Here is a 72,089-nt window from a genome sequence, read left to right as displayed (position 1 = left end):
CAAATGTCCATGTATAGGTTATGTGTTGATATAAGTTATCATTTCTCAAGTAAATTCTTAGGTGTAGGATTCCTGGATCATATGAAAAGTGTATGTTTAACTATATAAGTAAATGCCAAACTGCTTTCCAAAATGGCATACCATTTTTCATTTCCATGAGCAGTTTGTGACAGTTCCTATTGCTCCTCATCCTTGTTAGCACTTTGTATTTTTGGGGGTTTTTATTTTTTCAATTTTGCCTTTATAATAGATATATAGTACTATCTCATTGTTGTTTTAATTGGCATTTATCTAATGACTAATGATGTTGAGCATCTTTTTTAATACTGTGAAGTGTCCGTTCAAATCTTTTGCCCATGTTTTGAATTTTCAGAATATTTTCATTATTGATTTTAAGAGTCCTTTACATATTTTAGGTACTAGTCCTTTATAAGATAAATGGTTTGCCAATATTTTCTCCTAGTTTGTGGCTTGTCTTTTTGTTTTCTTAACAATATCTTTTACATAGCAGAAGTTTTAAATTTTGATGAAGTCCAGTTTATCAAGTTTGTTCTCTTACGGCTCAAGCTTTTGATGTCATATCTAAGAAATCTTTGCCAAAATCAAAGTCACAACGATTTTTTTCTCCTGTATTTTATTCTAGAAACTTTATAGGCTTAGGTTTTACATTTAGGTTTTTTATTTATTTTGAGTTAATTTTTGTGTATGGTGCAAGGTATGAGTTGAGTTTCACCTTTCTTACATATGGACATCCAGTTGTTCCAGCACCATTTGTTGAAAAGACTATTTTTTCTCCATTGAATTTCCTTGTTAACTTTGTCAAAAACCAATTGAGCATATGTGTGTAGATATATCTGTGGACAATGTTTTTGTTCCATTGAGCTATGTTTTCATCCTATCACCAATAACACAGTCTTGATTACTACAGCTTTACAGAAAGCCATGAAATCAGATGGTGTAAGTTCTCCAACTTTGTTCTTATAAAAATTATTTTGGCCATTCTATGATCCTAGAGGTACTATTTAGATCTTTCCCATGTCTGTGCCACTTAGTAGCTAGTCTGTGGCTTGCATAGTGGTCTACCACTTAGTTCAGTTCTCAAAATCTTTCATATGCTCTTTAGGATCTGAACCCATGTGTATGCAGCTTGAGGGTGAGTCCAGGAGTTCATAAGAAACTTTATGGGATTGCTTTCCTGAGTTCTGCCCTCTCCATAATCTTCCCAATCCTTTCCTCTTCCCTGTGGCTCCTCTTGTTGGTCCTTCAGTTAGAATTCTAGGCTCTAGTTACTCCATTCTGCCACATACTCCTCACTATTTCACTCACATCCAGAACAGTGAGACAGAAAGGAAAAAGCAACAGGGGTCAACTCACCTCTTTGGATCTCAGCTCCTCTAATTGGAGAGAAATTTTGTTCTCCCTCAGATTTTTAGGTACCTGCAGCTATCCCTGCTACTGCTGTTGCTGCCACCACTGCCACTGCCACTTTGAGGGAAATGCTTGTAGTTGGGTCATGAGAGTAATGAGAAAAGGACAACAGAAAAGAATGAAGGATTTACTCCATTCTTTCTGAGGGTTAGGGGTTCCCGTTTTTTCTCCCCAAAACAGAGCAATAGCATTTTTCCTGGAGCTTCCTCATTTTCCTCCTCAGTGTCCACATATGGGTTTGGGGTAGCCTTGAGTACAGGAGGAGGGAATACTAGAAAAAAACTGGAGATCTCAACTCCAGTTTGATGATACTTCAAAAATTCTGGTCTTCTTCCCAATCTGCCTGCTACTGTTTACTTTTCAGAGTCCTCTGATGGCTGCTCCATACATTCTATCCAGATTTTATATCTGCATTTAAAGGGAGAGACAGAATGGAGTCTATTTACTCCACCTTACCAAAAACTGGAACCCAACTATTTTTGTTTTAGATAATCATCTTTTATAGCATTTGAAAATAGGACAAAATTATGTCCCTTATATTTACCTTCATTTTAACCATTTCCAGAGATCTTCATTTCTTTGTACAGATCCAAGTTTCTGTTTGGTAGCCTGAAGAACTTCCTTTAACATTTATTGTAGTGCAGGTCTTCAGGTAATGAGTTCTCTCAACTTTTGTGTGTCTGGAAAGTCACTATTTCACCTAATTTTTGAAAGATATTTTTTGCTGGGCATAAAATTCTGGGTGACAGTTTTTTTTTTTCTTTCAGCACTTTAAAGGTGTCACGTCATCGACATCTGACTTGCATATTTTCTGATGAGAAGTCTGCTCTAATTCTTATCTTTGATCCATTCTACGATTATGGCTTTTCCTTCCTCTGGCTGCCATCAAGATTTTCTCTTTATCTATGATTTTACACGGTTTGAATATGATGTTTCTATGTGTTTTTTTAGTGGTGTTTATTCTGCTTGGCATATTCAAACTTCTTGGATCTGTGGTTTTGTGTCTTTTATTATTTTTGTAACATTCTCAGGAATTATCTTTATGATATTTCTTCTATCATTCCAGTTACATGTATGTTAGACCTGTCGAGATAGTCCCACAGCTCTTGGATGCTTTGTTTCATTTTTTTTCCTTTTTTCGTTTTTTTCTCTTTGTGTTTCAGTTAGTGTAATTTCTAATGATTTTTCTTCAAGTGCACTGGTGAGTTGAGTAAAAACATTATTCCTCTTTGTTACTGTGGCTTTTTATTTTATATCTAGCATGTCCATTTCATTTTTTCTTATAGTTTCCATCCCTCTGCTAAAATTACCCATCTGTTCATGCATGCTGTGTATCTTTGCCAATAAAGCCTTTAATACATTAATCATAGTTTTTTTAAATTCCATATCTGTTATTTCCCCCATTAGAGCCTTGGTTCTATTGATTGTTTTGTCTATTGTCAGGGGTTATGTTTTCTTCCTTTATTGCATGTGTTTTAAAGTCTCATAGTTTTTTATTGAATGCATACCTTGAGTGTAGAACAATAGAGATTGATGTAAACACTCATTGTCTTTAAAGAGGACAAGAAAAACTGCCATGCATGTTACCAGCCATTCTCCACTCTGATCCTTCCCTCCCCCCCGCCCCCGCCTGCCCTAGTCAACCACTATTCTATCTCTATAGCTCTGCCTTTTCTGGACATTTCATGTAAATGGAATCATACAATACGTGGTCTTTTTGTTTGGCTCTTTCTTTCAGTTAGCTTAATGTTTTCAAGGTTTATCCATGTTGTAGCATGTATCAGTATTTCATTCTTTGTGTTGCTAAATAACATTCCATTGTATGGATATACCATGCTTTATTTATCCATTCATCAGTTAATGGACTCCACTTTTTTGCTGTTAGGAATAACGATGCTATGAACATTCATGTGCAAGTTTTTATGTAGACATATGTTTTCTCTTGGGTAGGCACCTGGGAATGGAATTGCTGGACCATATGGTAACTCTGTATTTAACTATTTGAGGAACTGCCAAACTCTTTGAGGGTCCCAATTTCTCCACATTCTCGTCAACACTCATTATTGTCTGTCTTTTTCATTTTAGCCATGCTAATGGGTATGAAGCGGAGTGGTATCTCATTGTGATTTTGTTTTGCATTTTTCTAAAGACTAATGATGTTGGGCATCTTTTCCTGTGCTTATTGGCCATTTTTGTATCTTCTTTGGAGTAGTATCTATTCACATTCTTTGTCTATTTTTACTTGTTTTATTTGTCTTTTTATTATTAATTTGTAAGAGTTGTTTATGTATTCTAGATACAAGTCCCCAATCAAATATATGATGTCAAAATATTTTCTCCCATTCTACAGATTGTCTTTTCACTTTCTTGATGGTGTTATTCGAAGTGTGAAATTATTGACTTTTGATGAAATCTAATTTATCTATTTTTTCATTTGTTGCTTGTGCCTTTGGTGTCATATCTGAAAATACATTGCCTTACACAAAGTCATGAAGAATTATTCTTATGTTTTCTTTTAGAAGTTTTTTTTTAATTTTATCTCTTTCCTTTAGGTCTATAATCTACTTTGACTTAATTTTTGGTATAGTGTGGGGTATGGGTCCAACTTCATTCTTTTGCATGATATCCAGTTACACTACCACAATTTGTTGGAAAGACTATTTCATCATCTTCCTTTTTCTTAAATTTGAAGTGGGTACATAAGGTGTATGGGTTGTTGGAAGACAGGGAGAAAAATTCTTAAGTGATGGTCTTTAGAAACTAAGCTTTAAGCTGGTGAAACCTTCATGTATCTCATAAGTACAACAGGCTAATGAACTTGGTAAGCTACTGTATTACTATAAAGTATTGGGGGAAACTCTGCAGGTAAACTCACTGCCTTCCCCCCTATGTGGGACATGTCTCCCAGAAGTATAAATCTCCCTGGCAACATGGGACATGACTCCTGGGGATGAGTTGGATCCTGGCATCATGGGATTGAGAAAGCCTCCTTGACCAAAAGAGGGATGAGAAATGAAATGAAATAAAATAAAGTTTCAGTGGCTGAGAGATTTCAAATGGAATCAAGAGGTCATTCTGGAGGTGATTCTTATGTGTTCTATAGATATCCCTTTGTAGTTTTTAGTGAACTGCAACCCAGTAGCTTTGATTCTTGAAGACTATTGTATAATTATATAGCTTACGCTATGTGACCATGTGATTGTGGAAACTTTATGGCTCACATTCCCTTTATCCAGAGTTTGGACAGATGAATAGAAAAATGGGGACAAAAATTAAATGAATAATGGGGGGAGAGGGGGGATGGGATGTTTTAGGTGTTCTTTTTTACTTTGGTTTTTATCATTTTTGGAGTAATGACAATGTTCAAACATTGATTGTGGTGATGAATGAACAGCTATGTAATGATATTGTGAACAACTGATTATACACTTTGGATGATTGTATGGTATATGAATATATCTCAATAAAAAATTTGGGAAAAAAACAGGAAAATGTATTGGGGGAGTACATATCAGATTTTCAGCAAGTGTTTAACTTCACCAACTGCAAATGTAAGACGTGTTTTTTTTTTTTTTTTGGATAAATACTTGCAAAAGTATGTGTATCTGGGGGAAGTTAACTGAGTTTTTGAATGCCTCTTTTGTGGAACAGGAGAGTTTCAGGTATAAATGTCTTTTGCCAGATGTGAACTACTCTCTTTTAACTTCTCTTTCATACCCAATAAGACTTTTAGTAAATGGAATTTATGCAGATACTTAACAAATTTCCTGAGGTTTATTTTAATACCAAAGTTTCTGACTTGTCAATTTTAAACAATCCCAGAAAAGAAGTGTTTGCCGTAGTTTCTCCTTCAGACAGATAACAGCTACTATTGTCCCCACCAGAGCCTAAAACCAAAAAACTCTTCCAGCTCTAAGAACATATTTCAAATGCTAGGATAAACCAATAGAAACATAGACGATTAGCATTCATAAGGAACATTAAAGATCATCTAATATTTAGCCTACAAATTTAGTTTGTTTAACATGCAGTCAATCAAAACTAAAATTTAATTTAATTTTAATTTAAAAATTAAAATCAGTTTTCCCCATTGTTTAAATGAGGAGATTTCAAATATATGCTTTAATTTAAAACTTTTCTTAAAAATCCTGAAAGCCTTGGCAATCTGGGCCTACATTCCCATGGGATAATGATGGGCTGGAACTGAGAAGTGCTCTTCAGGTCATCACTCTGTTCTCTCTCTGACACCAAGATGCCAAGTTTCACCTCCGTTTATCATTACACTTAAACTTGTTTTCCATGTAGCAGACCATTTCATTCATTTACATTATCTACCTGGACCATCACATCTGATCCAATACTCATCCCTGTTTTACAGAAAAGAAAACTGAATCCAAGATAAGTTAAGTTACTCATCCAAAATCACGCAACTAGTTTGTGACACAGAGTTGATTCAAGAGCCCTAGACTCCTGATTCCCAGATGACTGTCCTTTAGACCATCTTATGCTGCTGTTTACTCCTGACCATTCATTTGCTAAATGATGTATAGAATAAAGAGAAATAATAATAAGTTGTCTCTACATCTATTGCTTTGTAATTTTATTTATAGTTTTGACTGATGGAGAACTTTAGAAGACACAGTGCTTTTGAAAGGTTATGCTACTCTTTATAAAAACAGCAGAAATTAGTAAAGAAACCAGTTGCATGTTAATTTAAAGCTGTCTGAAAAGAAAGATTTTAATTTTTAGTTCAAGTCCCAGCTCTGCTACTAATTTGCTGTGTTCCTGTCTCTGGAGTTCAACTTTCCCATTGTAAAATAAAGGGGATGGACCAGATGATTTCTAAAGTCCCCTCCAACTCCAACTTTCTGGGATCCATTTTTTTTTCAGAATGTTAGCCAGCCACTTTGACGTCCTATTGTCCATCTAAGCATTCAGGAATAGTACCTTCCAAAAGAGAAAATAATCTATTCCACCACCGCTCCCATTTTGATGGGGATACTGGTTTTCCAGTGGTGAGAATTGATTTGTATTGAGTCAACCATATCCCTCCTCCCCTCTACCCCTTCCTTGCAGCCTCTTGCAGACTTCCTTGACCTGCAAATGCACACATACACACTCATGCGCACACCCTTGTCATCATCTTCCCACTCCAGGCTGCAGCCCTTGAAGAACAAGCCAACCGGCAGACCTGATTTTAGGCACATTAACAAAGTTCTGAAACCAAACAAAACTACTATTTTAACTATAAATTGGGTTAAAGGGAAAAAGAATCCTATTTTATATAAATTTTGTTCTGATGAACTGTTTCATTGTGGTCTCTTTTTCTTCATTGTACTCTAAAATTTAAATTCCCTTGGCACTTGGTTACAAAGGCTACAACTTTCCATAAGCACATTAGTATTTGTTCTGTGGCTAGTTTGGGAAGCTTACATATTCTGGAATGAGGAGCCAGGAAATTTGAGCTTTCAGCAAAATCACCAAATGTAATTCATTAGCTAAGATGTAAACATCTATTCCCTTTGAGACAATTACCTATTTAATCTTAATTTCAATTACTTGTTTTCACTCAAATGATGCACCATATTATTTCATGAATTATGAAATATTAGAGCTAGAAGGGAAATTTAGAGATTATACAATCCACTCATTTTTTAGGGGTCAGAGTCTAAGGCATAGGGGAGTTAAGACAATTGCTTAAGGCAAGCGACATTGAGTTAGTGACAGAGGCAGGACTAGAATTCAGATCTCCTGGCTCTAAATTCCATGCCTTTTCCACCATACCATGTTGCTGCTTTAGTTCATTTGAATTATTCATGTCTTTAACCTGTTCTCTCCTACCTACTTGGGAGTTTAACATTTGATATTTGGCAAAAATATAAAATTTGCTATGTTTAAAATTATATTCACTTATTATTTTCCTATATTCACTCTCCTCCACAACTCACATTTTGAAAAGAAAAAAAAAAGGAGTTTTATGCTTATTTTCCTGTTACTTTCGCATTTTACACATACGTTTTCCTTTCTTGCTTTGAAATAACAGGATTCTTCCAAGGCAAATGAAATTGTCTTTGCCAGGATAGACAAAGGATTAAAATTAAAGGAACCTCAGCTTTTTGCCACCTTCTTGGGATCAGGGGTGGAGAAAGAGGATTAACACAAACTTAGGCCTCTCCCCCTTCTTTTTACCTCTCCTTCTCTTTCTCTGCAGAAGGAAATAAAGACTTCTAGACTCCTTGATATACCCTCCTTCCACCCACCCTCCAGCCAACACAATAAATACCAACATTGAACTGCTGCCATAAAAACTGCCTGATTTTTCTTTCTTTCAAACTTTAAAACCTGAAAGGAAAGGCCATTCTGAATATAAATGTACTTTTTCCCCACTTATAAATCTTCTCCTTCTGTTGTTCAGAAATCTTTTTCTCTTTCTTAGAATGAAATATCAGAGAGAAATGGGAGAAAATTTCAGTTAGAAAGTGCAGGATCTGTATGTTCAAAGATCTATTAAAATTAGGTGTTCTCTTCCATTTAATCCTTGAGGGATTTACTTCTACTTAAACTACTGGTAAAAACTATTTGTTCTCAACAGTCAGTCAGTTACCTCAGTGGACCAAGGCATACTCCTTTCTCCTCTCTAAATTCCCAGATGTTTGTTTTTTGAGAGACAGGTGTTTAATGCCAAAGTGCTTTTCTTCAAATGAATCCCCTTGGGTAGTATAGCCCCCATTCTACCCTTCTCTTACTCAGCCTATTGCTATGGGATCCATCTGGTTAGATCATACTCTACCAAGATATGAAAGGGGCAAGGATTCATACTATCTTGCCTCTACTGCAATGTGTCAGAGCTTCAGCCTAATGCCCTCTTATTCAGTATAGACAGAAACACTGGGAGGCACTAAAATATTGTAGATCCCTGTGCCATTGAAGTTCAAAAAGCAATTAAATCCATATTTGTTGATCAGATCTGTGTGGTACCACAAGCTTAATTATTTTGACTCTCTGGGAGATAGCAATGTAGATTAATATTGACAGACATGATCTCAGACTGGATGGGAGCATGGGGGTGAAAATAAGTATAGAATCCCCCCTTTTTTTAATACAAAAGTTTGGACAAGTTGAGATAATAAAGTAGTGATTTCTTTTTCAAACTGTATTCTTAGAAGCTCTAGAAGCTCCTGATTTGGGGGGTAGAAACCACAGGGCTCTTAGTCCTTCTCACCCCAACCTCATCTCAACTGAAGTTCCAGTCCTTATGCTTTAGGAACTTAGCTTCTGCTTAATAGTTCATTTGAACAAATGATTTCTTGGCTTTAAAAAAAAATGGTTAAAGTACCCTGAGAGAGAATTTCTTCCTGAATTGTGAGTATATGTTACATAAAAAAATCTTAAGTAATAAAATAAAAATAAATGTTGTTATGTATTTAAATGATTTTTCATTACAAAGAATAAAATTGGAACCACCCTGGTTGCTGTGTTTATTGAACAAATTTTCTTTACATAGTGACAAGTGCCTCATCAGCCTTTCCCCATCCTTGTTTTCAGCAGTCAGAATAGCAAAGGTCACTGTGTTGCCTGATGTGTCTAGACCCAGGCTCTGATGGAGACACAGTACCTTTGCTTTCTTCTCCTCTTTGCAATCCTAAGGCTTTCAGCACACATTTGTACCCCCATATCTTGGCGACTGCCAGTCTACTGTGATTTTTAAATGTTTTCTTCTATTATGAAAGAATAATCTTGAAGAGGAGCTGTTGTGTCGAGGGATAGAACTATTGCGTTCTAGCGGATATCTTTTAATGTGAGATCCTATCATCCAATAAGCCATTAAGGAATGTACTAGAGGGAGATATGTTAGAACTACTTCCATTCTTCTCCAGCACAACTCCTCATCACAGGGATAGAACTAGTTCTGTGAGAGACACAACAAAAGTACATTTGAGTGGCTAGATTTGCTACTACGCCCTCACTGAATGGTCCATGTTGATTGTTGGTAAACCGGCAATTGCTTCACCATTGCTCCAGGTTGCTATTTGCAACAGTCCCTGTTTGGTAATGAGCTGTCTTTATCCTAACTGCTCATTTCAGGTCTATTTACCATGGGAGACATTATCGGAAACACAACTGGTTCCTAGTATTATAACCCCAATTTCTAAAAGACCATATTGCAAACAGGAGGAATATATAGATATAAGTTTTTTAACTGTTCCTACCCAAGTTCATTAATTCCTTATAATTATATAACACCTTATAGTCTCTGAAATACTTTCACAAACATTCTTGATTAATCCTTACCATAGCCCTGTGAGTTAAAAATTGCTCTCAATTTTATAGATAAAAAAGATGAGGCTAAGAGAGGTGACACATCTTGCACTGGTTTCAGAGCTAGGAAATGGTTGGGCTAGTTTTTCTAAACTCCTATCCCACTACTTTTCCTGTTATATCCCAACTATCTGTTTTATTAGAGCCAAACTGCCTGGGTTTGAATCCCAGATCTTTTACTTCCTAGTGGTGTGACTTTAGACAAATTATTAAACCTCTCTGTGCCAAAGTTTCCTCATCTGAAAAATGATGATATTAACAATATCTATTTCATAGGGTTGTTGTAAGGATTAAATAAGTTGATATATGGAAGGTACTTGGAACAGTGCCTTGAGTACTTAGTATTATGTCAGTGTTTGCTGCTATTATTGCTTTTATTATTATAATTGCTGTCATAATTGGCAGCAGCATTATTACATATGCATGGTGGTTAAGATGACTGTCTTTGAAGTCAGATGCTCTGGATTCCAATCCATATTCCACCACTGAGTAGCTATGTGATCTTGGACAAGTTACTTTGCCTCTCTCTGCTTCAGTTTCCTCATACATAAAATGCTACTCACACGAGGCTGCTATGACTATTAAATCAGTTAATTGACAATAATTGATAATAGCCCAATGTTTGATGCATAGAACCCCCACTTCCCTTACTCCTAACATCTTGGCTGCAAGCTGTGACCCATGAGATATCGGTTTGGCAGTTGTGTATTATATATGGCATATGTAATTCATCAGTCCTCTATAGTCTAATCACACAAGCCAGTGGTTTATTTGTCAGGGTAGTTCTTCGGCAGGAATGTGTTTGTTACATAAAAGTTATTTTCAGTCAATCAGTGTGGTGTTCTGAAATGAACATTCACTGAAGATCTACTTCTATTGCTGAAGGGCCTTCCAAGTGAAATTCTTGAGCCTAGAGAAATCGCTTTAGCAAGAGTAAGACATAATTTCTTCCCAGTAACCCTCTTTTCTCTCTTCCTGCTTATGCTGTTATGCTATATTTTCTAAACTAACAGTGGCATAGGCCTATATGGTAAGACAGTGTGATATTGTTATATTTATGGACAAAAAAAAGCTTCTGATTTGAAATTTTTTCCAGCATTCTATTAGAAGTCAATCAGAAAATGAGATTTATTAGCGTTTACTTATGAAGTAACTTTGCTAGACCTCATTCATTAAGCACTTTTTAAAAGAGATCGTATGCATGTTCACAGGTGATGACCCTCAGCTTATGAGATGATTTTATTTCAAATAAACATTTGTAGGTTAGTTGTATGGCACTTGCATGTTTTCCCATGGAAGTGATGTTATTATAGTGTGGAAGTTTCCAGGTTAGCCCATAAAATAGGATTTTACCTGTGATAAGACTGAAATACTGTACGTGCAGTTTATAAATCATAAGTAAGAATGCTGTCTTGGATAGCTAGCTAGTTAGTGGCTGGGTAGATGAAAGAGATGGAAGGAAGGAAGGGAGGGAGAGAGGGAGGAAGGGTAAAGAATAATATGGCAAATGTGGTAAAATGTTGAAACTGATGGATGTGGGTATTGGAGGGAGTATGTTGGAATTGTCTGTAAGGATTTTGTATTATTTTTGCAACTGTTCCTTAAGTTTGAAATTATTTCAAAATAAGGAGTTTTGCTCTGTTGTTTTTTTTAAAGAATTTTATCCTAGTATTAGTAATTTAATCAAAAATATAATTGAATAAGAAATAATACCTTGAATGCTAAAGCATGAGAATAGTTCATTACAGGTTGAGGAAATATTTGGATGCTTTGGCAGAGTCTTTCTGAAGAATATTTCTGGGCACTTTCTTTTTCTTAAATGCAATTTTATTGAGATATATTCACACACTATATAATCCATCCAAAATATACAATCATTGGCTCACATATCATTATACAGTTGTGCATTCATCACCACAATCAATTTGAGAATATTGTCAGTACTCCAAAAATAAGAAATAAAAATAAAAAAGAAAACCCAAAACATCCCATACCCCTTCCCCCCTCATTATTATTTTTTATTCACACACCATACTATCCATCCTAAGTGTACAATCAGTGGCTCTTGGTATAATCACATAGTTATGCATACAGCACTACAGTTAACATGAGAACTTTCTCATTTCTTCTGAAGAAAAAATCCCATATCCCTCATATCCCTGTGCCTGTTTGAATGTATTATGTCCCCCAAAACGCCATTATCTTTGATGCAATCTTGTGTGGGCAGACCTATTAGTGTTGATTAGATTGTAATTCTTTGATTGAGTGTTTCCATGGAGATGCAACCCACCCAACTGTAGGTGATAACTCTGATTGGATAACTTCCATGGAGGTGTGGCCCTGCCCATTCAGCATGGCCCATGATTAGTTTCCTAGAACCCTATATAAGCTCAGACAGAAGAAGCGAGCTTGCTACAGCCAAGAGGGATGCTTTGAAGAATGCACATTTGCTTAGAGAGGAACTGCAGAATACAGAGACATTTTGGAGATGGCCTTTGAAAGCAGACTTTTGCTCCAGAGAAGCTAAGAGAAGACAAACACCCCAAGATCAACTGAGAGTGACATTTTGGAGAGAAGCTGAAGCCTAGAGAGGAAAGTCCTGGGAGAAAGCCATTTTGAAACCAGAACTCCTGGAGCCAATGCCAGCCACGTGCCTTCCCAGCTAACAGAGGTTTTCCGGACACCATTGGCCGTCCTCCAGTGAAGGTACCCTATTGTTGATGACTTACCTTGGACACTTTATGGCCTTAAGACTGTATCTTTGTAACCAAATAGCCCCCTTTATAAAAGCCGATCCATTTCTGGTATTTTGTATTAAAAAAAAAAAAAAAAAGGCAGCATTAGCAAACCAGAACAATCCCCCTATTATTGACATTTGCTTTGGTATCATGCCTTTGTTGTAATTAATGCAAGAATATTACAATGCTACGGTAGACCTTAGATTATATTAATTGTATTTTCCCTATACCCTCCTATTATTAACACCTTGTAATAGACCTTGTAATAGTGACAAATTTTGTTCTAGTTCATGTAAGAACTTCCTTATATTTATACAATTAAACACCATCATTGTCCACTCTAGATTTCGCTGAAGTATACAGTCCTAGTTTTTAATCCTCTAGCTTTCCTTTTGATGACATACATGACTCTAGCCTTCCTCTTTCAACCATACTCCTACTCAATTTTGCTAATTACACTTACAGTATTGTGCTACCATCACAAAATGTTGGAGTATCCATTTCCAAACCTTTATAATCAATCTTACTGAACTTTCTGTACTCTTTAAACATCAGTTGCCCAAACTCTACCTTCTTTCTATATCCTGATAACCTATGCTTTCGACTTTAACTCTCAGAGTTTGCTCATTATAGTTAGTTCATATTAGTGAGACCAGATAATCCCTGTCCTCTCGTTTCTGGCTTTTTTCACTCAACATAATGTACTCAAGGTTCATTCACATCATTGCATGCCTCACGACTTCATTCCTTTCTGCAGACACGATATTCCATTGTATGTATACACCACAGTTCGCTCTTCTGCTCTTCTGGCACTGGACCCTTGGGCTGCCTCCATTCATTGGCAATTGTGAATAATAACGCCATATACACAGGTATGCAAATGTCTATTCATGTCTCTGCTTTTGCTTCTTCAGAGTATATACCTAGTAATGTGATTGCTAGATAATATGGCAATTCTATGTTCAGCTTCCTGAGGAACTGCCACATTGCTCTCCAGAGGGGCTGCACAATGCTACTTCTCTGGGCACTTTCAATGGGCATTAAAGATTGATGACATAAGTTTTATGTCTGTTTTCACTTCAGAAAGATGACTTTCCTTTTCCTTGGTAACAGTTCTCTTATCAGCTATGATTGTGTTCATTTGGGGTTCACAAATATAACAAAGAGACCAAGAAAAGTTATTTTGAAGTAACTGGGCAAGAGAAAGAGGAAAGAAGAATGGTTTAAAGGGGAGACATGAATCCAAGTGAGAGAATATGATTGTTAAAGGTGGTGTGAGCCACTGTAGATGGTGAAAGAAGGGAGGTGGGGAGCTCAGCTTGTGCATAGGATCCCAGTGGAAAGAAAGACAGTGAGAAGCTTTCCATGATACTCCAGCACCTCTATAACTTCTATTCACACATTATTCCTATTCTGCAGTTCTTTGAATGTGTCCTATATCACCTGCTAGACTAGCTCTTGGAAGGCAGAAGCTCTTGGAAGGTTTCTTATTCATCCCTCCACTTCCAGAAATACCTAGCATATAGTAGGTGTAGAACACACTGTATGTTGAAATGAAATCAGATATGATCTCCCAGCCAAATCTGTTTGTTTCTTCTTTGGCCAGGGCATTAAAAAGCTGCAGACTTGTGCCTTCAACTAGCATGTGGTACATAATACTAGTATTTGCCAGCTTTGAATTCAGAATTGTGATAACACAAATAAAAAACTAAGATGCTACATATGAATTGTCTGTCTGGTTATAGACATATTCTCCTCTCCCCATTTCACGTTTGATACCTTTAACTCACCCTTTCTTTCTCCATCTACCTGCCTTGGAGCAGGGTTTAGCCAAACTGATTTTCAAATCCTCTAAACATGGAGTTTTGGGGCCTCCCTGATTGACAAAGCTCTGTGGAGATACAGATTTTACAATTTCCCTCCGTAACACATAGCAACATGCTGATTCCTAAGAAGTGGTGTAGCCTTTGACCATTGATTCTTTGTCTTCTCTTGCTTTTGTTTTGTTTGACCCCTTCCCTGATGCATTTGCATTCCTCCTGAAGACAAAACCACATGCTGAACTGGGGGGGAACAGTCTGTAATGAAACAACAAGCTGCTCCCAATTTTAAATACTGCATGTTGGGACAAAGGCAGAGTTCCTTTTCCTCTGAAGCTATAACATTAAAAAAAATCTGTTTGATATTCAGTTATTTGATCTGGCAGTTTAACAACTATTGATGTTTTAATTGCTTCTTTAAAGGATTTCATCTACATTTCTAGGTTTATTTTTATTTTACTCTGAAGGAATGTCAATATTAGCCATCACTTTGCCCAGCAAGTTACCACTGCAGGATCTTGGAGTAAAATCCAGTAATTACTTTAGTCAGTAACTTAAGACCCTGCTGGGATACCTGGCAGTTTCCCTTTTCCTGAGGAGATATCTCTTCCAATGGAGCTAGCAATCATTTATTGTTCAGAATCAATTTTGAGCGGCTGTTGTACCTTCAAGACTCAGTTCTCTGTGTTCCTTTGGAAGAGATTGAGGTCATTCTATTCTGGGGAAAGAGGAATCTTAAGTCACTCTTAAATCAGACAAATGTACAATTATATGATGTGCTAGTAAGAAAGACATAGTGAGTTTATAATCCCTTAGTGTCTTTTGTCATTTTAATTTGCTATTCATAAATCTACTTCCAGGACCAAATAGAATGCTTTGATTGCATGCTACTTACTTATATGCTACTATTCATTTGAATTCTCAGGAGGAAACTACTTAGATTCAAAGCACTTGAGAGATGAAAGGGTCCTCTGAGATAATCTAAATGCTTTAATTTGTATCCACTAATAAAAGGAGGCCTGGTTGAGCTCACATCTTTTCTCTTTTGTTATATATCCTTTGAGTTATTGCCGTCAAGAACGTTTATTAAGTGCTTACATGCTTAACCCAGTTTGCAGCAATTTGCTTCAGAAGGCATGGTTCTTGGAGTTTGGGAGCTTACATGCTAAAACAAATGACACTGACATACTATATATCAACTCTCACACTTTCCCTTCTGAAGTTTCTTTACACTCCCTCTCCACTCTCCTCACCCCCCACACACATTTTGAGGCGTTGAAAACCTAAACATTTATTTTTCTACTTTGAAACAGCCCTGCCAGAAGAAACTTCCTTTTGTAGGTCACACTTTATCTTTGTCAGGGAAAACCAACAAATTGACAACTGACAGAGGAGAACGCAGTGTTTAGGTTGGTTGGGAGTAGTGAACTTAAGCACTGGGTGTATTATTAAGCTGCCCATTATCTTTGCCTGTCTTTGTCTCTTCTGAACTGGAAGTATAAGACTTGTAGGAGCCCCAGTGCTGTCAACAACATTTTTGGGAAATGGAACCAATTACTAGTTCATTTATCTGCTTCCTCCTCTGAAATTAAAAAAAAAAAAAATGCTGAAAATCCAGAAACATCCAATAGAAGCTCCTGAATGTTTCTAATGGTCGTTTCCTGTGCCATTTCAGTAGGCTTAAGATAAAGTGACCTTTATCTACTTTAACTCTGGGCCATTTTCTTCTTGACATCCTTTCTCAATTGATAGCACTCATTGACAATTTAAGAGAATTGCTACCATGTGAGGAATTTCAGAGTATAAACTATGGTAGTTAGAAAATTATAGTATACAGTATTATGTTAGGACCTGTTCTTGCCGGCATCAATTTTACTGAGCCCGTCTCTCTCTGTTGATGAACTACCCACCCTAGCCCTTCCCAGTCTGTTTTTTTGCTTGACTTCACTAGAGTATAAACTTAATGAGGGAGAAAACTAACCTGTCTCATCACTGCTATAAATCTGTATGTTTCATATGCTTAACACAATGCTTGGCACACAAAACGCTTGGCACGTAAAGGTGTTCAAGTAAAATGTGTTCAATAAATATTTGTCGAATGGATTAAGCAGTCTATAGTCTTATCCTAGTTCCCTTATTTGCTTTTACCACCAACCTAGATAGAGCTCTCTGGCTCAATCAGCTCTGCCTTATTGATGAAATAAGGTCCTCTATAACCCTTGTTTTACCTTTGAGAACAGACTACACCCCAGCAGCCCCCACTACCTTCCTTTTTCTAGCACTAATGTTTCTCAAATCACCCACTCTCAAAAATCTTCAAGTGCCCTTTTCTCACCAGATTTCTCTTCTAACTAACCATCCTACTTCATCTGACTCATTATTTCCTTTATTGTTCACTGTTTTTTCAAGGTTGCCTGGGTTCAAAATATTTCCTGCAGTGTACCATACTTGTAGGCAGTCCTGGCTTTATCTCCTATGAGTACAAATTTACCTTTCTATTTTAATTTGAATAATAAGGGTAGCACCTTTCTACCTCTCCAGAAGGGCTACCCCAAGTCATAAACAGTGGGGAGGAGCTTTTGAGCACAAGGACACAAATAGGCAGGATAATTCAATTTTTTAAAAGGCAATTTTTAAAATATCACATTGACGTGAGGGTGTGAAAGTACCTTCCTGAAATTAAATTTGCAAGTGTCTGCCTCCTTCTTTTCTCCTCTGGATATCACACTGACACATCTGCCATTTGAAATGGATTTTGTGAAGCTTTTGAATTAGGACTGTTGACACGGAATGCTGTGGCTTTCGTAATTTCTTTGTATTATTCCCTCCTGAGAGCCAGGATAATGGGATATATTACTTTGGTGTTGTCTATATTCCCAATCATCAGTAAAATTGACAGCACCATAAAGTCGGGTTTATTGGGGGAAAACACCACAGATTGTTAGAGTGTGAGTTCTACAGTATTTATGCAGAAGAAAAATACTTTTAGCTAATGGTGATGTCTTATTCTTCTCTGTATTTCCACGCATAGCTGGGAACACAGTAGACATTAGATATATATAGTGAAGTTAAAATTTTTGCCTTGATGACAATTTCATTTCTCAGGATGTAGAGTAATTCAAGCAAAAAGTTACTAATGTGGTCTTAATTGTGAACAGGAAGGAAAAAGTGGTTGATGAGATAGTAACGATAGGAACCTTGGGAAAAAGTGAGTGTGTCATCTTACAGTTTGTAATAATACAGGAAGGAAATGCTGTTTATGGTTCCACATCTATTAAAGGCTTTAAAAAAGCAGATTTCAAAAATTAAGGGAATGAAAGATAGGTATGTCCCCTTGTCCTGACATAGTACATTTTAAAAATGATGAGAGACACTCAAAATGGAATACAACTAATTTCTAGGCAATATAAAAGAAGGTAAATATCTAAAACAGTTGTACTCAACCTTTCTTGTCTCCCAACACACAACAAGAGGGATATGACACGTACTCAGTAATAGTGGCTCACTCCAGAAGCTATAAAAACACATATCACAATTTTTGAAGAAGCATGTGTAGTTCAAAATCCCACCCAAAGGGTCAGTCTCCCTTTCTCTAGCCTCCACAAATGGCATCACTGATCTCTGTGACTGCACAGGCAGTTCTTTGACAAGTTCAGATATGGCAAGGTAAAAGGAAGAGCTTAGAACAAAGTACACATTCTAGAAAAGGGCTTCATTCTAATAATAGTCTCAGGAAGCCCAGAACCTTGTAAAAAAATGCTGTGGACAACTAAATGAGTGTATACATTTAGTTCTGTTCAGAGCAAGAACAAGGACAAGCCAGGTCTGTTTGGCAGGTTGTTAAAGTGACATCTGGCAGAACTACTCATCCAGATTTCTCCTGTCAATGGGAATGATGTTCAAACTGAAAAGGGTGGATGGAACTTGGTTAAGAAGTAATTTGAAGTTCAAAGTTGATGAAAACTTAGAAAAAAAATATATCTATTACCTTTGAGTAGGATAAGTTTCTAGGCCCAGAGGAACTGGATCTGAGGGTAGTGAAAGAAGTTGCAAAGGTTGCAAAACTACTGTCACCAGTTCTTGAGACATCATAAAGCACAAGTTCCAGAAAACTGGAGACTGTGGGAGAAGAAGTGATTCATTGAAACTATGGATCTGTAAACTTGATAATTATTCCCAGCATAAATCTAAAATAGATTTTCAATCAGATAGTTTATAGACATCCATTAAAGGAAATAATGGTTATCAGGACCTCCAAGTTTGTTTTCTAAGAATAAGTTACTAAGAACAGAATATTTACATGTCATTTCTTGATAGGATATTAAATTAGGCTTTAAGGGAAGACATCATAAAATAGGGATCTAGTAAGACAATTAACCCTGTTTCTGTGTTATCCTTGTGGAAAAGTGTACAGAAGAGAGATTTTATTGCAGATAGGGGATTTATAGTTACTTGAATTATCTATATTCATTTCAACCTAGAGAGAATTATCCAATAGCTTACCATAAAACTCTATCCTGTTCAACATTTTTATCAATGACTTGGACAAAGATATGGAAGATATACCTATTAAATTTTTGGATCATACAAAACTAAAAAAAACAGCTAATATGTAAGTGATAAAATTAGGATTCAAAAAGATTAAGAAAGGCTGGGATAGTAAATATGCTCTTTGCTATGTACATTTCATTGGCTCATCTAGTACTAACCAAGGCTGGGTACCATACTTTGTCACTGAAAAATGTTGCATCTCGCGGAAGGTTTAATTAGAGGCTGGAAACCATGTCAGCTGAAGAATGAGCCATTTTAGCCTGGAGATGAGGCTTTGGTAGGGCATGGTAGTAGTCTTTAAATATTTGAAAACTGACATATAGAGGAAAAATTAGAAGGAAGAGGGAAGAATTAGGACCAAGTGGAGGAAGTATAGGAAGGAAGATTTTAACTTACTTTAGGACACATTTTCTAACAATTTTACCCTTCTAACATTGGAATGGTCTGTCTAGTGAGGTAGTAAGCTTCCTCCCTGTCAATAGAGGTTTTCAAACAGAAACTAGATGACCATCTTTCAACTGATTGTTGAGATGATTCTTTCATTGGAAGAAAAATTAGATGAGTTCTGAAGTTCATTTCAAGTCTGAGTTTCTATAATACTGTCTGTTTGGGCAGGGTTTCTTTTTGTTTATTTGTTTGATTTTTTGTCACAACCACTTTCCTCATAATTTTCAAAGGGAAACTGAGTAACTCCTAAAGCCATGTCACAGATACCCTAGCTTATAGAGCTTTTTTCCCCAAATATTTATTTTCCCTCTTTTCATACTTTTCCTCTTTTCCTTCCTTCTCATATACCCATTTAAGTTATACTAAATTAGTACTGTTCCCATAGTGATAATCAGGGCCCTACTTCTTTACACTTTCTACAGAATATGATGCTGAAGATTGAATCATGTCCCCTACAAAAGATATTCAAGTTTTAATCCATGTTCCTGGGGGTGTGAACCCAAATGTAAATAGAAACTTTGAAAACATTATTTTTAGTTAAGGGGTGAAATCATTTGTAAATAGGATCTTCAAAGATCCTGTTTAGATGAAGCCAAATTGAATCAGAGTGGACTTGAATCCACATGACTGAAGTCCTTATAACCAAAGGGAATTAGTGATGGAAGGAGAAGACAGAAGTCAGAAGGCAGCAGAGAATGAGGCACATTGCCATGTGAAAGAGGCAAAGATGCAAGTCAGGGAACCCCAAGGATTGCAGCAAGCTAGCATCAGAATGCTACATGACATGGAGAGAAAGCAGAGCCTGTTCTAGCCTCTGAAACTGTGAGATAATAAATCCCTTTTGTTTAAGCCAATCCATTGTGTGGTATTTGCCATAGCAGCCCTGGCAAACTAAAGCAGATGATTTATGTTATCATAATTAACTATAAATATACTTGCTACTTTCTTTTGTGTATAAGTATTTTGAAAGGGAAAAATCCCTCATGACCACATTTTTAAAAGGATAAGTCAATATTTTTTTTATAAAAGTGGTGTCCACTATTCATCCAGTGAAATATTCTGTCCTAGAAGCATCAAACACTGTTTTGTATTTTAAAATGTTACTTGAAAAGATTAAGATATAGTCCAAACATCCCAGGATCCCCTATTAAATCATTATGGATTTACCTCTTGTGTACAAGTATATGTAACTTCTTTTGAACCCTTTTTTTACCCATTTCTGTTTCCAACCTAAAGCACTTCTTAGTATAGTGAATTCACAAACCTTGGATAAAGAAGTATACATTTTCTTTGGCACAAGTGTTTAGTATGGTTGCGTATCTCTTCTAAGTGAATAATTCAACAGTATTGAGTTCCTACTGTGTGCTAGGCTTTTTCATATCCATTATCTTTCTTTGTTTCTTTCTGAAAGTGGTTGTGAAGTAGATAGCATTACTTTGGTTTTCACCAGATTGAAATATGCCTCTGTGTGTGTGTGTGTGTGTGTGTGTGTGTGTGTGTGTGTGTGTGTTAATCTTGTTCATGGTTTACTGTGAACTTCTTGAATCTGTAAAATTATATCTTTGGTGAAATTTGGAAAAATATTGACCATCATTCTTCAAATGTTTTTCTACCCCATTTTCTCTCTCATCTTCTGGGATTCCAGTTACATGTGTGTTAGACCTTTATTAAAATCTCACAGGTTTCTGAGGCTCTTATTTTTTTTCCAATCTTTTTTCTCTCTATTCTTCAGATTGCCTCATTTCTTTTGCTCTATCATCAAGGTCACTGGCTATTCTGCCATTTCCAGTCTGCTGTTAAACCAATATAGTGAATTTTTATTTCAGATATTGTAATTTTCTATTTTGAAATTTTCATTTATTCTTTTTTATAGTTACTATTTCTTTGTTGAGATTTCCTATCTTTTCATTCATTACAAGTCTATTTTCTTTTATGTCTTTAAACATAGGTACAATAGCTACTTTAACATCCTTGCGTGTTGATTTCCATGTTTCTATCATATCAGAGTTGGTCTCTGTTGATTATCTTTTCCCTTGAGAATGGGTGACGTTTTCCTGTTGGTTTTTTTTTTTTTTTCATATGTTGAGTAACTTTGGATTATATCCTACATATTTTAGAAGATATGTTAAAGACTTCCTGGATTCTGTTATGCTCCTCCAAAGAGCATTTTTTTTAAAGCAAGCACTTAACTTAGCTGAATTCATACTGTAGGCCGTATCTCCCCTACAGTGGAGAAGGCAACTCAAATCTAATTTCAGTACTTTTAGCTTTAGCTGGACTACCTGTAGTCTGTCCTGCATGTGCATGATTCAGGGCTCAGCTAGAGATTCAGAGTTTATATGCAGAATTCGGGCTCTTCCTGTTGAATGGCTCTCTGTCCTTTCCAGGATTCTCCTCTCACTTTCCAATGGCTTTGGTTGCCCTTGAACTCTGTCTTCTGGTTCTTCAAGCTAGTGAAATTGCAGATTTCTGAGTGCTCTTCTTTTGAATGTCAACTCTCCTATATTTCCCACCTGTCTATTTTAGTTTAATCTCTGGTGCCTTCAATTAGGTGTTTTTTTTTTTTCAATTTTTATCTACAGTTCAGCTGTTATCTGTAGGAATGTTGGTCTGACAGAAGCTTACCTGGCCATGTCAAGAAGTGAAACTATCCTGCAATTTATCCACTCACACATTTTAAAAGAAGAGATGGGTTCAGAAAGGTAACATGACATTTCCAATGTCACATGGCTAGAAAGTGAAAGAGCTACAACTTTCCTCCCTCCAAATACAGAGCTTCTCCATATGTTACTTTTAAATATCAGTAATACTCCTCTTCAGGTATCATTCTGCCTGATGGAAGAGTCCTATCTCTTTTGTTATTCCTCATATAATACCTCTTACTCCCATCACCCTGACTGGTTTTCGCTGTAAGTGTTCACTAAACATTTTAGCTTCCTGCTATCTCCTCTAGGTTCTCACTATATTCCAGCAATGAATTTTATTGTATAAGAGGAGGAAAGTGTCCTGTGCCTTTCTTTCTAATGACCTTTCTAAATGACAGCCAGCATTGTTTTCATGTTTTACGAAGCTCTTGGATATTATTTCTGTGTAAAACATAGAAGTTCGGAGACTGTTGTCTTACATAATTCAGATCATTCTCCTCCTAACTTTGTTACCTTCCCCACTCTAATAAGAATTTTACCTTTTCTGCCCTCTCATAAGTCTCATTAAGTCCTTCTTTTTGTAATGTTACCCTGCTGTTGTAGCATCTTATAAAGAGATAACTTTGTATTGTCTATAATGTTAAGCCTGTACTATTTAAGATAAATAGCAAAAATGTTAATATATGTTTGTGGTATGGTGAATAGAAAGAACACCATACCAGGTGTACATTCAGGCAAAAAATGGTTTTCTGAGTGCCTGATGGAAGAGTCCTGTCTCTTTTGTTTCTCCATTTCTGCGCTAAGCACTTTGATGGGTGCTTGGGATTTTAACAGTGAGTTAAATAGACATAGTCCTTGTACTCCTCGGGTTTTTATGTTCTAGTAAAGAAGTCAGACAACTAAACAAGCAGTAATAAAGAGAAAACTAAGTATGCATATGTGGGGAAGTACAGGGTGCTATGGGAGCTCATAACAGCAGCACCTAACCCGTAAGGGGTGGGGGAGGGCAGAGAAGGCCTTCCAGATGAAGACTTAGATTCTGATACCTGTTCTACCACTAACTTATATGGCTTCCTTGTCATGTGCCCTCTCAACCTCAATTTTCTTATGAGCCAAATGAATTTGTTGAGCGAGATAGTCTTCAGTGTCCTTTCCAGTTAGTTAATTCCTCAGTCTTGGTAGTAAGACATAGTACCAAGGATACAGACTTTGAAGTCAGTTTCACCTGAGTTTGATACCCTTTCCAAGCCCCAAATCCCACATCTAAAACTGAGAATTACAAATACTTCAAGGTACTGGTGTGATAATTCTATGAGATCAGTTATACAAGTCTGGGATGACAGAGAGGCCACAGAAAAACATGCACCATTTTCCTTTTATACTTATTTCAGTCAGTGATAAATAATTTATTGCATTGTTTTCATAGTAAAACATATTTATTATGAAGTAGAATGCCAACTTTATATGAATTTTTAAATAAAGAAATTTTCTCTTTTGGCATTTACCCCTGGACATTAGCATTAGTTGCTTTTCTTCTTTGGAGTACTTTCATAGAAAACTTTGAGAAGCACTGTAAAAATACCTAGTATGCTGACTGTGCATAATAGGAACTCAATAAATGCTAGTGATCAGGTTCAGCACAGATTTGGGGAGTGCTCATTATTTACATTTTTCCATCTAGAGCTATCCCTTTCTTTACTGTATTTAAAATTTTTCCCCTGGTCCCACAACTTCTGTGTTAACTCATTTTTATTTTTAAGCAATCTTTGGTTTGTAGCCTTGCAAGAAAACATTTTAAAAACCCCAAATAAATTACATCCTTTGTTGTCTCATTGGCCCGTCCTTATTTACCTCTTCAAGGAACTCTTATAAATGAAGTCAAGACATAATTTCTACTTAAAGAAAATGTGTTGCCTTTCCCCAGTGGGTTATTTTGCCATTTATCTATTTGATATCATATAGATTGAGGCATTGGAACTCAAATCTAAGAGAATATTTCAGAACCACAGTAAGTTTATAAGGCCTACCTTCCAGTGTTTGTGCTAATAGGCAAAGGAATATCATAGATAAACATGATCCACAGATAATCCTCAAACCTCCCTTTAACTATTGTTTGAACAGATTTCATCATCAGAAACTATATACCAAAAGAGGAAAATTGACTAATTTCACTTCTCATCTTCTCCATCAGGTCATCCCAAATTAACTCTATCCTGTGCTAATCACCCCTTTAATCTGAATTCCCCTGCCAGGGTTTTCAAATTTTTAACAATAGCATTTTTTTTCTTTTTTTTTTTTCATTTTTATTGAGATTGTTCAGATACCATACAATTATCCAAAGATCCAAAGTGTGCAATCACTTGCCCCTGGGTACCCTCATACAGCTGTGCATCCATCACACTTAATTTTTGTTCAATTTTTAGAAACTTTTCATTACTCCAGACAAGAAATAAAGTGAAAGATGAAAAAAAAAAAAAGGAAAGAAAAGGAAACTCTAATCCTCCCCTATCCCTAACCAACCCCCCTCAATTGTTGATTCGTAGTATTGGTATAGTACATTTGTTACTGTTTATGAAAAAATGTTGAAATACTACTAACTGTAGTATATAGTTTGTAATAGGTATATAGTTCTTCCCTATAGGCCCCTCTATTATTAACTTCTAATTGTATTGTCATACATTTGTTCTGGTTCATGAAGTGATTTCTAGTATTTGTACAGTTGATCATGGACATTGACCACCATAGGATTCAGTTTTATACATTCCCATCTTTTGACCTCCAACTTTCCTTCTGGTAACATATATGACTCTGAGCTCCCCCTTTCCACCTCATTCACACACCATTTGGCACTGTTAGTTATTCTCACATCTTGCTACCAACACCCCTGTTCATTTCCAGACATTTAAGTTCATCCTAATTGAACGTTGTGCTCACACTAAGCAACCACTCCCCATTCGTAAGCCTCGTCCTATATCTTGGTACCTTATATTTCATGTCTATGAGTTTACGTATTATAATTAGTTCCTATCAGTGAGACCCTGCAATAATTGTCCTAATGTGTCTGGCTTATTTCACTCAGTATATTGCCCTTGAGGTTTTGTCATCAACCCATTTTTTTTTTTAATATGGTTTTGTTCACTCACCATACATTCCATCCCAAGTAAATAATCAATGGTTTTCTGCATGGTCATACATTTATGTGTTCACCACCTTCACCATTATCTATATTAGAGCATCTACATTTCTTCCACAAGGCAGGAGGGAGAGACAAAGAAGGTAGAGAGGCAAAAGAAAGAGGAAAAAAAAAGACAGCTAGGAAGCAGCAAAAGGAAAAATAACCTTAAATCAAAGTAGAATAAAGAATCAGACAATACCACCAATGTCAAGTTTCTAACATGCCTCCCCTATCCGCCCCCTCTTATCTGCATTCACCTTGGTATATCACCTTTGTTACATTAAAGGAAGCATAATACAATGATTCTATTAGTTACAGTCTCTAGTTTATGCTGATTGCATCCCTCCCCCAGTGCCTCCCCATTTTTAACACCTTGCAAGGTTGACATTTGCTTGTTCTCCCTCGTAAAAGAACATATTTGTACACTTTATCACAATTGTTGAATACTCTAGATTTCACCAAGTTACACAGTCCCAGACTTTATCTTTCCTACTTTCTTGTGGTGTCTCACATGCTCCCCACCTTCCTCTCTCAACCGTATTCATAGTTACCTTTGTTCAGTGTACTTACATTGTTGTGCTACCATCTCCCAAAATTGTGTTCCAAACCACGTACTCCTGTCTTCTATCACCCTGTAGTGCTCCCTTTAGTATTTCCTGTAGGACAGGTGTCTTGTTCACAAAGTCTCTAATTGTCTGTTTGTCAGAAAATATTTTGAGCTCTCCCTCATATTAGGAGGACAGCTTTGCTGGATACAGGATTCTTGGTTGGCGGTTTTTCTCTTTCCGTATCTTAAATATATCACACCACTTCCTTCTTGCCTCCATGGTTTCTGCTGAGAGATCCGCACATACTCTTATTAAGCTTCCTTTGTATGTAATGGATCGCTTTTCTCTTGCTGCTTTCAGGATTCTCTCTTTGTCTTTGACATTTGATAATCTGATTATTAAGTGTCTTGGCATAGGCCTATTCATATCTCTTCTGTTTGGAGTACGCTGCGCTTCTTGGCTCTGTAATTTTACGTCTTTCATAAGGGATGGGAAATTTTCATTAATTATTTCCTGTATTATTGCTTCTGCCCCCTTTCCCTTCTCTTCTCCTTCTGGGACACCAATGATACGTACATTATTGTACTTTGTTTCATCCTTGAGTTCCCGGAGACGTTGCTCATATTTTTTTCATTCTTTTCTCCATCTGCTCCTTTGTGTGTAGGCTTTCAGGTGTTTTGTTCTCCACTTCCTGAGTGTTTTCTTCTGCCTCTTGAGATCTGCTGTTGTATGTTTCCATTGTGTCTTTCATCTCTTGTGTTGTGCCTTTCATTTCCATAGATTCTACTAGTTGTTTTTTTGAACTTTCAATTTCTGCCGTATACATGCCCAGTGCTTCCTTTACAGCCTCTATCTCTTTTGCAATATCTTCTCTAAACTTTTTGAATTGATTTAGCATTAGTTGTTTAAATTCCTGTATCTCAGTTGAAGGGTACATTTGTTCCTTTGACTGGGCCATAACTTTGTGTTTTTTAGTGTAGGTTGTAATTTTCTGTTGTCTAGGCATGGTTTCCTTGGTTATCCAAATCAGGTTTTCCCAGACCAGAACAGACCAGAACAGGCAGGGAAACCAGTATCTGGTTTCCCTGCAGGTGTGTCTTAGAAAATTGCTCCACCCTTTGATGCCTCAGGTCATTGTGCTTTTCTGCCCAGCAGGTGATACCTGTTAGCCCATAATTCTTGACTGGTGTGAGGAGGTATGGCCGTGTTCCCCCAGGCTCTGGGGTCTGGTTCTGAATGGAAAGGGTCCCACCCCTTTCCTCTTAGAGAAGATAGACCCCCTAGGTGGAGGTCATTAGCATTTCAATGGTCTCTCTCTCTGCTTGTGCTATCCCCACCCTTCTCTGAGTCACAGTCCTGGGAACTGGAAATGACAGAGGCTTTCTCCACTGAGCCAAAAAACAAACAGATAGTCCCCTTCAGACCCAGTCCAAGTGACCCTCCAAGGTCACTCATCACCCAAAACCTCTGTCTGTTTTTTGGGGATTCATATCTGTAGTGAGCAGTTCACACTCGCTACTTAAAACCCCGGTTGGAGCTCAGCTGAGCTATATTCGCTTGCTGGGAGAGAGCTTCTCTCTGGCACCACGAGGCTGTGCAGCTCAGGCTATGGGGGAGGGGGTCTCACGACTTGGATCCACAGGTTTTACTTACAGATTTTATGCTGTGTTCTCAGGCATTCCTCCCAATTCAGGGTGGTGTATGATGAGTGGATGGTCTCGTTTGTCCCCCTGCAGTTATTCTGGATTATTTACTAGTTGTTTCTGGTTTTTTGTAGTTGTTCCAGGGGACTACTTAGCTTCCACTCTTCTCTATGCTGCCATCTTGCCCCTCCCTAACAATAGCATTTTAATGTAATATGTTTTTAGTCAGTCTCAGATTTTCATATGCTTTATGTTTTACTATCTCAAAAGATTACACACCCCTATGTAAACATGAAATGTGTTTTGAAGTTCTCTTTTTATATACATCTTCTTTTGTAATATCTGGTAATTACAAAGTTCTGCATAATGTAGATGTTAACCATTTGTTAACTAACTGTACACCTTCTTATGTGTATAACAACATTGAAAAGGACAAAAGACTATCATCAGGAAGGAAATGGAAGGGAATTAATGATGGCAAGAAGTTGTAGATATGAATTGTCCCCCAAAATAAATTATTTCCAAAAATCAAGAATGCAACTAATTTCTAAGCAATAGAGAAAGAAGGTTAAGTATCTAAAACAGTTGCACTCAACCTTTCTTATGCCCCAAAACACACCAAAATTCAAGAGTGTACTAATCATTGTTTCTGCTAAGGAAGCTGAATACCTACAGAAAGTAAAAGGTAACTTAAACTCTAGAAAGAAATCATCCTGAAATACTCTGCCTTGCTGTGAAATGACAGTTCTCTAAGAAACTATTACTTTTTTCATACAAAGAGAATTAACACTCCTTTAGCAGTCAAGTGAGTTAATTTCCTATCAATTTTTTCAAAGCTATTTCTTAGCTTCTTGTTATTTCCTACAAGCAAAGGCAATGAGCTCTGGTGGTATCTGTAGACATAGACTGGCTTGAAAAAAATCTCTGAAATAATCGAACATAAGATTCTTTTGAAAGTAACTGGTTGGATTCAATCAAAATAGATTTATTTTTGACAGATACTTGAGATATTTGTGTCTGGTTAACAGCAAGAACTAGAATAGATTTTGCAGTCCAACAGGAGTTGAAATTTAAGAAATGGCCATTGATAGTGAAAACCTATTGCTGTAGGATAAATCAACCACTTGAAGTACTACAAAATGGGGCAGAAAAGCCACTGTTGCTTTATTACATGGTTTGTCCCCATTACAAAAGATCACTGGGTGCATTTATAAGCACGTAGACACCAAATATAACTAGGATAACACCTGGGCTATTCAGTTTCTCCAAACTCATTAACTGAGAAGAGATAAACTAATTGGAGAGAGTTCAGAGAAGAGTAACAAAAATGATTAAGAGGCCAGAGGGATTGATTTATGAGCAAAGATTAAAAACATTTTGTCTATACAGTTTAACTAAGTGATGACTAAGGGAAGGGGGTGGAGAAACAACTGTCTAAAGGGTGTAAACACCGAAGAGAGAAGAGAATAATTTACTATGAAACATGAGGATATAACTAAGGCTAATAAGCTATAATTACCCAAAGGAATAACAGAATAAATATTCCAGGGAAACTCAGAACCATGAGACTGCCAACTTATTTCTCAAGTAGACAGTGGCAGACACTTATAACCCTAGCTCATCCAGATTAACAAATATGTGGTATGAAATAATCATTGGATGCCATGAGGTCCCTCCCCACCCCCTATCCAATGGGCCTGTCTTTTACATTGCTATGGTATATTTCAAGTCCAACCTAGTACACAGGTGTCCATAATTTTGTCTTTATTAGTCCTAGTGAGTTTTTTAAAGTTTAATTCCAATAGTGGCCATGCAAGAGCCCTTCCTTTTGGATTCTCCTTTGGATTATAAAGGAGTCATAGTGTTTGTGTTTGGAATCTCCAAAGCTAATGAACTTTCAAACTGTATTTCATGTCAATTTTAGCATCATATAAAGAAAAAAAAAGAAGGCCAAAAATAAATCTTTATAGGCTTCATGATTTGTGCAAACTTTGGAATGTGGTTCTTCGGAAAACAAATTAGTCTGTGGGTAACTGCAAGCTAAGTTACTTAGCTAATTCCTATTGTGCTATCATGACATTCCAGTGCATTCCTATTTAACCTTGCCAGATAAGATTTTCATGTCAGCGCAGTGGAAACAGCTTTGTGTGCATACTTTTCCCCTTTTCCTTTGTATTGATGGGATCTTCATAGGGTGATCCCATCCTGGAAAGACATTTTATTCTTCACCATGGCTTTGACAAGTTCTTCTGGTTTTATTTTAGATTATATACTTTCTTGCCCACTTTTTTTCTAGGCAAATAGTGTCAATACATATTTTAAATAACTTTTTATTTTAGAATAGTTTTGATTCACAAAAAAGTTGTGAAGATAGTATAGAGTTCCCATATACCCAACTCCCACTTTCCCCTATTATTAACATCTTAGATTCATATGGTACATTTTTCATGTCTAACGAACCAAAATTGATGCACTATTATTAACTAAAGTCCATACTTTATTAGATTTCTTTAGTTTTTACCTAATATCTTTTTTCTCTTCCAAGTTACCATCTAGGATACGACATTACATTTAGTCATCATGTCTCCTTAGGCACCTCTTGGCTGTGACAGTTTCTCATACTTGTTTTTTGTAACCTTGACAGTTCTGAGGAGTACTATTCATATATTTTTTAGAACATCCCCCAATTTGGATTTGTCTGATGTTTTTCTCATGATTAGATTGGAGTTATGGGTTTTGAGGAAGAAGATCACAGATGTAAAATTCCATTCTTAACACAAGATCAAAGGTACATTCTATCAAAATGATTTATCACTGTTGATGTTAACCTAGATTACCTGGCTTTGGTAGTGTTCACTCTTTGTGCTATAAGGTTCTATGGATTTTGACAAAAGCATAGTATCATATATCTACCATTAAAGTGTAAGACAGAATAGTTTAGCCACCCTAAAAAAATCACCTGTGCTTCACCTAGTCAACCCTCCCTTTCCCCTCTACCGATCCCCACTGGCAACCACTGATCATATGTTTAACATCTCTATAGTTTTGCTTTTTCCAGAATTTCATTTAAATGGAATCATACAGTATGTAACCTTTTTATCACTGAATGGTATGGATGTACCACATTTTTTTTAGTATATTCACCTATTGAAGAACACCTCAGTTGCTTCTAGTTTTTTGTGATTATGAATAAATCTGCTATAAATATTCACATGCTAGTTTTTGTGTGGAAACAAATTTCACGTAGTTGGGTAAATATTTAGAAGCATGAGTGGTGGGTTGTATGGGTAGACTATGTTTAGCTTTGTAAGAAATTGCAAAACGCCTTCCAAAGTGGTTATACCATTTTGCATTCCCACCAGCAGTGAACATTGTGCATCCTTGCTAGCAATTGGTATTTTAAGGGTTTTTTTTTCTTTTTTAGCCATTCTAATGTGTGTAGTAATATCTAGTTGTTGTTTTAAATTGGGTTTCCCTAATGAAAACCTTGCCCAATTTTGATTGGTTAAAATCTATGAATGTTTTAAAGATTAGTTTTTGTTTTGTTGACCAGTTATTTCTTTATTGAAATTGAGGGTACAAATGCTTATCAAGTGTTTGGCTTTATTTATTTTGGGAAAAAATGTGTTTAAAATTCAGGCTGTTACCCTTTTATAAATGTGCAGATTTTTGTGCTTCTACATTAAGTAGCTACAGTATAAGCAAAGGAAGCATCTGCTGAAGTGAGTGCTAAGTCATTGCTGGCAGAGAATCAATCCTATGTGATTCTTGTGCAGAAAATGGAGAGAGTTTTATTGGTAAGCAAGATGCCTATAAGATCATTGTTTTTCTGAATGTATCTAAGGCTTCACTTTATTCTCCACTCCATTATCTCCACACACACACACACACACACCACTTTCTATCCCCATCACCTGAACATGGAAACAGCAGTTGAAAAATACTAACAAGTATACAGAATATATATATTCCATTATTTTCTCACTTTAGGACCAGATAAACAGAGTGACTGTAATTCATTTTCCCATCAAAATGTGACTAGCAGATGAATAGTTTCTTCCAAAAGTATTAGTTACATCTGAATTTTATTACTCCGTAACACTAATTTAGGTCCTCCCTTTCTGAGTATACCCAGTGCTGCCATGTTGCCTCTGGGTCTTCCAAACTGCAAACCTATCTTTTCCCCTTCAATCCTGATTGCATCTTACCCATTATGTGTGCCATTCCTTCAGGATCACAGTAGGTAAAATGACTTAATTGGTTAGACCAATTTTATTTTAAATGTTAGTAGAGAAGAAAGCAACTAACATTGATTGAACATCTATAATCCACCAGACACTTTTATATGTGTTCTCATTTAATTCTCACAACAGCCCCATGAAGTGGTTGTTATCTCCATTTCATAAGTGAGAAAATTTAGAGTTAAGTGGCATGCTTTAATACTTTTGCATATTCTATTCCCTTTGCCCCCTCAGTTCCCTCTCTATCTAGCAACCCCCTACCAAACATTCAGGAGCCACTTCAGATGTCACCTCCCTAGATGATGGGCACAGCACTGCCAATGTAAATTTTGATAGGCTCCCCAAGTGATTCTGGTACTTGCCCCTGGCTTAAGAGCCACCATGGTAAACTGTAACTGTGTAAAGAGCAAAGACCATATCTTATTGATATGTGTGTTCTTACTGTATTCCATAGATTCTTTTGCATTCCACAGTAGTCTATCAATCAGTGTTTATTGAATGAATGAATTGGGGGGGTTGGAAATGCAGGTATATTTGTGTACCACTATGGGGTGGATAGATTTAGGACTACTTGAGTGAATTTATTCAGATAAATGCCAAATCCATGGAGAGCAATAGAAGTGAAAGATGGTAATAACTATGAGGGGAATCCATATAGACAGTGAGGCAAGGATTTGCAGAATGGAGATGATGCCTAACATATATTTTTTCCTTTTTGGAAACAAAAAAAAAATCTGTCTACGGTTCTTATAATGCAAACTAAGTAAAGTTTGATAAAGTCTGTTTCACTGGTCGGATACACAGAAGGTAACTGTAAACCAGGGATACTTCTTGGGAAATGGGTTGCCACCAGAGAGACTGCAGAGAATGTTTACAATGTATCAAAAGGGGGCATGGTTTAAATTTTTAAATAGTTGAAAACCACTGAAGTAGGAACTCATAGAAAAATTTTGGTAGTCTAATATCATTTACAAAAAACAAACTCCAAATGGCAGTTCAAATCCTTTGGTTGCCTTGAGCCTTATTGTATTGAATGTTGCTAGAAATAAATATGCTGTCAACCCAGACTTAGAAGTTTCTTCATTCTACAAAAACTTCCAGTATGTGGTAAAACTAATTTGTTGTAACCAAATTTGACCTTCATAGGCAAGAAATAATACAAAGCATGTCTAATCAACTGCCAAGTAGGATAAAATGGCAGCACTTTCCATACAACTAGGTACCAGCTGATGAAAGATAAGGTCTCTGATTGCTATTTCAACATTTACCATTAAAACAAGTCATAATGAAAATCCTGACTGACAGGTGCTCAAGAATCTCAGAACTAACATAATTTCTCACTTATTTATCACTTAGAACTGGGCTCTGCATAGTCCCAGTTCAATACCAATTCAACACCCCAGCAATATACTACTGTACAGCTGATTTAATTTAGCAAAGAAATTTGAAAACTTGTTTAAGGCTATTAAAAGCATTGTTGCTGGTTTTTGGCAGTGCTAGGTGGGACTTGGCTCATCATTGAGCTGGGGTAATCAGAGAGTGAGCAAATGATAATTTAGGTCCTTAGGCAAACATACAAGCTTTGAAGTTAGAGTATTTCTAATTGCATGCCTAATGCCTGATTGACATGATTCTGAGGTTAGATGACTACCCAGAAGAAGCTAGTCCTATCCTTCCAAAAATGGAAGGGAAAGCAGAGAGAAAGAGTCTTAAAAGACTTATCAATCAATTGCAATGTATGGTCTTAATTTGGATCCCCATGCAAACAAACTAGGAAAAAGAAAAAAAAAAGTTAATCCTAGTTTCTGATTGTTTAGTAGTAACCCTCAACTCTTTCACACAGAGCTGTGCTCCACAGACTGGCAGTGTTCTTCCAGAGTTCAGGGGGCATCTTCCTAGAGCATAGATTTCACTCAGGGTTAAAGTGAAGTTTCACTCACTTCATTATATTTAAGCAAACCCATGGAATGGAATGCCAAATTCCTCTATAAAGGAAGATCACAAAGAAATTATAAATTAGAACTTAAAACTCTCTGTCCCCTTCTTCAGGGTGAAGATTTGGGAAGTGTGGGAAAACTTTAAAAATACTATCCTAAGTTATGGCTATTTTCCTGGAATGCCCTTCCCCTTCAGTTCTGGTCATTGGACACCTGCTTACTTTTCCAACTCCAACTCAAGTAATCCTCCCTGTTCCAGTTTGCCAATGCCAAAATGCAAAACACCAGAAATGGATCGGCTTTTATAAAGGGGGTTTATTTGGTTACAAAGTTACAGTCTTAAGGCCATAAAGTGTCCAAGATAAGGCATCAACAATTGGGTACCTTCACTAGAGGATGGCCAATGGCATCCAGAAAACTTCTATTAGTGGGGAAGGCATGTGGCTGGTATCTGCTCCAGAGTTATGGTTTCAAAATGGCTTTCTCCCAGGACGTTCCTCTCTAGGCTGCAGCTCCTCAAAAATATCACTCTTAGTTGCTCTTGGGGTGTTTTTTCTCTCTTAGCTTCTCTGGAGCAAAAGTCTGCATTCAAAGGCCATCTCCAAAATGTCTCTGTAAGCTGCAGCTCCTCACTCAGCTCCTGTGCATTCTTCAAAGTGTCCCTCTTGGCTGTAGCAAGCTCACTCCTTCTGTCTGAGCTTATATAGTGCTCCAGTAAACTAATCAAGGCCCATGCTGAATGGGCAGGGCCACACCTCCATGGAAACACTCAATCAAATAATTACAATCTAATCAACACCAACACATCTGCCCACACAAGACTGAATCAAAGATAATGGCGTTTTGGGGGACATAATACATTCAAACTGGCACACTCCCCAACTTCCCTACCCCAAACAGAATAAGTCACTCTTTCTGTTGTTCCACTGAAGTTCCCCCATGACCTTACTATGGAATTCATCCCATTGATGTAATTAACTGTTTATCTCCCCCACTAAATAGGTTATGAGCCTCAGAAGAACAAGGTTTACAAGGTTCTCTATGACCCCAGTGCCTAGCATAGTGTTTTACTAGAGCAAGTACCTAAAAAAGTGGATGGAGGGAAGAAGAGATAATGGATGGATGGATGGATGGATGGATGATAGGGTAGACAGACAGGAAAATGTCCATTCATCAATGTCCATCCACTTGAACAAGATTCTAAGCTCCTCTCTTAATGTTCTAGTTGAGGCCTCTAAATGTAGAAGTAGGTATTCACTGGTTTGTCTTCAACTTGAATATCAGGCATGCCTTAATTTTTAAAATATTGGGGAAAAATCAATGTAAGTCACCATACAAACAGGTTCAAGAAGAAAAATCATATGATCATATCAATTAATGCAAACAAAGCATTCTACAAAATCCAACACAGTTCCTAATTTAAAAAAAAAAAAACTCAGAAAAGCTAGGAGTACAGGGGAATTTCCTCAACCTGGTAAAGGACATTTACAAAAACCTATAGCTAACATCATACTTTATGGTAAAAGTCTAAACACTGTCCTCCTTCTAAGATCAGAAACAATGTAAGGATGTCTGCTGTCATCATTTCTACTCAATATTGTGCTGTAAGATCTAGCATATGTCAGTGTTCTGGTTTGCTAGAGCTGCTGTTATGCAAAATAGCAGAAATGGACTGGCTTTTTTTTTTTTTTTTTTTTTTTTTTTTTTTTTTTTTAGTGGATCAACAATTTATTCATTAATATAGATGGCATACGGACCTATACACGGAATGATCTGATAATTATTCGCCATGTAATTCTGCCCATTAGAAATACTTAAGCCAAGAATTTGATATAAGTTCCATTCAGTTTCAGTATATGTTTCCGTGTGATTTGATCAACAAAAAAATATGTACTCAACATCAAGTTTTCTTCCTTTTTCTTTCTTCCTTTCTTTTTTGTTTTAAGAGCAGTTCAATGATTTGGGGGTTGGTTATTACAATACAGAGAACCTAAGGGTGAAAGTACAAAATGGCACTTAACACCAATGCCAGTACTCATCACATATGGTTACAACTAAGGATAAATTAATTTTCGTGTTACTCACTTTTTTTGAGAACATAAATCAAAGCCATTAACTCAAACTTGAGGTATATACACAATACATACACAACATAATGCAAAATACTTTTCATAGGTAACACTACACATTAAAATATTGGGAACTGAATATCTGTGCTGATTTGTACTGTGACTTATTAGAACAAGAAGAGAACAACATTCAACTAGGGAGGTTTATACTGACAATAAAGGTCTTAAATGTCTTCCTTCTTTTATACTTACCACAGGCTACACAGTGTCCTGAGAGGGGTCATTTTCATTATGAGAAAAATGTCAGTCACAGCTTTAAGATTTAACTTTGGAAGGAACTAATGAGAAAGCCAATTGGAAGGTGAGACTTCATCTTTGTTTTCAAATAAGTGGTCTTAATTTTTCTTCTTATAGAAAAAGTTTAAATCAGTTTATTATAAATATATCTAAACCATTAATTTTTGCAGCTTTCAGGAAAAGTCCAGCACTTCGTTTACACAGTCTATGCGAAGAGGTCAGCAGAGATCATCTAATCTTAAGTCGTGACATCATCCATTCAAGTCCTTGGCACAGTCCCTCGCCTGTAAGAGCACAGCATGCCTGGATATGCCACTGGTGATCTTTAATAGAAGTTAGTTTCAAAAACTGGGAGATTTCTGCTACAGTCATACATTCTTTAACATCTTGTTTATTAGCAAAAATCAGCAATCCAGCTTTTCTTAGGTCCTCATGCACTAACATTTTATACAGCTCTTCTTTAGTTACAGAAATCCTTTCTCTGTCTGTACTGTCCACAACAACTATTACAAAAATTGGTAAAGGATGGTAGTTTTCCCTGCATTATCCAGCCCAACAATGATAACTTTGTGCTCCTGGTGATTGAACAGTCTCCATATCCTGGTGAAGAGAATTCCCATTCTTGGGCAGCGGACCCCCCTCCAGCTACCCGTGCCGCCTGGCCTCCCCCGGCTCAGGCTGAGGGGGAGGAGAGAGACGAGCCAGAGCCTCCGCCTCGGCTGCTGCTGCTCCCGCACTTGCCGCCCGCCCACTTCCAAGGAACCGGAGGGAAGCCGAAGTCCAGGTCGCCCTGCCGCGCGCGAGGCCCGGCAGCTACCGCCGCGGGACTCGCCTGGCTCGCGGACATCGCCGCCGCGTTGTCTGCGACTCGCCTCGCGGGCCACCGTCCTCCCCCAGTTCCTCTCGGGCGGCAGCGGTGGCAGCTACCACGCGGGCCGGACTGGCTTTTATAAGGGGATTTATTAAGTTACAAATTTACAGTTCTAAGGCCATAAAAATATCCAAACTAAGCCATCAATAAGAGGATACCTTCACTGAAGAAAGGCTGATGGCATCTGGAACACCTCTGTTGGCTGCGAAGTCACATGACTGGCTTCTGCTGGTCCTTTGCTCCTGGGTTGTGTTTCAAAATGGCTTTCTCCAAAATGTCTCTAGGCTCCTCTCTGTCAGCTCCTGTGCATCTTTGCTTCTTTCTCCCAGGCATTTCTCTTTAAGCATCTGGGGATCCTCTCTTAGCTTCTCCACGGCAAACTCTGGGCTTCATCTCTTAGCTTAGCATCTCCAAACATCTTTCTGTCCACATCTCCAAGCATCTCTAAACATCTCTGTTGGCTCCTGCTCCTCTTAAAGAACTCTAGTGATCTAATTAAGACCCACCCTGAATGGGCAGGGCTACACCTCCATGGAAATAATCTAATCAAAAGGTCTCACCTACAGTTGGGTGAGTCACATCTCCGTGGAAACAACCTAATCCAGATATCTACAGGATTGGATTAAAAGAACATCTTTTGTGTGGGACATAATGTATCCAAACCGGAACAGTTTTCCCCAACTTGATCTATAGATTCAGTACAATCCTAATTAAAACCCCAGCAAGATTTTTGTAGTAATTGACAAAGTGATTCTGAAATTTATTTGGAAAGGCAGAGATCTAGATATCCAAAACATCTTTGACAAAGAACAAATTTGGAGGACTTAAGCTACCTGATTTTAAGTTTTGTTAGGAAGACAGTGTTCTTAATATAAAGATAAATGACAGAACAAGGAACATAATAGTGAGTCCAGAAATATACCCCCATATATACAGTCAATTGGTTTTTGACAAAGGTATAAAGGCAATTCAATGGAGAAAGGATAGTCTTTTTAATAGAAAGTGTACTGGAACATTTGGATATTGTCATGCTAAAAAGAAAAACCCCAATACCTCAATCAATACCTCACTCTCTATAGATAAATTAACTCAAAATGGATCATAGAACTGAATGTAAACTCTACAACTATCAGGCAAAGATGTTCTAAATATGACACCAAAAACATGATCCATAAAAGAAAAAATTAATAAATTGGACTTTTCCAAAATTAAGAACTCTGCTCTTCAGAAGACACTGTTAAGGCAAAAACAAAAAGCTATTCGAAGAAAATATTTGCAAATCACACATCTTTTAAAGAACTTCTATACAGAATATACAGTGAACTATTTTTTTAAAAAAATAAATTTTTTTGTAGTAACTGACATAGAGCACTATATAATGAACTCTTAAAACCCAATTATAAAAAAAAATAAATTTAAAAACTGGATGAAAGATTTGAACAACACATTACCAAAGAAAGATACATGAAAAGATCCTCAACATCATTAATCATTAAGGAAATGCAAATTAGAGCCACAATGAAAGACCACTACATACCTGTTAGAATGGCAAAAATTTAAAAGAGTGACCATACCATGTTTGGATGAAAAGGTACAGCAGTTGGAACTCTCATACACTACTGGCAGGAATGTAAAATGGTACAACCACATTAGAAAACAATTTGGCAGTTTCTTATAATATATACTTATACCGTATAACACAGAAGTTCCACCCCTAGGTATTTCCTAAGAGTAATGAAAGCATATATCCACACAAAGACTTAATATACCAATGTTCATAAGACAAGATTTATTTATAGTAACTAAAAGCTGGAAACCACCCATTGTGTCCAGCAACAAGTGAATGGATAAACAATCTTTGGTACATCCTTACAATGGAACACTACTAATCAATCAAAAGGAATGAACTACTAATACAGGTTACAACATGGATGAATCTCAAAATAATTATGCTGAGTGAAATAAGCCAAGAGCACATATTGTATGATTACATTCCAATAAATTTCTAGAAAATAAAAACTAACAAAAAGGGACAGAAAGCAGATCAATGATTGCCTAGGAATGCAGAGGGCATCGGAGATGGGACTGAGTGGGCAGGGATTACAAAGCAGCCTGAGAAAACTTTTGGGGGTGATGGATATCTTCCTTATTTTGATGATGATTATGATTTCACAGGTGTACATGTATACATATGTCAAAGCTTATCGTTTTACACTTAAATTTGTGCAGTTTATTGTATGTCTATAAAGCCAAAAAAAGCATTCTCGGTGGCTGAGAATAAAACTAATTGTAACTTAATCCATAGTATATGTTAAATTTCCATGACTATTAGAGAAAGGACATAGGCTTTGGGGACAGGAGTTGCAGGGGAAGAGGTAAGTCCAATATAAGAGATAGGAGGCTATGCTTAGATGGCCCCTTGCTAGCATTCTTTTTCAGGTGAGGGTTCTCAGAAACTAGTTTGAGTTTAATAGTGGTTAAAAAAAGCTTAGTTTTTCAAAGTTCCTGGTTGATTTTGAAATAACCATATGATTATTTTAATTTTGATATCTTATTGGTGTAATAAAAGCACATGATTTTAAAAATATGAACTCTATATATACATGAAAGCTTATAAAGTAAGCAACAGTTCACTGCCCCACCCCTCCTACCCCCAGGTGAAATACTCTGAGATTTTTACCTTTAACTCTATTGTTTCTGTTTAATTCTTCTGATGATTTCTTCAATATATCCTGATATTTCTTGATTTATCCATTTTATACTTTATTAACTTTCTGCTATGACAAACAAGGCTTTATTTCACTTATACCACCTCTCTTCCCAATGCAGTTATCATTCTTTTTAGCAACTCTGTTTATATGTTTGAGGAATATACTTAGACCTTTATTTCTTGTGCCATGAACTATATTCTTTAACTCTGCCTACCAACTCTTATCATTTGTACTTTTACTTTTCACGCTGCCAAGAGACATAACATTTATATTTTACTCTGTATCTATTATTAAGTACTTTATGCTTTTGTATTTTGGTTGTTTCTGAAAGTGGAAAATCAGTATACCATGTTTATATTATTGTAACTATTTAAAATCATTCTCTTTGCTGCAAAGTGTTGTGATAGCATTATATTTCTTGATTTTTGTAACTTTTTTTTCTTGTATTTTCTAACTGCCTTTATTTTTTCCTTCCTTTGTCTGTGACACCCATACATGTCTCTAATTTTCTAAGAATGGATAAAATCTTGAGCTCCTTTTCCACCTTTTGTCTGGATGTCTCTCTCCTTGAGCCCTCCACCCTCTTGCTTCAATTTGGGCTGAATACTCCTTAGTGCCAGCTGTGCAGCTGACATCCTTGGACTTACTTTAAAAAAAAACCAGTCCTTCCAAAGCATACAATCAATGGTTCTTAGCATAATCAGAGTTGTGTATTCATCACCACAATCAATTTGAGAACATTTTCATTGTTCCAAAAGAAAAAAGAAATCAAATCCCAAAACCCATATACCCCCTTATTATTGACACTTAGCATTGGTATACTACCTTTATCATAATTGATGAAAGAATATTACAATGTTACTGCTAACTATAGTCCATAGTTTGCATTAGTTGTATTTTGTCCCATATACCACCCTGTTATTAACACCTTGTAATAATGGCTTACATTTGTACTAGTTCATGTAAGAACATTCTTATATTTGTACAAGTAACCACAGTCATTGTCCACAACAGGGTTCACTGTTATACAGTCCCATATTTTATCCTCTAGCTTTCTAGTGACATACATGATCCTAAACTTCCCCTTTCAACCATAATCACACCCATAATTCAGTGCTGTTAATTACACTTACAGTAATGTGTTACCATCACCTCTATTCATTCCTAAACATCTACAATCAATCTTTTTAAAACTTCTGTACAAATCAGCACGTCTACCTTCTTTCTATCACCTGGTGACTATATGCTAGATTTGAGCTCCAAGAATTTGCTCGTTATAATTAGTTCATATTAATGAGATCATACCATTTTTTGTCCTTTTATGTCTGGCTTATTTCACTCAACATAATGTCCTCAAGGTTCATGCATGTTGTCACATGCATCAGGACTTCATTCCTTCTTACTACTGAATAATATTCCATTGTATGTATATGCCACATTTTGTTTATCCATTCATCGTTGATGGACACTTGGGTTGTTTCCATCTTTTGGCAATTGTGAATAATGCCCCTGTGAACATCAGTGTTCAAACGTCTGTTTGCAACCCTGCTTTCAGTTCTTCTGAGTATTTACCTAGTAGTGGGATTTCCAGATCATATGGCAGTCCTATACTTAGCTACTTGGACTTACTTTTATTAGTCTCTGGGTTTAGGTCCACTGTTTCCAGAATCCAGTGTGTATCTCTGTCTTTTTCTTAACTCCCTCATTTTGCTAGTGTACATCCTTAAGTAACTTCCTAGGAAAGGGGTATGGATGTGAACTTTGAGTCTTTCCAATCTGAAAAAAATGTCTTTATTTTGCTATCAAACTCAATAGTTGGCTGGGAACAAAACTATAGGTTCAAAATAATTTCCCCCCAAAATTTAGAGGCCATTTTTACATTGTTCTCTAAGAGCCAGTGTTACTGATGAGATAGCCAATCCATTCTAATTCTTGTTCCTTTAACTGTTGCTGTTTTTTCTTCTCTGGAAGTTTTTAGGATCTTCTCTTTATTTCTGATCTAAAATTTCATAATGTGTCTAGGGGTTGAGTAAAATGACTACCCACCCCAAATATGAGGACTGCCAGTCAAAAAGCCTCACCCGTTTATGCTGGGAGACATTTAAATTCCAGAATATAGGGGTCTTTACTCTGGGGCATGAATGCCTACTCCGGCTACCTGAATTCTTCTCAGACCACTTTTTCAATCTCCTTAAAGAAAAACCCTCTGATTTTCTTTTTTTACTTTGGCATAAATGCCTGAATACTAGGGACTCTATACATAGGGGTGGGAGATGATTATTCAATATACAGGCTTTCAATGAATTTTTCACATTTCATTCACACCTTCTGCCTTACTTGGCATTTCCAAGTTCCATACTTCTCTGGAATCTTACAGGGAAGACCAGGATCCTCTCAGGATGTAAGCCCCTCTGTCACTTTCTCTGTTTTCCTACATCAGTCAGCATCCTATCCATGTTCTGTCTTTCAGAAACATAGTAAAATATCACTTCTGCTGCTTCCCTCTATTATTCTTTTTATTTTATCTTCATTTTGACAGGATCTTGGGAGGGAGAGATGCTAAAACACTTTGGTTCATCAGCCATCTTGATCCAGAAGTCTACATACTTGTCAAATTTTAAAGTGTGTGAGATTTTTGATAATTTTTTGGAAAATATTTGTATTTAGGAGCAATTAGCTATGAACTGGATAAATCTACATTGTTGTTTATCCATTAGTAGAAATCAGAGGATTCATTAGGTTTAAAGCCCTGTGAAAGAGATTAGCAGATGGATGGCAAGGACATCTAACTCTCCATTCCTTCATGGAAAGGTGCTTTAGTGCTTAAGTCTAGCAATTGAACAAAGGATATGTACAAATTGACTCTAATGAATAAGGTATTTTTAATATTTCATTTAATTTGTTTATATTTTACCCTAATTTCTTTTCGGGGAGATACCTCCTTGGAGATGCTATGGAAAAGATTTACTGTATAATACTCAGCATGAGACTTTCTTCATTCATTGTCATGGTCATAAACAAGAGTCAGAAATTTTCCTTTGAGAAAATAATATTTCCATAGAAACACACTAATGCTAGATTCTAATCTGCAGCTATATTGAAAAAATTTTCTCAGTTTTACAGCTACTGAAGCAGTTTTGGTTTGCCATTTTTGATGTAACATAACGAGTTGTTTTGTATTTACCTCTAGGGAGACCCAGGTCAACCTTGGACACATGAGGCACTAAAATGCCAAATTAACTGAGGTCAGCCTTGCAATTTTGGATTTGTCTAATGTCATAGTGAAATGCTCTTCCTGGCCTAGAAGTTCTCTTACCAGTCCTTTTCTGCCCTTGGTGATTCTAGTTTTACAGTGTTTAAACTTCTGAATTTACATCCCAGGCTCTTTATTGTTTTCCCTCAGTAACTGTTTTGTCCTCAGTTTTGGGTTTCAGGCATTTATTGTTGTCTGAATCTCTGCTGATTATATTTCTGCTGATTATATCACCACTGATTAACTTGCCTGTCCTTTGTCTAACTTGATACCTTTATCTTAGATTCTCCTTTGAATTCAACTTCCTGTACTTATATCCTATCCTGGCTGAACTTTCCCCTTGAATTTATCTACTGAGATAATATCCTAATCTCCTCTGAGATTCACTTTCTATATGCACATTCCTGTGTGCCAGTACCAGTCCTGGATTAATGGTCCACTGGCCACGTACCTATGTCAGATCACCCAACCTCGTGGGTCTGTTTGGATCATTGTTTCTGCCATTTTTTCATCACTGAGTCCTAGATTAACAGTTGAGCCCTTGTCTACAACATATTTCAACATCAGTTTAAAATATGACTCATTTTTCCCTAAAATCTTCCCACTGCTTAATTTTTCTTCAGTGGTTGGACATTATTGCCCTCTCAGAGTCAAGAGCTGTCTGTTTCTTAATTTGCTTCTTACCTATATCCTGTTCCCTACCCTCTATCCCCCGCCCCACCTCAAGACTTTATTCTGAATGTTGCAACTCTCATTTGACTAGCTGCCTCAATTTTATTCTTCCTCCATACTTGATCTTGAAGGTTTTGGTCAAATATGGCTTAGAGGTAGTTTATATAGTTTAGGTCTCCATTAAGAACCAGAATGTTAATGATTGTGAAATTTTGAACAAGGGGTAAAAATCCTAGTTTGAATGAAATGGATTGCACAGGCAATCTCATTTTGGTCATGATGCTGCTCTAACCTGCATTAGTGAACCTTTGTAAAAGTAAACTGCAACATTGTTACAAAATTTTCAAGGGCTATTTAAGAAATCAAAATTAAGAGGATGTATTCAATGTGATGTTTTATGAATTCAGAGCTCCAGGATTGGCTAGATTTGCTTTTATCCCAGCTCAGCTATAGGTTCTCTAGGTCTGTGCTAGTTCATAAGCTAATTCTACTCACAACTGATAGCCTTAGTGATTTCCAGGTATTACAACTGGAAGTGTCTGTTTTTCTCCTTATGTGCCAAAGTGTCTTTCACTTTAGAAGAATGGGGAATTACAAATTAAATAAGTAGATACTTCCATAGGAAGGTACTGTCATCTACTGTATATATTCAAATATGTCATTACTGATTTCACTCACTCTCATGGAGAGCAAGTCCTTACTACATGACATACATACAGATGCTTTTTGATTTGTAACTGCAGCTGCTATTTGTAGAGCCTGTCACTGTCTGCATTTCTGTGTTAGGCTTGTGGTCAATTGAAAGCCTTAACTCAAAAAGAGTTTCCAAATTCCAGATTGCTGCATTCCAAGCCGGTCCCTGTTACTGTTTTCCCCAGCAGCCCACAACTATGTCATGATATTTGAAGCTAAGCTTCGGTACATCCTTTAGAGTATTTCTTATGCCACCTCGGTTTGTGGTTGTGCCATAAAACACGATACCAAAGATGATTGGGTATCCTTCTGTCTTTGCATTTCTTCTCTGCACATACCAGCAATGAACACTGCTCTAGTGCTGTTAGACCAGCTGACTTCCAAAACCTCAGTAGTGATGGTCTTCTTGCCATTTCACATTAAGCATGACTCTGACTCTGACAATAAAACAGTTCAATGAGGTAGATGTGTCATCTCTGATAGGTGCAGGTTTCAAAGTCATACGAAATTGAACACAACTTGTATTGTCTATTGATGAAGTTCAACTTGTATTCAGGAAGCTTTTTTTTTTCTTCAGCTCTGTTCTGGATGTTTGGAATAGAGCTGAATCTAGAACACAGCAAATCAGAGCAGGAGTCCATTTTACCCCTTTGGGTTTGGAAGTTGTGTGTTTATAATAACTCCCCTTTACCCTTCATGTACATTTTAAACAGATTTCATCTTGTCCAGAGGACAAGTCCATACAAGTTATGGACCTACAGATATCCTGCCTACCCTTAAGGATCTTACTGCTTTTGAGGGGAAGAAAAAAATCTTATAAAAATATATAAAGCATTATTTGATAAATGTTAGGTCACCTATACAACCAGAAATGGGAGGTGAGGAAAGCCAAATATTGGGCTGATCTGGCATATAATTTCACACTGAAACCACATTAGGGTAATCTCCCCAAAGAAACATACTGTTCTTTTTCTTTTTCTTTCTACTTTCCAGTCACTTAAACTGTTAGGCAATGATTGTAAAATCAGACTGTCTTGAAAGCAGGATTCAGTGACACTTTTAGCTCTATGTCATGAAAAATGTTGATTGTGCTTAGCTTCAGGTTTTACTATATAATTTCAATCATCTTCAGACATATCTACAACAGGGAATGGTAATCCCTAGCGCTTATACAAGAGGTGTTCCCAGTACCAATTTCCACTACCTGCTGTTAGTAGTTCCTGCTGTGATCAATGTCAAGTGTTCTTGTTTGCTTGCTCTCCGGAGTTGGCACTCTCCATTCAGCAATGAGTACATATTGCACTTCCCTTCTTTTCACATGGCTTTAAAAACCTTACTACCTCCTGTTAGGTAGTGCTGTCATTGTGCTATAAAGCAACTTGGAATTATTTGCATGTTGTTTGTCTGTGTATGTTAGTGTTTAGTTCAGTGCTCTCCGTATCGTATGGACTCAGTGTTTATTCAACAGATGCCCTGAATGACCACCTCCTTTTGTTAATAATCAGAGTATGGTGAGTTAAGGGTTCTTATAGAACTGGAGGTGTGTTCACAGCCAGCTTCTGTATTCATTTTTTTTTTGACTGTGTATTTGTGTCTTTATTTTTTTTTATAATTCACATATATGTTTCCTATGAACAAGAATATTCATTTATGTAATCACATTAAGTGTAGTTAAGAAGTTCAAGAAATTTAACATTGATACAAAAGTTACATTCTGTATTTCATTTTTTCTTATGTCCCAATTGTGTCCTTTTGAGCCTTTTCTCCTCTATTCTCAGATCTCATCCAGTAAAATCTATGACATTTAATTGTCATTATCTATTTAGACTGTCTTTTTTTTTTCATTTCTGGAAACATATATACAGCATAAATCTTCCCATTCCAACCCCTCCCAAGGATTCCATTTAGTGGGATTAATCACATTCACAATGTTGCAATGCCTTCACTTTCCCTCCATCCATTACTAGAAATTTCCCTTCACCCCAAACAGAAACCCTACACTCATTTCTTATTAACTTCCCTGTGCCGGTTTGAATGTATTGTGCCCCCCAAATGCCATTATCTTCGTGGTCTTTTTTTTTTTTTTTTTTTTTTTTTTTTTTACAAAACAAATCGTACTTTCGATTGTTTACAGTACCATTACATAGTTGTACATTCATCACCTAAATCAATCCCTGACACCTTCATTAGCACACACACAAAAATAACAAGAATAATAATTAGAGTGAAAAAGAGCAATTGAAGTAAAAAAGAACACTGGGTACCTTTGTCTGTTTGTTTCCTTCCCCTATTTTTCTACTCATCCATCCATAAACTAGACAAAGTGGAGTGTGGTCCTTATGGCTTTCCCAATCCCATTGTCACCCCTCATAAGCTACATTTTTATACAACTGTCTTCGAGATTCATGGGTTCTGGGTTGTAGTTTGATAGTTTCAGGTATCCACCACCAGCTACCCCAATTCTTTGGAACCTAAAAACGGTTGTCTGAAGTGTGCGTAAGAGTGCCCACCAGAGTGACCTCTCGGCTCCTTTTGGAATCTCTCTGCCACTGAAGCTTATTTCATTTCCTTTCACATCCCCCTTTTGGTCAAGAAGATGTTCTCCGTCCCACGATGCCGGGTCTACATTCCTCCCCGGGAGTCATATTCCACGTTGCCAGGGAGATTCACTCCCCTGGGTGTCTGATCCCACGTAGGGGGGAGGGCAGTGATTTCACCTTTCAAGTTGGCTTAGCTAGAGAGACAGGGCCACATCTGAGCAACAAAGAGGCATTCGGGAGGAGGCTCTTAGGCACAATTATAGGGAGGCCTAGCCTCTCCTTTGCAGCAACCGTCTTCCCAAGGGTAAAACCTATGGTAGAGGGCTCAACCCATCAAACCACCAGTCCCCTATGTCTGTGGTCATGTTAGCAACCATTGAGGTGGGGTAGGCCAATACCCTCCATTCTCCACAGGCTCCTCAAGGGGGCACTACATATTTTTTCCCTTGTTTGTTTTTTTTTTTTTTTTAACTTTCCCTTCTTTTTTAAATCAACTGTATGAAAAAAATGTTAAAAAGAAAACAAAAATACAATAAAAGAACATTTCAAAGAGACCATAACAAGGGAGTAAGAAAAAGACAACTAACCTAAGATAACTGCTTAACTTCCAACATGTTCCTACTTTACCCCAAGAAAGTTACCTAATATAGCAACATTTCTGTGAACTTGTTCCTACTATATCCATCAGAAATTAACAGACCATAGTCATTTCTGGGCATCCCCAGAATGTTAAATAGCTTATCTGTTCTTGGATTATTGTTCCCCCTTCCTTAATTGCTCTCTATTGCTAGTTCCCCTACATTCTACATTATAAACTATTTGTTTTACATTTTTCAAAGTTCACATTAGTGGTAGCATAGAATATTTCTCTTTTTGTGCCTGGCTTATTTCACTCAGCATTATGTCTTCAAGGTTCATCCATGTTGTCATATGTTTCACAACGTAGTTCCTTCTTACTGCCGCGTAGTATTCCATCGTGTGTATATACCACATTTTATTTATCCACTCATCTGTTGAAGGACATTTGGGTTGTTTCCATCTCTTAGCAATTGTGAATAATGCTGCTATGAACATTGGCATGCAGATATCTGTTCGTGTCACTGCTTTCCGATCTTCCGGGTATATACCGAGAAGTGCAATCGCTGGATCGAATGGTAGCTCTATATCTAGTTTTCTAAGGAACTGCCAGACTGACTTCCAGAGTGGCTGAACCATTATACAGTCGCACCAACAATGAATAAGAGTTCCAATTTCTCCACATCCCCTCCAGCATTTGTAGTTTCCTGTTTGTTTAATGGCAGCCATTCTAACCGGTGTTAGATGGTATCTCATTGTGGTCTTAATTTGCATCTCTCTAATAGCTAGTGAAGCTGAACATTTTTTCATGTGTTTCTTGGCCATTTGTATTTCCTCTTCAGAGAACTGTCTTTTCATATCTTTTGCCCATTTTATAATTGGGCTGTCTGTACTATTGTCATTGAGTTGTAGGATTTCTTTGTATATGCAAGATATCAGTCTTTTGTCAGATACATGGTTTCCAAAAATTTTTTCCCATTGAGTTGGCTGCCTCTTTACCTTTTTGAGAAATTCCTTTGAGGTGCAGAAACTTCTAAGCTTGAGGAGTTACATTCATCTATTTTCTCTTTTGTTGCTTGTGCTTTGGGTGTAAAGTCTAGGAAGTGGCCTCCTAATACAAGGTCTTGAAGATGTTTTCCTACATTATCTTCTAGGAGTTTTATGGTACTTTCTTTTATATTGAGATCTTTGGTCTATTTTGAGTTCATTTTTGTGTAGGGGGTGAGGTAGGGGTCCTCTTTCATTCTTTTGGATATGGATATCCAATTCTCCCAGCCCCATTTATTGAAAAGACCATTATGACTCAGTTCAGTGACTTTGGGGGCCTTATCAAAGATCAGTCGGCCATAGATCTGAGGGTCTATCTCTGAATTCTCAATTCGATTCCATTGATCTATATGTCTATCTTTATGCCAGTACCATGCTGTTTTGGCAACTGGCTTTATAATAAGCTTCAAAGTCAGAGAGTGTAAGTCCTCCCACTTCGTTTTTCTTTTCTAGAGTGTCTTTAGCAATTCGAGGCATCTTCCCTTTCCAAATAAATTTGATAACTAGCTTTTCCAAGTCTGCAAAGTAGGTTGTTGGAATTTTGATTGGGATTGCATTGAATCTGTAGATGAGTTTGGGTAGAATTGACATCTTAATGACATTTAGCCTTCCTATCCATGAACATGGAATATTTCTCCATCTTTAAAGTCCCCTTCTATTTCTTTTAGTAGAGTTATGTAGTTTTCTTTGTATAGGTCTTTTACATCTTTGGTTAAGTTTATTCCTAGGTACTTGATTTTTTTAGTTGCTATTGAAAATAGTATCTTTTTCTTCAGTGTCTCATCAGTTTGTTCATTTCTAGCATATAGAAACATTACTGACTTCTGTGCATTAATCTTGTATCCCGCTACTTTGCTAAATTTGTTTATTAGCTCTAGTAGTTGTATCGTCGATTTCTCAGGGTTTTCTAGATATAAGATCATATCATCTGCAAACAACGACAGTTTTACTTCTTCTTTTCCAATATGGATGCCTTTTATTTCTTTGTCTTGCCGGATTGCCCTGGCTAGCACTTCCAGCACAATGTTGAATAACAGTGGTGACAGCGGGCATCCTTGTCTTGTTCCTGATCTTAGAGGGAAGGCTTTCAGTCTCTCACCATTGAGTAGTATGCTGGCTGTAGGTTTTTCATATATGCTCTTTATCATGTTGAGGAAGTTTCCTTCAATTCCTACCTTTTGAAGTGTTTTTATCAAAAAGGGATGTTGGATTTTGTCAAATGCTTTTTCAGCATCTATTGAGATGATCAATTGATTTTTCCCTTTTGACTTGTTAATGTGTTGTAATACATTGATTGATTTTCTTATGTTGAACCATCCTTGCATTCCTGGAATGAACCCCACTTTGTCATGGTGTATGATTTTTTTAATGTGTCTTTGGATTCGATTTGCAAGTATTTTGTTGAGGATTTTTGCATCTATATTCATTAGGGAGATTTGCCGGTAGTTTTCCTTTTTTGTAGCATTTTGCCTGGTTTTGGTATTAGATTGATGTTAGCTTCATAAAATAAGTTAGGTAGTGTTCCATTTTCTTCAATGTTTTGAAAGAGTTTTAGTAAGATTCGTGTTAGTTCTTTCTGGAAATTTTGGTAGAATTCCCCTGTGAAGCCATCTGGCCCTGGGCATTTATTTGTGGGAAGATTTTTGATGACTGATTGGATCTCTTTGCTTGTGATGGGTTGGTTGAGGTCTTCTATTTTTCTCTAGTCAGTCTAGGTTGTTCATATGTTTCCAGGAAATTGTCCATTTCTTCTACATTATCCAGTTTGTTGCCATACAGTTGTTCATAATATCCTCTTACAATTTTATTAATTTCTTCAGGATCTGCAGTTATGTCACCTTTTTCATTCATTATTTTGTTTATATGGGTCTTCTCTCTTTTTGATTTTGTCAGTCTAGCTAGGGGCTTGTCAATCTTGTTGATCTTCTCAAAGAACCAACTTTTAGTGATATTTATCCTCTCTATTGTTTTTTTGTTCTCCATGTCATTTATTTCTGCTTTAATCCTTGTTATTTCTTTTCTTCTACTTGGTGTAGGATTGGTTTGCTGTTCATTTTCTAGCTTCTTCAGTTGATCCATTAGTTCTTTGATTTTGGTCCTTTCTTCCTTTTTAATATATGCATTTAGTGCTATACATTTCCCCCTTAGCACTGCTTTTGCTGCATCCCATAGGTTTTGGTATGTTGTGTTCTCATTTTCATTCGTCTCCATATATTTAGCAATTTTTCTTGCTATTTCTTCATTAACCCACTGATTGTTTAGGAGTGTGTTGTTTAACCTCCATGTATTTGTGAATTTTCTAAGTCTCTGATGGTTATTGACTTCTAATTGTATTTCATTGTGGTCAGAGAATGTGCTTTGAATAATTTCAATCTTTTTAAATTTATTGAGGCTTGTTTTATGTTCCAGCATATGATCTATTCTGGAGAAAGTTCCATGAGCACTAGAAATGTATGTGTATCCTGGTGATTTGGGATGTAATGTCCTGTATATGTCTGTTAAATCTAATTCATTTATCAGATTGTTTAGGTTTTCAATTTCCTTATTGGTCTTCTGTCTGGTTGATCTATCTATAGGAGAGAGTGATGTGTTGAAGTCTCCCACAATTATTGTGGAAACATCAATTGCTTCCTTTAGTTTTGCCAGTGTTTCTCTCATGTATTTTGTGGCACCTTGATTGGGTGCATAGACATTTACAATTGTTATTTCTTCTTGTTGAATTGCCCCTTTTATTAGTATGTAGTGGCCTTCTTTGTCTCTCAAAACATCCCTGCATTTAAAGTCTATTTTATCTGAGATCAAGATTGCTACACCTCCTTTCTTTTGACTGTAGCTTGCATGAAATATTTTTTTCCACACTTTCACTTTCAGTTTCTTTGTGTCCCTGTGTCTAAGATGAGTCTCTTGTATGCAACATATTGATGGTTCATTTTTTTTGATCCATTCTGCGAATCTATATCTTTTAATTGGGGAGTTTAATCCATTTACATTCAACGTTATACCCGTGAAGGCATTTCTTGAACCAGCCATCTTATCCTTTGGTTTATGTTTGTCAGATTTTTCCCCTCTCTCTATTAATATCCTTTATTGTACCCATACCGAATCTCTTTAGTACTGAACCTTTCTCCAAGTCTCTCTATCCTTTCTTTGTTTCTCTGTCTGTAGGGCTCCATTTAGTATCTCCAGTAGGGCAGGTCTCTTGTTAGCAAATTCTCTCAGCATTTGTTTGTCTATGAAAAATTTAAGCTCTCCCTCACATTTGAAGGAGAGCTTTGCTGGATAAAGTATTCTTGGCTGGAAATTTTTCTCACTCAGAATTTTAAATACATCGTGTCATTGCCTTCTCGCCTCCATGGTGGCTGCTGAGTAGTCACTACTTAGTCTTATGCTGTTTCCTTTGTATGTGGTGAATTGCTTTTCTCTTGCTGCTTTCAGAACTTGCTCCTTCTCTTCTGTGTTTGACAGTGTGATCAGAATATGTCTTTGAGTGGGTTTATTTGGATTTATTCTATTTGGAGTTCGCTGAGCATTTATGATTTGTGTATTTATGGTGTTTAGAAGATTTGGGAAGTTTTCCCCAACAATTTCTTTGAATACTCTTCCTAGACCTTTACCCTTCTGGAACACCAAAGAGTCTTATATTCGGACGTTTCATATTATCTATCATATCCCTGAGGTCCATTTCAATTTTTTCAAATTTTTCCCCATTCTTTCTTTTATGCTTTCATTTTCCATTCTGTCATCTTCCAGGTCACTAATTCGTTGTTCAACTTCCTCTAGTCTTGTACTATAAGTTTCCAGAATCTTTTTAAGTTGGTCAACAGTTTCTTTAATTTCCATAAGATCATCCATTTTTTTATTTAGTCTTGCAATGTCTTCTTTATGCTCTTCTAGGGTCTTCTTGATATCCTTTGTATCCCGTACTATGGTCTCATTGTTCATCTTTAGTTCTTTGAGTAGCTGCTCTAGGTGCTGTGTCTCTTCTGATCTTTTGATTTGGGTGCTTGGGCTTGGGTTATCCATATCATCTGGTTTTTTCATATGCTTTAGAATTTTCTGTTGTTTTTGGCCTCTTGGCCTTTGCTGAACTTGATAGGGTTCTTTTAGGATGTGTAGACCAATTGAAGTCCTTATCTCTAATTTATCAGATCTACAGCTTCGTGGAGTACACTTTCTCTAACTAACCAGCAGGTGGCGTCCACGAGCCACCTGTTCTCCACAAGCCAGTTCTCCCCTGCTTAGCCTTTTTGGTGAGTGGGGGAGTTAGTCTTGTGGGGTCCAGTTGGTGTACCAAGCTTGCGTGTGTAGTTGGTGTTGCCTGCCCTGTATATGGGGCGTGTTTCTGGGCAGTCAGGGAGGGGTGTAGCTCTGACAGTCAAATCTCCCTGGTGATCCTAGAGTTTTAAAGCTGCTGCAATAGTCTAATCCTTCAGTTCAGTCCTGCCACAGTTTGTCTCTGCCACTGACCCACAAGTCCTTGGTATTGGCGTATGGCTCTTGAGACTTGCAAGTGGGCCCCTCTTCCAGGCTGTGCACCCCAGGTCCTCTGTTGAGGGATGACTGTGCTATGTCACAGGTGAGTGCCGTCCCCCCAGGGCAGTTCTGGGCTGCTGGGCTGTGTAGGGAGGCTCCCAGTCTGGTGAACTGATGGCTGAATGGGGCTTTGTTAATTCACACTGCTCCACCTTCCCAACTCTAGGACAATCAGCTGAGGTTTCAGGGAAGGCTAATGTCCACGCCCAGTTTTGTGGTGTGTGCCTGTTATTTGAAGCACTTCCATCACACTAGGTTGTGTGGGGCAGCTCTGGGCTATGGGGCTGGCAATGGGCAGGAGTGTTTTCTGTCCACCAGGATGATGGCTATGAGCGGACACCCCCCTTTTCTTGGGAAGTTGTGGTGTTTAGTGAATTTTCTCAGCCAGTGGATTATTGCCGTTTGTCTCAGAGCTCTATTAGCTCTGCTCTTGTCTTGACCTGCCCAAATTGCAAGTCTTTGAAGCTTTCTGTATTGGGCTTCTTAGAGTAATTGTTTTAGAAAAAGTAAAAAGGATTTAAAAAAAGGGCCCTCCTCAGAGATCTAATGGGCTATTGAAATGCTAAGAGACAAAGCAATTAGGGCCATTAAGGAAAGGTCCACAGGGCAGAGAGATCAGCTTTTCTTCGGGATTTGCATATGAGCCTCAGGGCCTGAGCTCTGCTCTTCCCCTTTCTATGTTCACCAGAACTCCAAAAATCCTCCGCTTTTATTTTGGAGTTTTTCTTGTTGTTTTTTCTCTATGCCTGTCTCCTCTCTGCTGGGCTGGCTGCTCTCAGATTCTCTGGTGTCTGGTCTCCGTCTATCTATGGTTGGAGTTTGGATCAGTAGAATGAGTTTCCGATAAGGGCTGCCACTGCAGTTCTCCCTTCTCCTTCCCGGAGCTGACAGCCCCTCCTCCCACAGGACTGAGCCTGGCAGGGAAGGGTGCGGGTCCCCTGGCCACAAAAACTTACAGATTTCGCTGATCTCAGCAGTTCCACATTTTCACGAGTGTTGTATGAAGTATGCCCAAAGTCAGATTGCTCTGTGGTGTCCAGTCCACGCACCACACTTTCTACCTACTTTCCTGGAGGAGTAACTAAAACATACAGCTCACCAGTCCGCCATCTTGCCCCGCCTCCCCCTTTTCTTTTGAATGAGTCTTGATGGTCTGCTGAGGGTATGCTGTATTCAATGCATTCATCAGATGTGTTCAATGCATTCATCAAATATTTACTGGGTAAATATAGTAGTGTATATAATATTAGAATGAAAACCCCATAAGGGTTTTGGCATTTGTCTGTTTTGTTTACTTTTAGATCCCATTACCTAGAAAGGGACCTACCACATAGTAGGCCCTGAATAAATATTTCCTGTTGTCCTCAAGGAGCTTAACTTCCAGTGCAGAAAGACAGAAAATAAACAAAATTGGTGGTGATAAATGTTGTAAAGAATAATGTAGCAGGGTAAGAGAATGATAGACTATGTTGTAAGGTGATTAAGGAAGGCCTCTCTGATAAGGGGACATTTGAAAAGAGACCAAAACAAAAGGAAGGTGTGAGCCATACAAATATCTGGAGGAAGAGGAAATAGCAAATGCAAACTCTGAAACAGAAAACTGCTTGGTATATTCCAGAAAGGTTAGTGTGGTGGGAGAAGAGTAAGCAGGAAGGAGTGGACAAGAGGTGAGGTCAGAGAGCATGATCCTTTTCAGAGCCTTAATGGGCCAAGGTGAGGATTGCGGTTTTACTCTTAGTGACATAGGGAGCCATTGGAGGATTTTGAGGAGAGGAGTCAAAGGATATGACTTATGTTTCAACAGGATCCCTCTGGCTGCTGTATCGACAGAAGCAGAGAGACCAGTTAGGAGAATATTACAATAATTCAGACAAGAGATGAGGGTGGTTTAGACCAGGGTGTAGGGAGTGTGGATGATGAGAAGTTGTCAGATTCTGGATAGATTTTGAAAGAATAGCTGACAGGATTTTCTGATTGATTAGATAAGGTATATGAGAGAGAGAGAAGAAACCAAGAATGCACAGTTCTGGATTTAAGGAACTAAATGATTAGAATTGCCATTTTCTGAGATTGAGAAGAATAGGGGAAGAGCAGTGTAGAGGGGTGTAGGGAATGAATCAAGAATTCAAATGTTAAATATTAAATTTGAGGTGTCTATTAGACAACAAAGTAGATGTGTTAGAGAGGCAGCTGGATATAAGCCTGCACTATACATCACCGGATCTCAAGACAATGAGCCAACTGTTTTGTAGAAATAAAGGACTTCTCACTGAAGAAGTGAGTCAGGCTGTAAACCGTTCTGAACAGAGTAAGAGATAGCATGGGATAGGTAGATCAGAGTAGGGTGATTTGAGGCCAAAAGAAAACAGTACCAAGAAGTAAAAACATCTATCAGGTGTTGATTCTAAGTACACAAGTTATTGATATATTATAATAAAAATTTAGCTCTGCAGTTCAAGTTTGCATTACAAGTGTCAAAGAAAAAGATTTTCCTTGAACAGTTAAGAACATGACAGAAATTTCAGGAAGAAAATATTTTTCAAAGGTCAAAAATAGAGACTAGTTTAAAAGGGAGCCCAAAAGTCAGTTTGGTGCCTTGCAAAATTTTTCCAATCTGTTGCTATCCTTTAGTTTCACATCAATTCCCAAAACTTTATTTTTATTATTTAACAAGCATTATAGGCACGACCAGAAGGAGAGCTAAGATATATTAGGCCCTCAGAGAAGCTTACAGTTTGCTGGGGGAGGCAGATACATTTGTAGGCAACAGGTAAAAATGAAGTCAAGGTAGGGTGATGAAAGTGTTGACTGTGAGTCCTGGAGTTTTGCCTAATGTAGTACCAAAACATAGGAGACACTACAAAATCTGCTAAATGAATGTCTGAACAAATGAATAGGGGAAAATGTCTATATTTTCTACTTAGGAACTATAGATATTAGGCTTGATGAGCACCACTAATCCTTATGGGAGAAAAAAATTAACAAATTGTTCATGAAGACTTAGGGAAAGGAATGGGGACAGTGATCCTTGAAAGCCTGCATAGGTTCAACCAAGAATAAATCAAGCTACAGAAGCCTACTTTCCTCTTTTCTTCAGATTACTAAACTAGTTGGTTGGAGGGAAATCATAGGCATAGTCTATCTTGCTTTAAAAAAGTCATTGGCTACATCCAGGCCATATCCATTCCTTCTGATCCACCATTCAAGAATGATCTAAGTTGATCTTAACTGATGCATTTGAAGTATTCTCTAAATGAAGGCATTGGCTAGCTAAGCAGGGGTCCCAAATGCAGGGTTAGTTTGCCCAGAATATAAATCTTGGCACTTTATAACTTCAGCTCTTAGAAAACCAGAGAATTATTTTTCTTTACTACACCTCTACCTTAAATTCACTGCTCCTGTCTTGAGTTGGCCAGAAATATTCCACATACAGTTTTAAGTTCATTTTTCCTAATTATACGAAGCCTTTCAGTTGTTGTTCTGCAAGGAAAGCATGATCCCTTCATTGTGGGTGCTATGAGTCATAACAGTTCCAGAGACAGTGCCGGGATTTCCTGCTGAGGCCCATCCTTGTGGTGTGTTTCTGAAGTAATAATAGTTCTAGGTGGCTTGCTTGGTCATCTCCTGCAGGCTACTCCAGAAATCTGCAGAATTTTATTTTCTAGTTAGAATGAAATGTAGAATATATTCAATGGGTCATGAGGTCTTAGATTCAGATAGCTTAAATCCAGAATTCCCAATGAATTGATTTCTATATTTTATACAAATTATTGTGCAAACATCTGTTTTCTTCCTGTAGGAGCATTTTCAGGAATTAAACAAAATTTTAATCTCTCTCAACCACCACTGCCACCTGTATTTCTGCTCTAGTAAAAGAATAAAAGTGTAGCGTGGTGTAATAGAAAAGATACCAGACCAAGTCACACATTCTGGATCTTGATCCCAATGTCACTGCTACCTTACCAGCCATATGACCTTGAAGAAGTCATAACCCCTCCAAGCCTCAGTTTCCTTGTTTGTAAAATTGGGATAACTAGCCCTACTTACCTCATGCAGTCATTATAATGATCAGAAGTATTAATGTATGCAAAACAACTTTGGAAAGTATTGAGTGCTATTAGTATGTTCTCTCTAGAAAATGAACATAATAGCATGGTCTCCCAGGCATTTTAGGCACTGATATTCATTAATTTATGGACAACTATTTTCTGCACAGTTTCTCTCTTTCAGCCAAATTATCCCTTTTTGTGCTTACTGATGATATCCAAGCCCATATGAAGAAGAATCCAACCCTCAAACTATGGCCTGTCTCACCACAACAAGTGACCACATCTCCACATTTCTCTTTGTCACTCTCACTCTATCTGGCTGGCTGTGTATGTGTATCCCTTTCTGTCAATATCTCTAAAGTTTTACTTGGAATGTTTTCTTCTTTATATTTTACTTTGGGAAAGATCATAAAAGTTAGTATTCTTTTCTACTATTATAAAAGAGTAAAGAGTAAAAACAAATAAGATTGGAGGAGCTAAGATGGCAGTATAGAGAGGAGTAGAAGACTGTTAGTCCCCCCCAGTAACAATTCATAAATGACCAAAAAACTAGTAAGTAATGTGGAATAACTGCAGGGAGACAAACATGACTGTCTGCTCATCATCCACCAACCTGAATTGGGAGGAATGCCAGAGATCGCAGTGTAAAATCTATAAGTAAAACTGCGGATCCACTCTGAGAGCCAAGAGCTGAGCACCCCCCTCATGGGCAGCACTCTCTCAGCCCAGTTCCAACTGGGGTTTTAATGTTAACTGCTCAATACAGACAGCAAATCCTCAACAAGCTGACAGAGGCTTTTGGTGACAACTGACCTTGGGAGAGTCGGGGGACATATCTGTCTCAGGACAGGGAGCCCAGAGGATCAGGTGCTATCTCTGGCTGATGGGTGAACCTGGGAGCTTTTCTGTCCCTTTCTCTCTCTGTGGAAAAAACCTCAGCCATCTTCAGCTTGCAGTGCTTTGCAGTAAAGACAGTCTCAGCCATTTTAAAATCAAAACACTTTGATCAGCAGAGTCAGAGAAACAACTTATTGATATGCAGATGACCTCTCTGGAGGGGGCATAGCTTCCCAAGAGGAAAGGGAGGGGCCCAGCTCTACTGCCCACCTTTCTGGAGCCAGACCCCAAAGCCTGGGGCAGGAGAGCCACAGGCCACACCCTCTTACACAGGCAGTGACAGGCTGGCAGGTACACCTGCTGGGCAGAAAAGCACAGGTGTATCAATCCTCTAAGAAAAACCATCAGGGAAACCAGACACTGAATATTTCCTCCTTCTGTGACCTGAGCCTATTCTCGTCTGGGAAAACCTGATTGGGGTGGCCTAGGGGGTCAGATGCCTAGACAACAGAAAACTACAACCTACGCTAAGAAAAACAAAGCTATGGCCCAGTCAAAGGAACAAACATACACTTCAACTGAGATACAGGAATTTAAACAACTAATGCTAAATCAATTCAAAAAGTTTAGAGAATATTTCATAAAAGAGAGAGGCTGTAAAGAAAACACTGGGCATACATAAGGCAGAAATCGAAAGTTCAAAAAAACAACTAGTAGAATCTATGGAAATGAAAGGCACAACACAAGAGACGAAAGACACAATGGAAACATACAACAGCAGATCTCAAGAGGCAGAAGAAAACACTCAAGAACTGGAGAACAAAACACCTGAAAGCCTACACACAAAGGAGCAGATGGAGAAAAGAATGAAAAAATATGAGCAACATCTCTGGGAACTTAAAGATGAAACAAAGTACAAGAATGTACATACCATTGGTATCCCAGAAGGAGAAGAGAAGGGAAAAGGGGCAGAGGCAATAATAGAGGAAATAATCAATGAAAATTTCCCATCTCTTATGAAAGACATAAAATTACAGAGCCAAGAAGCACAGCATACTCCAAACAGAATAGATCTGACTAGGCCTACGCCAAGACAATCAGATTATCAAATGTAGAAGACAAAGACAGAATCCTGAAAGCAGCAAGAGAAAAGCAATCCACCACATACAAAGGAAGCTTAATAAGACTATGTGCGGATCTCTCAGCAGAAACCATGAAGGCAAGAAGGAAGTGGTGTGATATATTTAAGATACTGAAAGAGAAAAACCGCCAACCAAGAATCCTATATCCTGCAAACTATCATTCAAATACAAGGGAGAGCTCAAAATATTTTCCAACAAACAGACAATGAGAGACTTTGTGAACAAGACATCCGCCCTACAGGAAATACTAAAGGGAGCACTACAGGGTGATAGAAGATAGGAGTGCGTGGTTTGGAACACAATTTGGGGAGATGGTAGCACAGCAATGTTAAGTACACTGAACAAAGATAACTGTGAATATGGTTGAGAGAGGAAGGTTGGGAGCATGTGAGACACTAGAAGAAAGGAGGAAAGATAAAGACTGAGACTGTGTAACTTGGTGAAATCTGGAGTGTTCAACAATTGTGATAAAATGAACAAATATGTTGTTTTATGAGGGAGAACAAGCAAATGTCAACCTTGCAAGGTGTTAAAAATGGGGAGGCATTGGGGAAGGGATGCAATCAATGTAAACTAGATTCTGTAACTAACAGAATCATTGTATTATGCTTCCTTTAATTTAACAAAGGCTATATACCAAGGTAAATGGAGGTAAGAGCGGGGAATGGGGAGGCATGTTAGACATTTGACATTGGTGGTGTTGTCTCTTTACTCTACTTTGATTTAAGGTTACTTTTCCTTTTGCTACTTCCTAGCTGTCATTTTTTTTCCTCTTTCTTTTGCCTTTCTACCTTCTTTGACTCTCCCTCCTGCCTTGTAGAAGAAATGTAGATGCCCTTATATAGATAGTGGTGAAGGTGGTGAACACATAAATATGTAACCATACAGAGAACCATTGACTGTTTACTTAGGATGGAATGTATGGTGTGTGAACAAAACCATCTTTAAAAAAAATGGGTTGATGACAAAACCTCAAGGGCAATATACTGAGTGAAATAAGCCAGACACATACGGACAAATATTGCAGGATCTCACTGATAAGAACTAATTATAATATGTAAACTCATAGACATGAAATGTAAGGTACCAAGATATATGACGAGGCTTAAGAATGGGGAGTGGTTGCTTAGTATGAGCAGAATGTTCAACTAGGATGAACTTAAATGTTTGGAAATGAACAGAGGTGTCAGTAGCAAGATGTGAGAATAACCAACAGTGCTAAATGGCATATGAATGAGGTGGAAAGGGGAAGCTCAGAGTCATATACATCACTAGAAGGGAAGTTGGAGGTCAAAAGATGGGAATGTATAAAACTGAATCCTCTGGTGGGCAATGTCCATGATCAACTGTAGAAATACTAGAAATCGCTTCCATGAACCAGAACAAATGTATGACAACACAACTAGAAGTTAACAATAGAGGGTCATATAGGGAAGAAATATATACCTATTGCAAACTATATACTACAGTTAGTAGTATTTCAACATTCTTTCATAAACAGTAACAAACATACTATACCAACACTGAGTTAACAATTGAGCGGGGCTGGTTAGGGATATGGGAGGATTCGAATTTCCTTTTCTCTTTTTTTTTTTTTTTTTTCTTTTTACATCTTTCACTTTATTTCTTGTCTGGAGTAATGAAAAGGTTCTAAAAATTGAACAAAAATTAAGTGTGGTGACGGATGCACAGCTGTATGGTCCAGGGGCAACTGATTGTACACTTTGGATCTTTGGATAATTGTGTGGTATCTGAAAAATCCCAATAAAAATTAAAAAAAAGGCAAATAAGATTGAATATGTCCTTGTCCTTCATTTCTTAAAAATAATAACTAAACAGGGCATAACTGCTACTAAATTGATACAGATGAACATAGAAGCCTAGGGCCTCAAAGAAAACAGACTTTCTGCCTTTACAAATGTCAGCAAGAAGTGAGATTTACCCTCATGCTAGTCTTGCTCTTGTATTTACTGCTTTTCAGTGAGTCACCCCTGTGATATTATCCAATGAGAGAAACTAAAATCATTTTGAGGGCTGATAGAGTTTCAGTGACTTATTCACAAGACAAAATTAAAGCTTTTGAGGGGCTTACCATGTGTGTAGACTTGAAGAGGATTGTTGATTTCAGATGTAGAATCCCACTTAAGTGCAGACAGCAGAACACTCTGGAGAGTGGCTTCACATCAAATTAGACATTAAGAAAGCTAAAATGGACTGACATTTGCAAGATTGTGAAGTAACAGCTCCAAACTCACATGCCCCAATAACAGGCAGAAACTGCCAGAGCCAACTTTCTCATTTCTCATATTGTGAAAAACAGCCAAAAATTTACAGAACCCAAGCAAACACTGAATCAAGAAAAAGGCAATTTTAAAACAGTAGGAAAGATTTGTACTGCTTTTTTAGCTCTTGCCCCATGCCATTCATGGTTCACTTACAGTCTTGGAAATGGGAAGCCAATATGGTTCCTGGTTCCAGAAGGAGCAAAGCAGACTTATTCAAAAATTAAGGTGTATGGTCTGTTCTAACCTGTCTGCTGGCTACCTGAAAGACTAACCCAAAGCATTCATCGCTGTTTAGGCTACCTCCAAAGTCTCTTGTGCTGGATAGCTGGTGGGTATTACTCAAAAACACTATTAAGGGAATAATCAAACCACAACCACCTTAGGCAAAAGATTACAGTCAAGACACACAATAGAGCACCTAGGGGGTGTGGAAGGAAAATCTGGCAAGTGTTTTCTTGGGAAATTAGGGCATTCGGGAGCACCAGTGTATACACTGGTATCTAGAAAGCAAAGCACAAACCCAGAGCAAGACACAAGATAACTAAATTGAAATTTTTCTAGAGGGATTCAACAGTAGATTAGAGAGAGAAGAAAAAGTAATAACCAAACTTGAAGAAAGGACAATTTAAATTATCCAATTTGAGGAGCAGAAAAAAAAAGGAATGAAAAAAAGTGAACAGAGCTTAAGGGAAATATGCAACACCATCAATGTGAAACAGCATATGCATTATGTAAGTCCCAGAAACAGAAGAGAGAGAGAAAGGTGTAGAAAGTATATTTGACGAAGTAAAGTCCACAAAATTCCAAAATATGGTGAAACACATGAATCTACATATCCAAGAAGCTCAGCAAACTCCAAACAGGATAAACTCAAAGAGACCCAAACAGAAATGTGTTATAATCAAACTGTGAAATGCCCAAAACAAAAAGAAAATCCTGAAAGCAATAAGAGAAAAGTAACTCATCATGTACAAGGAATCCTCAGTAAGATTTATACCTGTCTTCAGAAACCATGGAGGGTAGAAGGCAGTGAGATAATATATCTTGAAAAACTGTCTTTAAAATATGAGGGTGTAATTAAGATATTTTCAGATAAATAGAAGCTGGAGAGTTTGGAGGAATGGCAAGGTGGTGCCATAGAGAGGTGTGGAATTTAGTTAGTCCCCTGGATCAACTAATACACAACCAGGAACAACTAGTAAATAATCTGGAACAACTGCTGGGGGACAACCATGACTGTCCACACATTATTTACCAACCTGGATTGGTTGGAATGGCTGAGATTGCAGCATAAAATCTGTAAGTAAAAACTGCGGACTTGTGCCAGGGGTCCCCTCCCCCCATGGCAGGCTGAGCTGCAGGACCTCACTGTGGAAGAAAGCAACATTCTTGGAGCAAGTGAATATAGCTCAGCCTAGTTCCCACTGGGATTTTAATTAAAAAATGTGGACTGCTGAATACAATCTACAAAATAGACAAACCCTAACAAGCAGCAAAGTACACTGAGGTTGCTCCCAGTGGAGAGGAGGTGAGGCTGATAGAAAAAAATTAATTAAAAAAATTGAAGGAAAAATACAGAGGCTTTTAGAAACTGAACTTGGAGAGCTGGAGGACACTTGTGCCCCAGGAGAGGGAGTCCAGAGGACCAGGTTCTCTATCTGACTGATGGGCAAAACTGGGGGGCTGTGGACTGACTCAGAAAGGAGGCTTTGTTTCCCTTTTCCTCTCTCTCTCTACCTGAGTGGCTCAGTGGAGAGAGCCTTGGCCATTTTCAGTTCACAGCACTCTGACCCAGACAGGGGTGGAGTTAACAGAGTTGGAGAGACAAAGGAGCTATTCAAATGCAGAAGATAATTCCCTAGGGGGTGTATCTTCCCTAAGAGGAAAGACATGGGGCCCAGCACTAATGCCGTACTGCCCTTCAGAACTCAGACCCCAGGGCCTGGGGAAAAACAGTTAAAACAGAAAAAAACTCAGCTAATAATTAAAGGGGCCACAACTCCTTACACCAGTCAGGAGCAACAGGCTGATAGGCACCTCCTGCAGGTCAGGTTAGGACAAACACAGTAGCTAAAGGCCTCACAGGAAACTCTGTCAATCTTCTAAAACACACCCTCAGAGAAACTTTGCTTTGAATATAGTACCACATTGAGACCTGAACCCAGTCTGGTCTGGGAAAATCTGATTGGGGTAACCAAGGAAACCAGATGCCTAGAAAACAGAAAACTACAAATTACATTAGGAAAAACAAAGATATGACACAAAGGAACAGACTTACACCTCAATTAAGATAGAGTTGAGACACTTTTACTTTAATGAAACAATCAAAGATTTTCAAAGACATACGCTAAATCTTATCAAAAACCAAGTCAATGAGTTCAGGGAAGATATGGCAAAAGAGATAAAGCATATAAAGAAAACACTGGGAGAATATAAGGTAGAAATTGAAAGTTTGAAAAAACTACTGGCTGAATCTGTGGAAATGCAAGGCACAACACAAGATAAAAAACACAATGGAGACATACAACAGTACATTTCAAGAGGCAGAAGAAAACATTCAGGAACTGGAGAACAAGACACCTGAAATCCCACACAAAAGAATAGATAGGGAAAAGAATGGAAAAATATGAGCAACATCTCAGGGAAATGAATGACAACATGAAGCACATGAGTGTACGTGTCATAGGCATCCCAGAAGGAGAAGAGAAGGGAAAGGGAGAAGAAGCAATAATAGAGGAAATAATCACTGAAAATTTCCCATCTCTTATGAAAGACATAAAATTACAGATCCAAGAAGTGCAGGGTACCCCAAACAGAATAGATCTGAATAGGCCTGTGCCAAGACAAATAATAACCAGATTATTAAATGTCAGAGACAAAGAGGGAATCCTGAAAGCACCAAGAGAAAAGTGATCCATCCCATACAAAGAAAGCTTGATAAGACTATGTGCGGATTTCTCAGTAGAAACCATGGAGGCAAGACAGAAGTGGTGTGATATATTTAAGATACTGAAAGAGAAAAACTGCCCATCAAGAATCCTATATCCAGCAAAAGTCTCCTTCAAATATGAGGGAGAGTTTGAACTATTATCTGACAAACAGTCAATGAGAGAGTTTGTGAATATGATAGCTGCTCCACAGGAAACAATAAAGGGAGCACTACAGACAGATAGGAAAAGACAGGAGTGAGAGGTTTGGAACACAATTATGGGTGATGGTAGCACAACAATGTAGGTACACTGAACAAAGATGACTGTGAGTATGATTGAAAGAGGAAGATTAGGAGCATGTGGAACACCAGAAGGAAAGAGGAAAGATAAAGACTGGGACTGCATAACTCAGTGCAACCTAGAGTGCTCAATAATTGTGTTAAAATGTACAAATATGTTTATACATAAGGGAGACCAAATGAATGTCAACCTTGCAAGGTATTAAAAATACAGTGGTATTGGAGAAAAAAAATGCAATCAATGCAAACTAGAGACTATAGTTAACAGAAACATTGTATTATACTTCCTTGAATGTAACAAAGGCAATATACCAAAGCTAAATGCCTGTAAGAGGTGGATATAATAGATGGGTATGGGACTCTTGGCATTGATGGTGTTGTCTGACTCTTCTATTGTACTTTAGTTTAATTCTATCTTTCCTTTTTGTTGCTTTTTAGCTGTCATTTTTTCTTTCTTTTTTCTTTTTCTTTTATCTTTCTACACTCTGACTCTTCCTCCTTCTTGGTAGAAGAAATGGAGATGTCCTCATGTAGATAAAGATAGTGGTGACTGTAGTGACTGCTAAATACGTGATTATACAGGGAGCCATCGATTGTTTACTAATGATGGAATGTATGGTGGGTGAACAAAACTGTCTTTAAAAAAAACAGGTTGATGAAGAAATCTTGAGGGCACTATATTGAGTGAACTAAGTCAGACACAAAAGGACAAATATTGTATGGTCTCACTGATATGAACTAATTATAATATGTAAACTCATAGACATGAAATAAGTTACCAGGATATAGAATGAGGCAAAAGAATGGGGAGTGGTTGCTTATTATGAACAGAATGTTTAATTAGGTGAACTAAAGTGTTTGGAAATGGACAGAGGTGATGGTAGCACATTACTTAAGAATAACTAACAGTGCAGAATGGTATGTGAATGTGGTAGAAAGGGTAAGCTCAGAGTCATGTATGTCACCAGAAAGAAATTTGGAGTTCAAAAGATGGGAATGTATAAAACAGTGAATCTTGTGGTGCACAATGTCCATGATTAACTGTACAAATATTAGAAATCTCTTTCATGTACTGGAACAAATGAATGACACTATAACTAGAAGTTAATAATAGAGGGGCATATAGGAAAAAAATATATATATATACCTATTGCAAACTATATACTACAGTTAGTAGTATTTTAACATTCTTTCATCAATAACAAAAGTACTATACCAATAGTATGAGTCAATCATGGAGGGGGGTTGGTTAGGGGTATGGGAGGATTTGAGTTTTCTTTTTTGTTTTTATTTCTTTTCTGGGATAATGGATGCACAGTTGTATGATGATGCCATGGGCAACTGATTGTGCACTTTGAATGATTGCATGGTATGTGAACAATATCAATAAAATTGAATTTTAAAAAGTTGGGGATATTTGTTACCACAAGAAATGCTAAAGGGAGCCCTTCCAGTTTACAAAGAGGATACCAGACAGTAATTTGAAGCCATATGAAGAAATGAGTATTTCTGGTAAAGGTAACCACATGGGGAAATAGAAAGGCCAGTATTACTGGGGTTTTTTTGTTTGTTTGTTTGTTTCATAATTTCATGATTTAAAACATAAATACATAAAAATAATTATAAATCTATGTTATTGAGCAGAGAATGTATAAAGATGTAATTTGTGCCAACAACATAAATTGGGGCAGAATGTATAGTAACATTCTTTATATGCTATAGAAGTTAAGTTGGTATCAGCTCACTAGATTGGTGTAAATTTAAAATGTTAAACATTAAACCCCCAGTGGATCTAAGATGGTGGCATAGAGAGGAGTGGAAGCCAAGTAGTCCCCCTGGAACAACTAAAAAAACCAGAAACAACTAGTAAATAAGCCAGAATAACTGCAGGGGACAAACGTGACTGTCCACTCATCATACACCAACCTGAACTGGGAGGAGTTCCCAAGATTACAGCATAAAATCTGTAAGTAAAAACCATGGATCTGGACCTCCAGAAGATGGTGATTAGGAGAGATAGGGCAAAAAAACACCTCCATGAAAAATACTAGATAAAATCCAGAAAGTGACCCAGAACACCAGTTCCCATGACGCACCAGCTGGACAAGATCTGCTAAATCCACAGGGATTGTGCACTTAGTGAAACTGGGAGTCTGCGTTCTGAAGTGAGTGAGTAAGCCTGCTGAATATCCAGCAGCCACACTGCGGTGTGGGGAAACTGTGGGTTGGTGTTTGGAGTTAGACTAGTTCTTCTTAAAAACCCAAAAGTGGCTGTGGATATGGCAGCGAGAACTGCACAGGGAAGCACAGCAGGAATGGCATCTCCACAACCTGTGAGTACACCTCAGTATCTGGCATGGATGATAGCCTTTTGTGCACCCACTGCTAATTGTCTTGGAGGGAGGCAGGCAGAGGTTAGCCAAAAGGTGAAAAAACCCACGCCCCTTACAGCCATCTTTGCAGTGGGCTGGGAATGCTCCTGCCCAGCACCAGAGCCACAGCCCAGACCTGCACCAAAAAAACAAGTGCGATGGGAAGTGTTTCCAGCAATGCATGCACACACTACAGTATCTGGTATGGACAATAGCCTTTAGCACACCCACAGCTAATTGTCCCAGAGCTAGGAAGGCAGAGTGGTGCAAAAAAGGGGAAATTAACACACCCCATTCAGCCATCCTTTCAGCAGGCTAGGAACGCCACTACATGGCCCAACAGCCCAGAACTTCCCTTCAGGGTCAGTGTGCACTTGTGACGTAGCACAGCCTTCCCTCAGCAGAGGTCCTAGATGGGTACAGCTTGGAAGAGGGACCCACTTGGAAATGCCAGGGACCATATGCCAATACCAAGGACTTGTGGGTCAGTGGCAGAGACGATCTGTGCTGAAACCAAACTTAAGGTTTAGACTCTTGGAATAGCCTTAAATCTCCAGAAACACCTGGGAGGTTTGATGGTTAAAGCTTCTCTCACTCCCTAACTGCTCACACACACACCCCACATTCAGGGCAGACAGCACCAACTACACAGGCAAAACTGATGCACCAATTGGACCCCACAAGAATCAGACCCCCACACACCACAAAGACAAAGTTGGGGAGAACTGGCTTGAGGGGAACAGGTGGCTTGCAGACACCACCTGCTGGTTAGAGAAGGTTTACGCCACCAAGCTGTTGATTTGACAAATTAGAGAGAAGTCTTTGAATTTGGATACATATCCTAAAAGAACCCTAGCAACCAAATGCCAAGAGGTCCAAAACAACAGAAAATTTTAAAGCATATGAAAAAAAAAAACAAAAACAGATAATATGGATAACCCAAACCCAAACACCCAAACCAAAAGATCAGAGGAGTTGCAGGACTCGGAGCAATTAATCAAAGAACTAAAAACAAACAAGAGAATGGCACAGGATATAAAGGACATCAAGAAGAGCATGGCACAGAATATAAAAGACATGAAGAAGAGCCTAGAAGAGCATAAAGAAGAAATTTCAAGAGTAAATAAAAAAAGATGATCTTATGGAAATAAAAGAAACTGTCAACCAAATTAAAAAGATTCTGGATACTCATAGTACAAGACTACAGGAAGCTGAACAATGAATCAGCGACCTGGAGTACAACAAAACAGAAAATGAAAGAAGAAAGAAAGAATGGGGAAAAAATTGAAAAAATTGAAATGGACCTCAGGGATATGATAGATAAAATAAAGCATCCAAATATAAGACTCATTAGTGTCCCAGAAGGGGAAGAGAAGGGTACAGGTCTAGAAAGAGTTTTCAAAGAAATTGTTGGGGAAAATTTCCCAAACCTTCTACAAAACATAAATACACAAAGCATAAATGCCCAGCAAACTCCAAATAGAATAAATCCAAATAAACCCACTCCAAGACATATTCTGATCAGACTGTCAAATACTGAAGAGAAGGAGCAAGTTCTGAAAGCAGCAAGAGTAAAGCAATTCATCACATACAAAGGAAAAAACATAAGACTAAGTAGTGACTAGTTAGCAGCCACCATGGAGGCGAGAAGGCAGTGGCACAACATATTTAAAATTCTGAGAGAGAAAAATTGCCAGCCAAGAATTCTTTATCCAGCAAAGCTCTCCTTCAAATTTGTGGGAGAGCTTAAAATTTTCACAGACAAACAAATGCTGAGAGATTTGCTAATAAAAGACCTGCCCTACTTGACATACTAAAAGGAGCCCTATCGACAGAGAAACAAAGAAAGTAGAAAGAGATATGGAGAAAGGTTCCATAATATTAGATGAAGATGCATTTTTTAAGCCATATAGTGACCACTGAATACAAGTTTGGCTTTATTATCATCCTAGTCATCATAAGACACAACCCTTTATTAAATTATTTTTAATTCTATTTTTCAGAGAGGAATAAATAGACATTGCAGAATGGTGACATTATGAAGGAGAAAACATACTTGGTATCACATCCTATTCCATGCTACCATTTCTTTCACTCTATTTCAAATGGATCTCAGGTTTATGGTATGACATTCTTTCTGAACCACTAGAAGTCAGATGAAGATACTTGCCTCACTTTTCTGACTTGCTGATTGTAAATGTGGTCATCTCACTTAACTCATAAGATGACTCTTAGTTTCCTAATTGATAAAACAGGAATTAAACTAAGAATAATTAAAAACTATTAAAGTTAAGTCTGAAAATATAGACTTCTTTTGAAAATCCAAAGGAATACCCTTATACTTTTTGAGACCATTGAAAAATGTGTATTCTCAATTATGTTTTATTGGTTGGTGTAGATGAGATGGCATTGTCTGGAGATAGGCATGGGATATATAGACAAAGGCATATAGGGAGCAGTGTTGGTGAAAATGTCTATTTATATATGGAGAGACATCTGTTATTGTAGTCATTGAACCACTAAATTTAAGTGGCAATTATTAATATCTGTTTCATACACTGAAAGAAAAGAACATTAATTGTAGACCCAAGATTTGCTGTTTATTGCATAATTAATGGAAAATACTGAACCATTTTAGCTTCTGAGTTCAGATAGAGGGTTTGGCAAAAAATAAAATAAAATAAATCTATTTACTCTCTGATCCCTAAGCTTGTATAGTTTACAGTGAGAATTCCTATAAACAAAACAAAATTATCTCAATGCATTTAGTTCCTTGGTTCAGATAAAAATAATTTGAATAGCCAGGGTTAGGTATAGGTATGTTTGTAAATATACAAAGGAGGAAGAAGAGGAAGTATTGATCTGTACTCAGATTTATTCTGCAACCTATGTATGGTGAGAATAGTCCAACAGTATCCTCATCTGTAAAATTTATCACATGGCCACTATTTTGTGATATCAAATAAGATGACTATAAATATCTGAAAATTAAATACTATTCTGAAACTTAAAAAAATAATAGAGGGTCATATAGGGAAAAATATACCTATTGCAAACTAATTACAGTTAGTAGTATTTTAATTTCCTTTCATCAACAATAACAAATGTACTGTACCAATACAATGAGTCAACAACGGGGGGGGGTAGTTAGGGGTATGGGAGGATTTGAGTTTTCTTTTTTTTGTCTGTATTTCTTTTCTGGATTATTGAAAGTGTTCTAAAAATTGAAAAAAATTAATTGTGATGGATGCACAGCTGTATGATGGTACCAGGGGCAATTGTTTGATTGTACACTTTGGATCTTGCATAATTGTATGGTATGTGAACAATCTCAATAAATAAAAACTTTAAAATTAAAAAAAAAAATTAAACCCCCATGGTAAACACAAAGTATATATCTAAAAAATATATTCAAAAGGAGATAAGGGAATCAAAATGGTTCACTACAAAGGTTCAACTAAACACAAAAGAAGCCAGGAATGGAGGAAATGAGGAACAAAAAAGGTATAAGACATACAGAAAACAAATAGCAAAGTGGTAGAATTAAGTGTTGCCTTATCAATAATTATATTAAATGTAAATGCATTGATGGAACTTTGAATAGGAAGTGAGATACGGTAGGTTAGTATAGGCTGGAGTGAAATAGCGACACATCCCAGAGCAATTTGGGCAGATACTAAAAAATACATTTACAGCCTCCCCCTCCCCAGCCCTGAGGATCTGGGGGAAGGTGCTGATGTGTTGGACATCCTCACCTGGACTGGTGTTGATGTTGTCACAAACACTGGGACTGGCAGTTTGATGTGCTGAGCCCTCAAGCATGGGATTTGCCCTTATGAGCTCATTACCACAAAAGAGAATCTAAACTTGCATGTAATGGTGCCTAAGAGTCTCCCCCTGAGTACCTCTTTGTTGCTCAGATGTGGCCCTCTCTCTAACTGAGCCATCTCGACAGGTGAACTTGCTGCCCTCCCCCCTACAAGGGACCCAACTCCCAGGGGAGTAAATCTCCCTGGCAATGCAGAATATGACTCCCGGGGAGGAATGTGGACCCAGCATCGTGGGACTGAGAGTATCTTCTTGACCAAAAGGGGGATGCAAAATGAGATGAAATAGTTTCAGTGGCTGAGAGATTTCAAATGGAGTCAAGAGGTCACTCTGGTGGACATTCTTATGCACTATATAGATAACACCTCTTAGGTTCTAATGTATTGGAATAGCTGGAAGTAAATAACTGAAACTACCAAACTCCAACCCAGCAGTCTGGACTCCTAAAGACAATTATATAATAATGTGTGATTGTGAAGACCTTGTGGATCACACCCCCTTTATCTAGTGTATGGATGAGTGGAGGAATGGGGATAAAAACTAAAGGACAAATGGGGTGGGATGGGGGGATGATTTGGGTGTTCTTTTTTCACTTTTATTTTTTATTCTTGTTCTGGTTCTTTCTGATGTAAGGAAAATGTTCAGAGATAGATTGTGGTGATGAACGCATAACTATGTTATCATATTGTGGACAGTGGATTGTATACCATGGATGATTGTATGGTGTGTGAATGTATTTCAATAAAACTGAATTTTAAAAAAAAAAGAATATTTTAAAAAAATGTAAATGCACTGAGCTCACCAATCAAGTGGCAGAGATTAGCTGAATGGATAAAAAAGGATGATCCAACTATGTGCTATCTACAAGAGACTCACTTTCGATCCAATGAAACAAATAGGTTCAACATAAAAGGATGGAAAAAATATTCCATGGAAATAGTAACCATAAAAGAATAGTATGCAGTGGCCATACTACTATCAGACAAAATAGACTTTAAGTCAAAAACTGTTATAAAAGACAAAAGACATTATATATTGTTGAAAGGCTCAATCGTTCAAGAAGATGTAACCATTATAAACATAGATGCACCTAGCCACAGAGCCCCAAATATATGAAGCAAACATTAACAGAAATGATGGGAGAAATAGACAGTTCTACAATAATAGTTGGTGACTTCACTATACCACTTTGAATAATGGATAGATCATCTAGACCAATCAATAAGGAAATAGAAGATTTGAACAACATTATAAACCAACTGAAACTAACAGACATACACTCCATCCAACTACAGGAGAATACATACACATTCTTCTCAAGTGCATTTGATCATCATCCAGGATAGACCACATGGTAGGTCACCTCCCAAAAAACCCTGAAAATTTAAAATATTGAAATCATACAAAGTATCATGCCCAAACAAAATGGAATGAAGCTAGAAATCAATAACACAAGGAAAATTGGAAAATTCACAAATATGTGGAAATTAAACAACAAACTCTTAAACAGCCAGTGGATTAAAGAAGAAATTAGTAAATAATTAGAGAGGAATAAAAACAGCAACACAACATATCAAAACTTATGGGGTGCAC

Source organism: Choloepus didactylus, chromosome Y, assembly GCF_015220235.1.
Source record: "Choloepus didactylus isolate mChoDid1 chromosome Y, mChoDid1.pri, whole genome shotgun sequence".
In the NCBI taxonomy this organism is placed as follows: domain Eukaryota; kingdom Metazoa; phylum Chordata; class Mammalia; order Pilosa; family Megalonychidae; genus Choloepus; species Choloepus didactylus.
Note: the sequence above shows the minus strand (reverse complement) of the source record.